Source organism: Anopheles moucheti, chromosome 3, assembly GCF_943734755.1.
Source record: "Anopheles moucheti chromosome 3, idAnoMoucSN_F20_07, whole genome shotgun sequence".
NCBI lineage: Eukaryota > Metazoa > Arthropoda > Insecta > Diptera > Culicidae > Anopheles > Anopheles moucheti.
The window spans coordinates 85,988,487-86,055,255 of record NC_069141.1 but is presented as its reverse complement, the minus strand read 5'-3'; the positions used below and the strand labels follow the sequence as shown (position 1 = coordinate 86,055,255).

The window sequence follows — 66,769 nt, the reverse complement described above, 5'->3', positions numbered from 1 at the left end:
TGTGACATTCTACCACGTTTTTTGTCGTTTATGGCTCTTCAAAGTTGAATGAATCATTTTTGTTTGTTTGTTATCCTCTTGCAGTGCTCTCTGCATCGATTTCCCGACGATTTCGGCTTGGGCTTTTAAAATGCCTTTTTCCCTCCCACTCAGTCGGTATCGTATGCTCGTATCCTCCCACTTTTTTAATGATTTGTAGTGAAAACTTTCAGGCTAAATAAATAAATACACCCATTCTGAGCGGGGAATATCTAAACAACTCGACAGCCAACCGATAAAAGCCAAAAACTATCGTCACACCAACGGCCACCGCTGGGACAATCTTGCGACAAAACACGGCTTCTATATCCTTGTCCTACCCGTTTCCCTCAGTTGCAGCTTAGTGCATTTGCAAGCGAATGAGCATAAGCAGCACAAAGTGGGTAGCTTTTATAGTGGAACCAGTTTTGGGAAAGTTGGCAGCCATATAACCTGCGCAATACGTTTTAGCAAATGGTGATTCGCGGGGTTTTTCCTCTTTCTAGGCACACGCGAGGGAATGGACAGAGGGACGATATTTTGATTTAAAGTGCTTTGATTTATGCGGTTGTTGTGTTATTCATGGTTTTGTTTGCTATTTTCGCCCGCACTCATGTGTGATTGAGCATAGTGCTTTCAAAGGGAAAAAGTTATTAAAAGAAGATAAGAGCTTTTTTCTAGTAAAATAAAGAATTAAATAATCTTAACAGTATTAGCGATTAACGAATCAAATTCACTTCAAATTAAAAACAAAAAGATCAAGGGGGTTTGTAATGCGATTTGCATACCTTCATGATCGTCCTGTCAGTTCATTTCATTACGCCTAAAGTTATGCATTGTTCTATAACGTTTTTAAGAGTATCTTAAACATTTTTCAGTTAACTCCGTAAAATCGGTGTTTGTGATCCCCTTATTGATGTTACACTTTTGCACAGGTATCATAATTCTTTTCCCACGCATACGTCCATATATCAAAAAGCTCGGTGACAAATTCGTTGACCTACGACATAGGGAGAGAAAGAGATGCAAACCAAAAAAACAACTACGTTTTCGACACAGAATCACAGCCAGCCAGACTGCTACCGCTGTTGGTAGCACCAGTAGAACGTGCTGATGCTCCCATTCCAAACCATCATCCGCCGCATAGCGCATGATGTTTATTGAGGACAGCATGGCGCCACACGGCATCGATCGGCCAAAAAATCACAGCCAAGAAGCTCCATCTTCTATTGAGAATTTTTGCTGCTCTTGCCTTTGTGTTTGTGTGGCGAGTTCAGCATCCTTTGCGTACAAACTCTGCTGCGATAGCTGTCACGTGGTTTCGTTACGTTTTTAATTCGTTTTTTGCCCAGACCAGCGCTTCTTCCCGTTGGCTATTGAAAGCTTTCGAAAATAGGTTACTCTTGAAGTGTGAGAAGCTCCTCTTCTACAAGCGATTGGTGGTTTGACTGAAAGGATTTGATCGATTGAATAGAAGCGACCCACGCACCTGACGGTATGTGGCGGATCTTGACAGTACAATGGGCCTTATATTAAACATTGCTACACTGACACGTGCATGTACCGAGTTGAGCACGAAGAATATGAAATAACAGGAGTAGAAGCAAAACAGCCGCTTTTCTTACATCTGTAACATTCCTTTACAATGGTAAAGGTCATGGTTGGCGAATGGAAATAAATTTTCTCCAATCCGTTGTTCATCCACGAAATCTTCTCCAAGCGGCTTTGCAGCAACACAGTAACTCGAACATAAAAGAGCAGCTCTACTATGTTTCTTTGCAGATTAGAGTGTGAGTCTGTGTGGAGGTAGCCTTGATATTAGAGTGATAGAGCTGTTGAAACACAATTTCCTTTTACATTAAATTGAAACTTTGCTGTTAGCTAAGCAAAAGAGAACTGCAATACGGTCATGTAAAACGGGCTCCTATCAGCAACACCGATCTTAATCAATTACATCTTCCTTTATGGAACCATAACCACAGACAAGCATAAATAGCATAATTAACACAAATTGTTTGCCATGAACATTAAATTGTGAGCTATGCGTTGTGCGTTTGAAGCGAAGCGTGAAAAAGCTCATTTTAAGGGAATGATTATGTTTTCTGCTTAAACTCCTGTAATTAACGAAAATAAACGACTAACAGAGCAAAATCGTTACGGAAGCACAATAGCTGACATTAATTTACAATCACCCATTTACGTCCCTTGAGTATATTATTGATATATTAGTTAGCATTATTATGATAGATTTCAACTTTAATTTCAATTTCAATTTCAACCACCTTCGATTTATCCTTTTTATCAGATGGTATATTTTAAAAATATATTTACCATTAAATATATTAGCGTCAGATATCGCATTTGAGTGGAATAACAAATGTCTCACGTGTCTAACCATCGTTTTATCCACCTACATAATTGTTGAAGTTTAACAAGGATTCATATGCTCTCTTTCAATAGCAGCCTTAAAGTACATCCGTGAGCACGACAACGAAAAGAAATGCTAAATCGACAAAGTACGACCCATCCCACGTTGGTACCGTAAGACATTGATTAGGTAATGACGTTGCCGTTGAATGGGCTTATATTTTAGCTCCCAAATGGGCCATTAGGATGTAACGTAAGCCAAGTTTGGCGATGCGATGAACAATTTATGACACACTAATTCCTACTTCGAGCTACAGATTTAACGTTAAATTAAAGTGTACATAACGAGGAGTTACGAGCATAGTATTGCGTACAGGTAAGAAGGGGCACAATTTGTATGGTCGTAATCGAACACCTTTTGTAAAAAGAATTGCATAAATTTAGGAATTTTGTGGCAGGTTTCGTTTAAAGCGTGGGACCCCTAATTAATATCTCATTTTTCTGTTCGAGTTTTCACAAGCACGTCAAACAACCAACCGAATAATGATGTGACAATGGCACCCCACGTTAAAGGCGAATGTAACGTAATGCCTATTTTTCACCGATCGTGGTGAATACCTTTAGGAAGGTTTTTTGCGCTGAGGGCAAGGGCATTGCTTTTGTCATTTTAATCACACCCCAGCAATAACAAACCTTCGCAGTAAAGATGTAAATGTTGTCTCGCTCCGTTTCGATAATGGCTCATTAATCAGGCAGTTAAGTTTGCGGACTCCTCTCCGATTCCACTCCCATTGCCAGCAGTACAAGTTGGTACTTGAAAAGGGCCTCCAGTAAGGGCTTGCTTTACTACCTGACGGAATTCTAATATCCGTGACGTACGGCAATGGTTTATGGGAGGAATTCGAATTTAGTGTTGGTACATGTCAATTAAAAACGGGCTAGTTAGGAGTTCCAGGAAACAAAACAATTCCATAAAATCCCTTTTTGCCACAAGCGTTATTATCGAACAAAACCAAAACCGTGATCGTAATGCATAATGTGGTAAATTATGTTGACTATGAATGTTGATGAGAATGTGAAAACGAAATGTTGAAGGGATCGTATTACTCCGCGTAATGGTTTATGAAAATTTTCATCAATGCTTGTTCGCTTGTGGCAATAGAGGTTATTATAGAGGTGTCTTTTTCCATTAGATTGCGTACTTTGAGGCAATATAGCTCACACTACTATCAGTCAAGTTGGGTTTTCGTTTTGTAACAATCAAGCTGTGTTATGGGAATTGCATAGCTTTAGGGGTTTTGTGGCTTAAAAGCATGCAGTTTTATGCATCAATTCACTAAGTGCAACGCAAAAAAAACATTGCTTACTGATTGATGGACTTAAATCGGAGAACTAGATTGCGACAAATTACAAATTTTCCATATTTTTGAATTGTAATAATTTACGCCTAAATGTATGCAGAGGCGTAATATCCTTGTGTATTGAAATTGCATATCATCAGGCGCACATCAGGAAGCGCCACAGAAAACTAATGAATACTATTCCTTCATTCCTTTAAAGAGTCGTTGTTTATTGTATTTAAACACATTTCATTTTAATTACGAAAAGTAGCTCCCAAAAAGTAGAATATTCAACATAAATTACTCAATTTTACTCATGCCCCTGGATGGTTCTTTTCGTTGCCTTTCGGCTTTAAACTAAAATTAAATATTAACACCACAGAAACGTTTTCCATTAATGCGGGAAAGACCGATGGATTCCGGTTTCAAAATATGCGCACAAATGCGCCTTCGACCTCCACTAGGTCATCTACAAAACGAACAAACAACCAATGGCAGACAGGGACGCAGAACCAACACGCTCCGTCAGTGAGTGTCATCACAATTTTCCAACCATTTGCAGTAGAGAGAACGTGGAAGGAAAGCCCCAAACATGGCTACCATCCAAAGCTCGGTCTCGCAGCGTCCCGGTGTCTGATCCGTACGGACTGAGATTTATATAGGGGGGAGGTGACTGGAGGTTCGGAGCACAAGGCAGACCATAACCTATCCCGAAACGATAAACGACGTTCTGACCGACCCCCGGACAATACCGGCCGCCGAGGACGCCGAGCTGCAGAAAAATAGGCCGCAACGGTGAAGCGGTTTTTCGGGTTTTTGGCATCCCTTCCTTGCCCTGGCTCGCTGGCATAGGGCAAATGTAGCGGAAAGCTGTTTGCATTTGATACTGAGCTTCTGTGGCTGTGTGTCCTTTGACTTTCGTCCTTCGAAGAGCAGTGGGTGGATTTATCTTGGTGTTTGTAATTTTCCTTCCCACCGGCTTCGATTTGAATGATTCTGTACACTTCCGATCGGGTAGCTTCTTGGGGTTTGGTTCCTTTTTTTGTGTGTGTAAACATGTTCGGATCGAGTTTGTTTGCTCCGAAAGTGGTCGCCGTGTTAAAAAGTGCCGTCCAACCAAAGAGAACCGCCAAAAAACCCGATAAGATCAGTGGCAATCAGATTTAATGAATTTTTTGGCCATTTTCCTACTGCTACTACTACTACTATCATCGACTAACGCTCGTGGTGTTCGGCAGAAGCAGCACACGAGCATTCAGATTTGCATTTGCGGACAGCGGAAGAGCAAAAAAAAGGGCCAACTCTAAAGAGCTGGTAAAGGTCCGGGCGGAGGAGGACAAAACGGATTGACGCAGGAATTTACATAAAGAGAAACCCCGAAGCTCGTAATCGACCGATTCGTTTTTTTTTTTTGCTGGCGCAAAGAAAGCAGAAAAGGACAATCTGAATGCCGAATGAGAATTCGTTTTCCACCTGGGTTTTAACGGGAAAATTGGATGAACTGTAAATTGACCAATCTTATGGCGCTAGAGGAAGGAAAAAGGCTAAATGTGTATTAGCTTTTAAGAGGGCCGGATTGCCGGACGGAAGGGGATGAACTGACTGTTTCCCCGTTTTTTTTTTCGATATGCCATATGGTAAACGGTGGCGATTGGATAATGGACGCTTCCTGACTCGCATTACATCATCATATGGCTCATTCGATACCTCTTGTTCGTTCGATACCATTCGTTTCCTTTTGTTTTTGGCAATACACTTAAAAGACCTTGAGAGGTGCGTCTAATTTAAACGAACATAAAGCTGTAAAAGAAACAAATCCGCCATTAATGACTTTTTCGGCTGTGGTTAGGCATAACAAGAAGCTCCTACGTACACCCTCATTCCCACCGAATGCTTACTCAAACGATCGTTAAAGTACATGAATTATTCCCTACATGAGCATTGCCTTTTACTGCCCGGGAATTCGTTAAACCCTTCCCAAAGCCCTTAGCCAGATGGGTGCGCTAGTGGCTTGGTCTGCAAGTCTGCTTGAGTCGCTTAACGGACCCCCAAACCCCCAAATGGAACGTGTCGAATGTATTAAACTGAACCCTTCTAGGGTGTTTGTTTGTAGACATAGTTTAAACAATCATATGCGTGGCGCCTCTAGTCGTAAAAATTGGGAACTTTTATTAACAGTCTTCAATTGTCAGCACCGATCACGCGATCGTACATGAGAGAATGGATATATGAAAAGGATTATCCACAAACGGTCAACTCTCGTGGCCCTGCACCTATTGAAAATTGATGGCTTTTTTGTTTTGGACCATAGTTTCGGGTGTAAATCATGGATCGAATACATGCTCTGCTTTTCGTCACATTTTTCCTTTATTAAATCATTCCTTAGTAATGAAGATGCATTTCCTACCCTTCGCTATTTGGGGCAGTTTCAATAAAAAAATGGTAAATTAAAGTAAACTCACTCAATACAAAAACCTACTCCCTCCATCCCCATCAATGACACTACAAAAGGTACACAAAATTCCTTATCAACAAAAGGTGAGACATCTTATGGACTACATGAAAAATGCGGGTAAATAATGTCAATAGAAGAGAAAAACTTTAAAATGAGAATAAAACATTGCGTACTTTAACGTAAACGGAAACATAAGAACATAAACCGGGCTGCCAACTTATAGGAAGGTAATTTTCGTTCGCGTTTGGTTTACCTGCCACACGTTCAGCTCCTCGTACGTTTCGATGCACTCATCGACCTCGTCCGGTTTGTAGCCCTTGGACGTGCAGCGCTCCATAATGTCGGCCACCTTCACCGTTTTGCTCTCGCCAGCCAGCTCACGCACCAAAGCAAATATCTTATCCGAAGTGTTTTGCACGCTACAAAAAGGAAAGAAAATTGTTAAAATACGGTGATATGCTTATTTGTCCCACGATCCCCGTTGAAACTTACTGTGTATCACGATGTTCGGTTTGATTCAGTGAATCCTTTGACATGGCAAGCAGTCGTAGCGCTTCCTTCACGTCGTCCTTTTCGACGGTGTCGGCCAATCGGAGCCGAGCCAATGCCGTTGAAAGACGCAAAATGCCAAGCAAATTACGAGCGGATGTGAACGTCACGTCACGGCTATTGCGTGCCTCACGGCGCAACTCAACGTATGCATTGACGATGTAGTCCGTCAGTTCCGGTGTGATCACGGGAATCTTGCGCTTGCACAGTGCGATGTACCGCCGGATAAGGACCATATCGAGCGTCTTGATGCGGGACGGCGGTTGTTTGCCGTGGCTGTGCACGTACGTGATGTGTTTTGCAAGTCGCAGATCGTTGTCCCGATCCGCCTTGTCCTGAATGAGCCATAGCAGATCGAACCGGGATAGCAGCGCAGCCGGAAGCTGAATGTTCTGTTCGATCGTACGGCGCGGATTGTACCGACCGTAGGCAGGATTGGCCGCGGCAAGGATCGAAACGCGCGCATTCAAGCACGTCATAATGCCGGCCTTCGCAATCGAGATCGTTTGCTGCTCCATGACTTCGTGAATCGATACACGATCCTCATCTGCCATTTTATCGAACTCATCGATACAGCACACACCCTGATCGGCTAGCACCAGGGCGCCACCCTCCAGCACCATCTCGCCGGTCAGGGGATCCTTCATGACGGCGGCGGTCAAACCTACACCCGACGAACCGCGCCCGGTTGTGTACTGGCTACGCACAGCTAGCCGATCGATGTATCCAAGCAGCTGCGATTTTGCCACACCAGGATCACCCATCAGACAGATGTTGATGTTGCCACGGATCTTCATACCATCCGGACTGCGATCGACACCTCCCACCAACAGCAACAGTAGTGCCTTCTTCACATCCAAATGACCGTAAATTTCCGGCGCAAGACTGCTGGCGATGCGCGTGTAGAAGTCATCCTTCGCTAGCTCGTCCAACTCCTCCTGTGTCAGCTCGTTGTTCAGCTCTCCCTCGTCGGATTTGTTCAGGCAAACAATCCGATGCGCATCGACGAACGTTTCGCTCAACAATCCGGACACAACCGCCCGAAAGCCTGTCTTCTGGATGGGCAGGAAAATGCCCGTTATGACCACATGGTCACCCGGTTGTGCGCAGCGTGTCGTTTCACCACGACACATCACCGTCAGCGACCGTGGAATGTGACCCACCGGGACTTGATCGCTATGCTCCTGAATCTTAACCTCCTGGAACTTTACAAACTTTGAGCCACGCGTTTGCAGGTACAACCGACCGCCCGCCTTGTTCACCCGACAATCCTCCGAGGGACAATCGATCGCCGGCTTGAAACTCATCGACGTAACCGGCTGGTACGTTTCGGCGCCACAACGATCACACGTATACGTAGCGACCGTCATCATCGGCTTCACCTCGGTGCAACGCGTCACAATGCCCCGCACCGTCACCAGCTTACCGATATGCTCCGCCTTCACCTCGCGGATCGACACCGCCTTGGCCATACTCGGCGCCTTGAAGTACACATCGTACCGCTTGATCAGCTCCATCGGAATGTTGTTCCGTGGGTCGTGCGCATCATTCGGACTGTGCAGCCGGCCCTGCATCATCAGCCGATGCTCGATGAAGATGTCCAGTGTGTCCTTGTTCATCACCTCACGCTCCTTGTACGACGGCAGCAGCTCAAAGACCGCATCGGAAAACAGCTTCACGTAGCGCCGGGCGTTCAACTGCATCGCTTCCGCTACCTCATCCCGGTAGCTTATCAGATCGTCCAAATCGACGACAAGCTGTATCTGCTCGCGGTGCGCAATCTTTGTCAGCTGGCGTGCGTAAACGAAGTTTTTCTTCCCATCGTCTTCCTCGCGGTAAAACTCCGCCAGGAAGGATTTGATTGTTTCTGCAAAAAAGAACAACGTACAAACGCATAAAATACCAGCACTACACCATATTATGAACTATTTTGCCATTGTACCTTTATCTTTGGCGTAATCACGCTGCATTTTATTCACTTTATTGAAAAATAACACCAAAATCAAGCGGACACGAAGGGATATTGCTGATTGCTGCTTCAGAGCGCGCCAAAACTGATGATGCTTCGATTTTGAACTCCTATCCGAGCTTAGCGGATGTATACGAAGCGACCATCACTATCAAGAATTGAGCACATCTGGTCGAAATGTAGACGTAGCTCAAATGGGTACATTATTTTCGTTAGTGAATGAAACGATTTAACAACAAGTAGGACCCTTATTCAAAAATAAGATTTTTTTGTTTCGTTTCTAAGTAATCAAACCAATTGGAATGATTCCTATAATAAAAATATAATCACAAACTCTTTCAACCAGTTGCGCTCATTAGACCAGTTGCGTGACAATTCGGTGACAGCGCTTTGACAAAAATTGCCCAGTTGACAGCATCGAACGCATCGATGTGTGCGTGAGTCGATGTTTGGATTTTTCTTGAAAAAGACCAGAAAAAGAAGCCCCAAAGAAGAAGACAGATTTTATTTGTCCGTTCTGTACAACGCTGTCGTGTAGACAAAGTGATATCAGCAAGTAAATAAACGCATAATCCGTGTGCTACTACGTTTAACCCAACAAGTTACAAAGCAATTTCGATACCCGGAGGGAACTCCGTTGCGGGACGGAGAGATTATTTAATATCGTTCGCCTGGTTTGTGGTCATCGTACGCAGCAGTAAAAGGTCGTCTGTCGCGTCGTCTTCGTACGAAGTGACGAAAGTGTTCAGGCGCTGCCATAACACTGTGCGGTGCAGTGAAGCGTTACAACGCGAAGAATTGTAATCCCGGAAGCGGTGGTGTGCAATAACTGCACGAAAGGATAATACTTTAATCACGGAAGTACGGTTGTTGGGTTAAAACAGGGTAAGCAACGCAGTAGGTCCTGTGGTGGTCACAAACCACCACGACAGCGATATTTTTCCATACACCAAAAGATAAACATCTAGAGTGCTGTGGAGAGTGGTGTGGAAATAGGAAAAATCGATATCACTCTACGTAGCCGAGTGCGCTGTGACTCACCACAACAAACCGTTTTGCGGTTAAGATGGTTTTTGTGAAAGTCGCTTTAAACGTTCATACTTAGTGTCCATACAACATTTTTGGGAAGTTGTCCCCCTCCAAAACTCTCCAAAAAGCACATCACATGACGCGCAAAACCTAATCTTTTCCTTCAACTTACACTGCTTTACCACTTATCGTAGCTTTCATCTGCTTTCAGCACAAAAAACCCACAATGCCACCGACAAACAATCGGCCGGACGAGTTACCGCCGCCGAAGGCCGATTTTAGTGCACCGCCTCCGTACGAAGCGACCGATACGCAGCAGCAGCTCAACGACTCGGTCCCGGTACCGGAGCTAACCACCAAGCTGCCCACCTACGAGGAGGTGCAGATGGAAAAGATGATCAACCACGAGCTGCCAATACCACCGATGGGACCGCAGATGCCACCGCCCCCACCCAGCATCACCTCCATGGGTGGTCGCGGTCCGGGTGTACCTGGTGGGCCGCAGGTTACGTTCATAGCGATCGATGCCGACGGGGAAAACATTACCGCCGATAACGGGCTGCTCGGTACGGACATCATGTTCGTGACCGCTTTTCTGATTGCGTTCCTGTTCAACTGGATCGGATTCTTGGTGCTGACGTGCTTCTGTCACACGATCGCTGCACGGTACGGCGCACTGTCCGGGTTCGGGTTATCGCTTGCCAAGTGGACGCTGATCATGAAACACTCGACCGACTTTGCGTCACACGAAAATTCCTGGCTGTGGTGGTTAATAATGGCGTTTGGCTTTTTGATCTGCGTCCGGGCGCTGGTGCAGTACATTAGCATTAAGCGAACCTGGCGCTTGCTATCCACATCCGCCCAGGAACGGCTGCTGTTCTTCTACTAATGCGGGTTCCTTTTTTGCGTGTGTCCAACGGTTGCTTGATATTGTTTTTGTTGCCTACTTGTGGTTTAGTTTTTTCCCATAAGCGTAGTTTTTAAGAGAGCCAAGAGAGTTTTTCTTCTGTTTCTGTTTAAGAAGCATCAGTGAACATCGACTGCTGGAGACGATGTGTCAAGTTTTTACTTGTGGGAAGTAATTTTAATCCGTCTCCTAGTGCTCCAATTTGAATATAGAAACACAAACAAACACACAGAATAGGTGCTCGCAGGACGATCTAAGTAATCCCATCGTAGCGATGGTAACCAACCGAGTCGTCGCTGAACTCGAGAGCATAACAACACTTCAGGGATTGTTGAAAATCATGATCAAAACATCGGTGCACGATGGGATTTGGATGGGGACGGTAGGAAAGGAGTATAGGGATGGACGTAAAGGAATCATTATCGTAATTTTGTGATAGCAATCAGCGTGTAAGACCCTCGAAACCGGCTTTTTTTGTTTGCACGTGCTCGATGATGTTTTTCCACTTGTGTTTCCAAACTGTTGTCCTGCAACAAAAGGAATGTAATTGTACATTTTGCTAGTTTTCTTATATGAACACACATCATGTCACTGTTTTGTCTTAAGTGTAATGTTGCTAAATTATCACGAGCTAACTTACCTGAAGGAAGTTTGTTTTTCTTCGCAAATCATGTGTTTATTTCTATGTTTCTTGCAAACAGGCTGTAGAGAGGGTGGAGAATTTAATTAAATTCTTTTTTCCTTTATAAATGCATCACATCAGTGTGTTAGTGTGTGGAAAGTGTGCGTGAAAGTTAGAAGAAAACAAAACGCAATTGTAGAAGATTACAATTTTGATCCTTCATCTTCAGCAACCAAATTTGAAAAGGAAATAGTTCAAACAGCAAACCAAACAAAACATAAAATCAAACGCTTTCTAACGGTGTTTTGGGGGGCAAAAACATAGAGGAAAATCATATTTTTGTACACTGTAAATAGGTTTGTAACCAAACACAACCGAAGAAGGAAGCGCCTCTGTTGGTGTTGTTGGATTCGAAAGATGCAGAATGATTCGAAAACGGAACAAGTTGAAAGCACAGCAAAATACAATAAATTTACTACTAACTACCACCATTACTACTAATACAACTACTACTGTCTCTGCAAGCTAAGCTGCTGGTCCGTGGGTAGGAAATGGAAACAAATGTAGCAGCATCGCTGTGTGCTTTATGAGAGAAGCAGAAGAAAACACACAACACAACAACAAAAAAACAGGAGTAACATAGAAAATGGAATACGTCTATTGTATTGTATAAAACAACATATTAAAAGAAACAAAAAAAACTTTGTCTCTATATTGTAAAAGTAAACAAAAAAAGAAATAAAATATAACGTAACTTACCTAACTGTGTGTACACTAGGGTTAAGATATCAAATTGAGAAACTATCATCTTCACTGAGTTTCCAGCACGTTACCACGGTAACAGTCCATAGGAGGGTAACTTTGTTCATTAATTTAAACCACCGTTTGCCTAACTTACCAAGAAATTTTCCCTCCTTCTGTTTGCATAGGCCAGCTCTCTTCCCTAGTGGGCCTAGTGTCGGCGCCAGTATTAAAAACTTTCCATGAGGATTGATCCAGATTTTCGACTTAGCTGGTTGAGTGCTGGTATTTGTTATTCTTTATCTCTAACTTTCATTATTTCTCGGAAAGATGAATGCTTATAGTTTCGTGACTTCCCATAAATTGATGAATATTTAAGAAATCATAATGTTACGCAATTTTTTATATTTATATTTGAGGAAGAACCTCAAATATGGTCAGCGCGTTTGACGGCGTAAACCTTCTGTGTTACGTATTATAACCTTTATTCTCTAACACATAAAACACGTCTTACTTGGATGCCGTTAAGAATAGAACTGAACGTGAATGTCGCTTACGTTCAAACTGTCACCTTTGGCAGTGCTTGCTAGAACATCTCCCCCTTTAAAACATTACGTAGGGTTCGAAACGCGGTGGCAGCCGTATCGGTCGTCTACTCGATGTCCTTACTGCTACTGGTATGCGGCTGGTAGTTTCTTCCGCTGTAACACGTTCGGGTTGCGCTTGTACGTTATCCAAGGCGTTTCCACTGTCAGCGCCCTCGTCTGTCGTCTGCTGCTGTGGAAGTCCGAATTCGTCGATCAGAACAGACAAAGGCAGTTGATATGTTCCTCCAGCCTTATCGTTTGTTCCAGCCTCTGATGCTTCACTACGACTTTGTAGTTGATTGATATGTACCCGTATCAACCTAGCTCGCGATGTTTCCAGCCATACGTTGTACATCACATTTCCGATTTTTTCAATGATCGTTCCAGGCTCCCAAGACCATTTGTTACCGTGGTGTAATTTAGCGAACACTGTGTCACCTGCTACAAATCGTCGCTTTAATGGCCCGTTCTGCATACTGTTATTAGTGTGCACTAATACTGGTCGAAGTAGATCGAGACTTGTTCGTATCTTCCTTCCAAACATGAGTTCACTTGGAGACTTTCCTTTTGTCGTGTCACTTGGTGTTGAGCGATAAGTGGCCAGGAACACATCTAGAGTTTCTTGTAGAGGTTCCCCCATGTTAATTTTCTTGAACGCTCGTTTCATAGAATCCACAAAACGCTCCGCCTGACCGTTCGATTGTGGGTGATATGGCGCCGTACGGATGTGGGTGATACCCACTTCCTTGCAGAAATTGTCGAATTCACTGCTAGTAAATTGAGTTCCGTTATCAGTCACGATTGTTACCGGAATACCCAACCGTGCAAAACAGCTCCTTAGCAATTGAAGAGTTTTTGTAGAAGTGGTAGTCGATGTTTCAAAAATCTCCGGCCATCGGGAGTACGCGTCCACTATGATGAGGAAATATTTCCCTTGGATTGGTCCCGCATAATCCACATGCACGCGTTGCCATGGACCATCTGGTGCTGGCCAGTCTACGGGAGGTGAGTGTGGTGGTGATTTTGCGGCTCTTGCACAACTTCCACATTCTCGTACTTTTTCCTCTATTTGGCAGTCTATGTTAGGCCAATATACATAACTTCTGGCGAGATTTTTCATGCGACCTATACCGGGGTGTCCCCAGTGTAACTGCTGCAATACCTGTCTTTGGAAACACTTGGGTACTACTACTCTTTGCCCGTACAGAATACATCCGTCTTCTACAGATAAACTTTCTTTGCGGTTGAAAAATGATTTGAATTCCTTTTCTGTAATCGTTTTTCCCGTTGCAGGCCACTCTGTTTTCAAGCAATGCATCACTTGCTTCAGTACACTATCCGTTGCAGTAGCTGCGGCTATCTTTTTAGCTGTGACCGGCGTATGATCAACTGCACTTTCCAGGATAGCATGTATGTCTTCTTCCAACTTGACGGAAGCAATAACATATTCTTCGTCAGTTCTTGCTGATGAATTTATCATCCTCGACAACACATCTACGTATCCAAATTTTGCTGTCGGTACGTATTCGACACTAAAATCATAGCATAGCAGTGTGAGCCCTAGCCGCTGAAGCCTGTTAGATGTCGTTGATGGAATACCGTTTTGCGAGCCAAATATGCGCAGCAGAGGCTTGTGATCTGTTTCTAGGATGAAATGCCTTCCTAGCAGCATACGATGGAATTTGGTTACCGGGTAAACCAATGCCACTGCCTCCTTATCAATTTGACTATACTTCCGTTCTGCTTGAGTTAACGATCGTGACGCGTGTTGAATTACCTTTTCGACACCATTTGGAAATATATGTCGAATATTCGCTCCAATGCCCGTGCTCGATGCATCAGCCGCTACAACGATTGGTAGATTAGGGTTGTAGTGAGTTAACATTAAGTCTGATTTCAGAGCCTGCTTAAAGCGTTCGAATGATTGTTGGCACTTGTCAGACCATACCCAACTTGCGTCTTTACGTAACAGTTGATCTAGCGGCTGGCGTAAATTGTGCATTTCCTTTATAAAACGGGAGTAATAATTTACTGCACCCAGGAATGATCGTAACTCCGATATGTTTCGCGGTGCTGGCATTTGAGAAATGGCTGCTACCTTAGCGGGGTCTGTGCGTAATCCATTTTCGTCGATAATATGTCCCAAATATTTCACATGCGACATGTTGAACTTGCACTTTTCTATTTTAATGCGGAAACCGTAGTCCTCGATGCGTTTTAGTGTGTTTTCCAGATTCCTATCATGTTCTAATTGCGTTCGACCAAACACCAGAATATCGTCTAGAAAAGCTTCTGCACCTTCCAAATCACCGAGCATGCTGTCGATAACTCTCTGGAACACACCTGGCGCGGTTTTCACTCCGGGTGGTAGCCGTTTATATCGAAACAATCCCTTGTGGGTGTTTATAGTCAAGAGCTTTTGCGAGTCTTGATCCACCTCCATTTGAAGATACGCATCAGAGAGGTCAATTACTGAGAATCGTTGGCTACCAGCTATCTTTGCAAATATGTCTTCCGGTGTGGGAATTGGATAGCTATTCATTTCTAATGCTGCATTGAGTCCAGTCGAGTAATCCGCACAGATGCGAACTATTGGATCTCCGTCAGCATCTTTTTGAGCTTTACGCACCGCAACGATGGGTGCCGCCCATTCAGAAAAATCTACCGGCTCCAGAACTTCCATACGTACCAGTCGTGAGAGCTCCTTTTCGATCAGCCGTTGTGAGTGAAACGGAACTGGACGTTTTTGCTTAAAAATCGGAGTAGCTCCTTTTTTTAGACACAATTTCACTTTCGTTTTCGTGCACAAACCAAGACCGTCCATGAATACCTTTGGACATTTCGATTTCCATGACTCCATTTCGTTTTCCGATCCTCTCACCTGCATACAGTAAGAACTTATAGGCTTGTCATATAACCCGAAAATTTGCATCCAATCGCTGCCTAGTACATTAAATTTTCGCACGGACGTTACATAACACAGGACTTCCTTCTTTAACCCCTGAATAGTAACCTCGGCTACGAATTCTTTCACAAGTGGAAGGGGCGTTCCTGCGGCGGTTAGCACTCGTAGTCCTGTCGGTGTTGTATTAGGGTTACCTAACACCTTTAAGGAGTCTTCTGATATTATCGTAAAATCAGATCCACAATCTAACTGCATAACAAACGATGTTCCGTTAACCAAAATTCGGATGTATTTTCGCGTGCTCGGAAAATCATCCTTCTGTACCGCAAACACTCCTTTAGTTGCTCCATTCCGTTGTCTGTTAGCGTTGTTTCGAACAAATGTTTGAGCCTTTTTCCTAGGCGTCGCGGCGCTAGGCTCGTTAGGCTTCTGGCAACATTTGCAGTACCCATCCTTGTGTCCCACTGCCCCGCATACTCGGCAAGTGTGCGAGTTGTATGGGCAATCTTTTACAAAATGAATACCTCCGCACTGCCAGCATGGTCGTCGTGGCAGTATTTTATTTGAGGTCTCAGCTCTTTCTTTTTTTTCGTTGTTCGCCTTTTGCACAGCTTTGACGAACGTCTTCGGCTTCTCTATTATTTCCGTGTCATGCTTTAAGTTGTGCAGAGTCTGACATTCTGTCAGGAGTTTATTGAGAGTAATCGGATCTGTGGTTTTCTCATTCTCCAGTTTGGAAAGTAATCTTGTTCGCAGGTCTTTATCTTTTTCCGATTTTAACCCAGCAACAAAAACAAGACATTTGAACTGGTCGGGTGTGATTTTGCGAATATCGAACTCTTCGCATGCTTTGTTCACTGCACTTGCATACGACGCGATATCTTCTTCGTCTTTTTTCTTAGTTTGCCAGCAGCTAAACCTTTTGAAAAACACGGACGATGTGCGATTGAACATTGTTTGCAGTATTTTCAGCGTTTCGTCGAAATTAAGCTCTTCGGGTGTTTTAGGAAGGATGTAATTAACATACTTATCGTGATCTAAAACACTTAGCTTCTGCGTGAGTAACCTTACTTTTTCGCTGCTTTTCAATTTTTCACCACCCTTTTCAATGACCTCACGGTGACGAGCATACCACTTATCGAAGGTCAAACCTTCCTCGGGTTGGTATGAAAACTCCGTGATCGATTCCAAAAGCGTTTTTAACAGAAATTCTCCTCCTTTCTCCGTGGTGAACTGCTGCACCAACAGTTGGTTTGCTTCCTGTTGTGACCGCATCATATCCGCAAATTGCGTCATCATACGCATCAACATTTCGTTTGGTTCGGCCATTTTCAAGCTGCACTCGTTGTTTCGATGATCCTCGTCGCCAATTTGTTACGTATTATAACCTTTATTCTCTAACACATAAAACACGTCTTACTTGGATGCCGTTAAGAATAGAACTGAACGTGAATGTCGCTTACGTTCAAACTGTCACCTTTGGCAGTGCTTGCTAGAACATTCTGGTAGATCGATGAAGATTCATGTATCTGTTGAGTATCGACTGTGTGCGCGACTCAAACTTTCGCACAAACTCGCTCAAACTTTCCGTCGACTGGTACGAAATTCCATACAAACCAGCCGTTTTCAGATTTGCGCTACCAGGAGAGCATCCAAAACAGGAGGTAACATGTATGTCCCTGCAGCATATAGCTGATCCGCTCTCGCGTGTTATCATTGCGCGTGATAGAAGAGTTTCCAATACGTTGGCCATTATTACAGGGTTTTTGGGGACTATATTGACATGTCCAGTGTAATGTTGTTTGGCCTGTTTGGTATCTCATATAAGCGAGATCGGCTGCCGATGCTAAATCCGAGCTCACTACCGCGCGATAAGACAGGTCTGCGAATGAGAGAGGGAATTCTTTACCTTGAATCGAGCGATGGTATGCGATGCAGTCGTCTGTATTGAAAAGTTCAACTCGGTTCGGGAAAAGCTATATGCCTTGATAAGTTCGGTAGAGCTATCGAGTGACCGTCAAATGTTGTTGCTGGCAACAATAACTTGCTGAACGAGTCAATTATATGAGATACCAAACGAGCCAAACAACATCACGCTGAACATGTCAATATAGTCCCCAAAAACCCTGTAATAATAGCCAACGTATTAGAAACTCTTCTATCACGCGCAATGATAACACGCGAGAGCGGATCAGCTGTATGCACGCTGCAGGGACATGCATGTAACCTCCTGTTTTGGATGCTCTCCTGGTATCGGAAATCTGAAAACAGCTAGTTTTGAATGGAATTTCGTACCAGCCGACGGAAAGTTTGATCGTGGTGAAGGATGCTTTCCGTTTCATTCATCTTCCGCACACTAGCAATCGTTCTCACAGGTTTGATAGTATGCAATGCAATAGGGATGGGCAAATTTATCGCAAGCTGCAGATGTCACCTCTTGAAAAACATGCTCTTCTGGTATCGGAAATCCCATTAATCCCTTCTGGTAGCATGATGCCCCGGAGGTATGGTTAGAAGAAGGATATATATTGAAACGCAGATCAAACAAAATCAGGCCCGGCAAACATGGGTAGAAGGCATGTGAATTGTTTTGTTCCTTAACAAATAAGAGAAGAAAACCAACAAGAAAATAGCGATACTATTCGCTATTACAGTAATTTGTTTCTAATGTGCGATCGAGAGTTGCGAGAGTTAGGCAACATAAAAACACTCCAGCGTGCTGGTCCTAGAAATAAACACACAAAACATAGGAGAGGAAACGTACATGGTATCAGCAAAACAAAAAAAGAAGAAAAGGATTTAATAATAATATATTGTCACATTTCGTAACCAACTGTTTCGTTAGTTTTTTGTTTTGCTGAAAGTATTTCTTCGTTTCAATTGTTTTATTAATTCTCCTTTGCTAAAACAAAGATATTTCCGAAAAGAAGAGTTCATAAAGTTTCGGAAACTTTTATTTTATTATATTGTTCTTCAATGAAATTTTTTTGTCCTGCAATAGTGACGGGTAAATTCATTCCACGCTGCAGGTGTCACCTCTTGAAAAACATGCTCTCCTGGTATCGGAAATCTGAAAACAATTGTGTGAGCGGCAACGGTTTAGTGGTTTTCTGTAGTTGACAAGCTGATTTTGTCACTTGCCAAATTTGTCAGCATTTTGTCAACTCTCGAGGCCCTGCGCCTACTGATGATGACTCCCTAACTGAAGATTCACAAAAATTACTTCCCAAAAGCTCTATAAGCTATGATTGTATAAGCTAGTAGTACTAACTAAAACCATTAAATTATAATTTAAAAAAAAACACATTAAATGTGGTTGGAAGTTGATATTTATTTAGCTTTCAACCTTCCGCTTCGCTTTCCTTTTTTCTCTTTCATCTTTTGTTTATCAATATGCCAGCGATATCGATAGGACTCCCGCTTCAATGACGCATCTGCAACCACCATCGCAGTACCAGAAAAAGACCAGAACATAAACAGCATACACACCCCGAAAACAGGAACCGCGTGTGTGTTTACTTCTTCTCCTTCTCCTTGAACTTCTCGTCGCCCTTGCCACCACGGATACGACCGGTACGACGGGCAGCGATGAGACCGACCTTGCGACCCGGAGGCGTACCGCGCTTGACGGTCGAAGCCTTACCGATGTGCTGATGGTTACCACCACCGTGCGGATGCTCGACGGGGTTCATCGCCACACCGCGCACCTTCGGCCAGCAGTTACGCTTCACCTTGTACTTGTGGTACGCACGACCCGCCTTCAGGATGGGCTTGTCGATACGACCGCCACCGGCCACAATGCCGACCATAGCACGGTTAGCCGACGGCAGCACCTTCTTCGCACCGGACGGCAGCTTCACACGGGTACGCTTCGTGTCCGGGTTGTGCGCAATCACCGAGGCGTAGTTGCCCGACGTACGCGCCAGCTTGCCACGGTCACCGGTCTTCTCCTCCAGATTGCACACAATCGTACCTTCCGGCATCAGACCGATCGGTAGCACGTTGCCGATCTGCAGCTGCGCCCGACGTCCACAGTACACAAACTGGCCGGTGTACATACCTTCAGCCGCAATGAACAGCTGCTTGTTCAACCGGAAGCGGTAAGGGTCGCGGAAGTTAACGACCGCCAGCGGTGCACCACGGCCCGGATCGTGGATGATTTGCTGCAAATGTAAACAAACGCGAACGGTGAGTTGGACGTCGTAAATTGCCTGAAAAGCCTAACTTACCTTCACGACACCCTTCAGGTAACCGTGACGCTCGGCATAGTCGAGATGGCGCAACTTGGGCTCTCCCTTTCGCTTCTTGGTGTGTGCCCGGAACACGGATCCGGCACCTTTACGCTGCGCACGAATAACGCGTCCCATATCGACGCCTTACACTACAAGCGAGAACAATAGTAATGTGATTAATAAGCAGTTTATTTTAACAGATCCGAAACACCAGAACAGCACGCAATATCGTACACGGACAACGGCGGTGCCCTCACGTCAAGCAATCACCACCTAACTCCCACCCAATCCAACATCACACATCACCCGGTGCGGTGAAAAACATTGGCCACGATACGCTATTTCCCTGCAAATCGGGGCCAAATTTTTACTTCCCACATTTCCCTCCCATGCTAACGGTGTGATGTTACGTGCTGGTGAATAACGCTTCATAAACCGAAACACTTACAGGGCTTAAAAGTTAATTTAATGATACACAAAATGTGTGTTCACTAGACTCTGCGACGAGCCGGAAAGAAAGAGAGAACGAGCGAACTGTCTAAAGCAGGAAGCGGCGAAACGCAGGTAGGGCTGACAGCTGTCACAAGTGACGTTTCGAGAGCTGTCAATACATATGTGCGTTTCTCTCTGCGTTTCTACAGAGACAGAGAACGCTCTTTTGAATCATGGACCACCAAAGGTCGTTATGAAAGTGGCTACGTGTGGAAAAGATAACTAGAGCGAAAAAAACGTACAAATAATTAACGATTCCCTTTCATTAGACCAATCACCACTACTTCTCAAAAACTGAAGAATTCGATGGAAACACCCTGCTTATTCCTTTACAGTTTAATAATTTATTATCGAAATACTTTTGTCTTTGCCGTTTGTATGCTGCTTTTTCTTTGTTGCAATGCTTTTCATTGTCCCTTGCTTCATACACACCGATTGTTCGTATGTTGCTGCTGCTGGTGGTTCTGCTTTGCTTATGAAGATTTATGATATATCAGCTTAACATGGTTTGTGATCAATTTGTTATATTTGTTTGTTGTGTGTTTTGTTAAATCGCAGGAGTTTCAAATATGGATTTGCTCCGCGCTCGGTTTACGACGAAATAGGCGAGAAAATATGAATCTGATCGAATGATTTAATATCCATGTTGTTTTTTGCTATGAGGACCGAAAAGGATTCATTATCAGCAATTTAAAAATACTATTCAACAAATCGTACATTTCTACTTAATCAACACACTACTGCGACGCGCGGCAGGTCGTCAGCACCCTTGATTCTGAAGAAACTCTCTCTACAAACTAATTTTTAGCGTCAGCCAGTTTTTCTTCAAAGTGTGATCCTCCTGCACTAGGGTACAATTTATCTAAACTAAAGCAAGTAAAACCGGGAAGGCGAAGGACCAATTGCACCTAAATGTGCAAAGTATAAGTAAGGAGAGCATTCTGAGTTCCTAAAGGCTCTCGGATTTTTTCTTTTTCAAAATGATTCTGCACTACACTAATTTCCCTGTTTAAATTTCTTCTAACTTTCCACTACAACAACCTCCACACATCCGCCTAAAAAGCAGCTGTAACGAGGATGTAAAAATGGTTAAAAATAGCGTATTGAGGCGGTTTCTGGTTTTAATGCTGGCGCGTATAAGAGCCATTTAAAGTGGGGGGTTTTTATAATGGTTGTGAACCATATTACAGAGGAAAAACAAAACTAGTCTTTACATACACATCCTTTCCAGACCGTCAACAAGGTACTCCAGGTTGAATTCTGCGTTCCTTGGTCTTCCCAACCTTTTCTTTAATGTATTCGTCTTCTGTTTTGTGCAAAAATTGTTTGCCAATGTCCCCGCTGTGGCATTGGCGTTTCAGCTATCGCGAAAACTAAGAGAATAAGCCGCGTTCGAATAAATACATTCGCGTAGATGATGTGCTATTTCTGAGTGTTTGTTTTCTTGTTTGCATTTTAAGTGTTCCTGCCTGCTTAAAGATGTACAAATACACTGGATTATTAACCATTACACACAAATCGATCACATTTGTTCATATATTTTAATTCTTTTAGTATAATGTATTTGTTTGCTGCTTGTTTTTCTTCTGTTTTGTGTTGCGTTTTGCTGCTTGTGTGTTTTACTTGCTTGCAATGTTAAAGGTTGCATTATTAAATGTGTGTCTCGTTTTGTTTTCTCATTTGTTTGCTTTTATTACATTTGTTGAATGGGGAATTTCTGGAAAGGGATTAATTATTACTAAACGAAAACAAAACCATACAAGGACTGTACGAGACGGAGAACCGGGGAAACCGGATTTGTTTGCTATTTAAAGGGAAGCGTATTGGTTTTTGGCAAAATGAGACAATATTCAACCTAACCACCCTCGGCTTTTTGACTATTTTAAGAACACAAATTAGAATCCATCCTGTTTTTCTACTGTGTTTAAAAAACAAAAAATTAGAAAAATTACGCAACTCTCCATCGGAAAAATCTTTTACGAAAACAAGAAAAAAAATCCCTCAAACATGAAGGGAAAGCCTCTATTAAAACGGTTTAGAGCAAGATACCACAAATGATCATCAAAATTGAGAGCATGTAACAAATGACGCATATAGCTAATAAAATAACAAATCACTGTAAAAGTGATAGGAGCTTTGTAATACCTCAACTCGGAATCATCTCTCATCCTAACACGACCTTCTTGTCACATCCTATCACACACATCCCTTTTTTAAGCCTTCTTCCTAATGTCCTACGATGCCATTCGCTGTATTGCTGGTGGCATTGCCTAGGCTGCTTCCATCGCTACATCCTCCACCTGATGATGCTGCCATCAGCTTTAAATTACCAACCAACGTTCCATTCACTACCGTACCCTTATCCGGTTCGGATTCGGATGTTTCCCGCTCATTCCCGCTTTCTTCCCGATGTCCATTCGATGTACTGCCATCCGTAGCACCGGTAGCGGCAGGTGTTAGTAGCTTCCCGCTCGCCACCACCAACGGTGTGGCTGGTGCTGATTTACTCTTTAGCTGTTGTTCCACCGGTACAAGACTGTTGCTACTGCCGAACGATGACGGTGGCCTAATAATGCCCGTCCTTTTTGTCGTCCCGTTTAGACCGTTTAGCTTTGTGACTCCACCGTGGCCATTTGCTGTTGTTCGGTTCGGGATCGTTTTGCTGTGTTTTGTCCCATTGGGTGCCGCAATTCGTTCGCCGTTCGTTAGTGGACGGGCCGTTGGGGAAGGTAACATTCCGATGTGTGTCGTTCGGACGGGTTTATTGCTAGCACTACTGTTGCCACCGGGAGATCGATCGCTCGCTGTGTGTAAACCGAACGAGCTTAGATTGTGGCTTGATCCGAGCGATGTGCGCCGTAGTGCGACGGGACCATTTTGGGTTGCGGTCGTCGGTGTTGTTGGGGCACTGGTACCGGCGATACTGTGCCTCACGGAAGATAGCTGTGTGTAGACGGAGGAGATTTGGGTTTTGCTTTTGGGCGTTGTCGGACCATTGCCGATGGTGGCATGAAGTTGTGACGGGGTTGTACTGGCTGTGGTGTTACTCGGGATCCCAACTGCTGTTGGTGTGCGCAGTCCATTTTTAGGTCCATTCATCGCCGACTTTTCACTGCGACTAAAAGCAACGGGAGAGAAGGAATTAATTAATACACTTAGTAAAGATAGCATTTGGAGAAAGACAAGTATGAATTCCGACAAAATGATACACGACTCTTTTTTTTGTTAATACAACTGCTAGTATTAGTTCGTTAAAATGTCTTAGTATACAAGCGACTGCCAGACAGACTGGAATGGAATCGGATGATTGTATGAGCTCTGACAGAACGAAGAGAAGAATGGTATCCTTTACCTTATTCAACTGCACAGGGTAAGGCATGAAAATATAGGTAATATAAATATGTGTGTTCTTTTAGGCAACAATTTTCAATTCAACGATTTCGTCTACATAAACGCCATGAGATTGTGTGTGGCTACGCTAAAGGGAATTGTACACGATCAGGTAGCTGGACACCTGCCCTTACGGTGCGTACGGTAACCTAACCGGGATGCGGTCGGGCAACGATGGCAGCACAACCGTAGCAGCAGGGCAAGTGTCCAGCTGACTGTGCACGAGATGTAGTAGACAGATGAGATTGATCGCACACAGCATGCATATTGCTAGTACTATATCACAAAGCAGTACCTGTCCCAGTTGCAGCCTGTAGAGGAGTTGGTTGTGGTGATAATCGTGGTTCGACAAGCCAATAATCCAAAGCCGGGAATAAGGGACACAAGCAGACGATGAGGGATTCCAGTTGGATGAGGTGGGGTGTTGGGATATTGGAGGGTTTTTTTTTGTTTGGAGGAGTAATTATACACAATGACATGATCAGTATTACAGATGAGTTCCACAGGATGAAGAAGCGATTGTGTTAATAGCAGCGAGTATGGTAGTTAGTTGCGTATTAACGCGTGTTATATAATATACATTGGAGTTGATCCGAGTTGATGATGTTCCCGAATTTGATTGATTGTGGTGATGCGGTTTGTTATAGTTATATTAGAGTATCATTGTGTTCGAGAGCGCATGTATTAGAGAAAGAAAGAAAACAATTCTTCATGAGCGTACTGCTGACACCGTGGGGTAATTGAAGATGCATAAAATGATACATAAAGTAAAGAAAATCTTAAGCAAATGGAACCAAAACTCTAAGGAGTCGCTTCTTTGGAGGTGGAAAACAATGCGACAAAACATTGAATAAGACAGTAGAGCTTTCGGGCTGCATTCCTCAAACGATCGAGTGGAACATTTCTAATCAACTCCAGCGGAATCATTATTGCATCACCTGCCCGGGATGTACCGGGGCTCAGTCGATTTAGCAAGCGTTTAAACAAATCACGGATAATGGTCAGTAAACGGAGGGCTACAAATGAAGCACAAGCAACTGCAGCTCGACCCCAGCTTGTACAGCGTTTGGCAAGGGCCATCTCGAAACCGATCGTGCTATGGCAAATGGGAAAATAGTCCGCCACGTACAGTGGGCGTGTTGGGAAGTGGCGCAAATAGGCTCTTTAGGGATTTTGGTGTGTAGTATTTGTTTGTTTCAGTTAGTTCACATTTGCATATCGAATTTCCACCTCCCCACAAGCGGGAGAGACCATGTTACAGGAAAGGGACCAATGTCACAGTTGGAAACGAAAAGTCGCAATGGAAGAAGAAAAGAAAAACATAAAGAAAAGAAAAGTTAAAAGCAACAACCAGAAGCTAATTTACAGAAGAAGAAAGGAAAGAAAGAGAAAAAACCAAAAAGAGCGAAAACGTAAAGAGAACTAAATGGTTTCAGGGCTAATATGTGGTAAGTAAAATCAATACATCAACAGTGCAGCAAACCATTGGTGCACTCAAACCCGATAATTACCTGCCTAATCCTTCCTGTCCACCGAACGACACCGGCCTCAACTGTTGAACAAAAAGTAGGGGTAAGAAATGGAACGAAGTCGTAAATTAGATTTGTCCAAGAATTGCCACTGCTGGCCATATATGAGGGCTTATATTTTACACGTACACGTTCAGTCTGCGTTGCGGTGCTGATGGTTTCCGCCGATTGGTTTCTGTCACCGGCGGATGTGTTGTCACCTGGGGTGGCCATTGTTGCCGGTCCATCTCCACCGTCCACCGATGAGCCACCGCCGTTCGAGAGGCTGTGCAGTTGTTTCTCTCGCTCCGCTTCGTACTTCTCGATCAGATTCTGTTGTTGCCGAATCGTGCGATCTTTGGCCGTTAGTTCTCCCTGGATGTTCGTTTCATCGAATTGTACCCAAAAGGATAAGGATAGTTTACAAAACAATTAGAAAAAGCAACTTTTGCTAACGTCAGGATACGCAACACAGTAAAAACAAGGAGTAATGAATAACTTCTAGCTCTAAAATAACGAACGTTTGGTTGGGAGAAAGCATTATTGAAGTTTTGTTTTGGGTCTACTATAAAGTACTATAAATATAAAGCAATGTCTGTACAAGCGTTTTGGAGGTTTTTTTATAAGGTCTGCTGCAAGAAGGTTTGCTGCAAGAAGAGTAACATGAGTAACAGTGTGCTTGAGCATTGAACGAACAGTTTTACAACAGCGAAAGCCAATAATTATAAGTTTGTGTGTAGATTTGAAAGAGTTCCAAAAAATGGAAAGATAGACAGACGATAGGGCTGGAAAGGATAGTATAGATTGGTTTGAATGCTTGGGATAAAGATTTAATTTTCGTAGATCTCGTTCCGTTCTTCGATACCTTCCGGATTCCTTCCAGCTTTTCCTTTGTTGAGGGGAGGGGGCACATGTATTTTTTTTTTCAATTTTGGACAACTAAAAGTAAGACTTCAACAAACACATCAGTACACGTTACACGCTGCTGCACTGATATGCACTGATTGTGCGGACCGGAAGCCCTGTATGGCGAGCGGTTTTAACACTACCAAGCGCGAGGTAATGGGAAAGAGAGAGAGAGAGCGAGAGAAATAAAAGGGAAATGAACGTGCAAATACCTGAAGGTAAACCACCTGTCTTCTGAGATCCGCCAGTTCCTGCCGCTGGTCCTCCAGTAGGGCAAGGGCCGCTACGCTGGACTCACGGATGAGTACGTTTTCTTGTTGCTGTTGTTCCTGCTGGCCAGGGCCAGCCACTGTCGACGCTGTTGTTGTGGTTGTTGTCGCTGCAGACCCGATACTACCGTTGGCGGTTGCGATTGCGGCGGCTGCCGTCGTGAAGAATTGCCCATTGTTATTTTCAAATGGGTTGAGAGTGTCGGTCTAGAATGGTGGAACCCAGCCCAGAGGGAAAACATTATGAATAATTGTTACACAATCGTACGGAGCGTAGAGAGAATAGGCGATACTATTAGTTACATATTATCATGTTTAGTAAGGATGCAACGTATGTGTTTATGTACCATGTACACATGCACTGGTGGACATCAACTACTATTACAACAGTTACTTCGGTTCGGTGAAACATGTATCTTAACTAAAAATGGGATAAAATTATAACACTAAAATAACCTACCATCATCAAATTTTCTTCATCCTGTTATGGTTCAGGTGCAATTGGGTGCAAGTCAATCAGCGACAGTCGGGTTCGGGGTAGTAGGACACGCACAAAAGGGGTGGTTGACACGGAGTTGTTGGGGGGTAGTATCAATAGGAACCAAGTGCCCCATCGATCCGTTGGATGAAGAAAATGTGGTGTAGATAAAACCATCACAACCACAACAACAACAACAACATAGAAGAGACGAACAAACGGATATGGAAAAGAAGAAAGAAAAAAATATAAGTAAAAAAAGAGAAAGAAAAGAAGCAAAACATAAGTAAGTAACAGTAACAGAAAATTAAAATAGAATACACACACATATGAAGAAGCGAAAGAAACGAATGCGATGAATACACACACATCAGGAAATACACTGATAACAATCGTTGCGTATGCGCGAAAGCACATTCATTAATGAACGATGAATGATGCAGAAGACAGAAATAAGGATGCGAACAATTGGAATTGGTAATGAAAATGTTGGGGTGTTTTCTTTGTTGCAAATGGTCATTTTGAAGTCGATATGATGCAACGCCCCGCAGGAAGGGTGACGCGAAAGATGAATTAAGAATAATATCTCAAGGTGTTGATTGCGGACTTTCATAACAAATTATGCCACATCCACATGCGAGGCGTGCTGTATGGGAAACGATATTCGCATGCTTTTGTGCGATGTTATGGCAGCATGATGATGATCGCTAGCGATCAGACCAGCTTTTGATGAGCTTGAAGGATCTATAGGCAGCAATTGGAGGCAGTAATTTGGGGGGGCCTCGGGATTGGCTCACCTCTTGCAGTATGCGGCGAAGTCGTACCAGCTGCTTCTTGAAGTGCACCACGTCCTGTAGCATGGAGTTGCGCAGTGACTTGTCGAGCAGGGTGAGATCTTCCGCGGAGTTGGTAGCCGTCGAGGCAGAGTCCGTCGTACAGTTGTTGTTAGCGAGATTGTGGAACTGGCTAAGCGTGGCCGTTTTGTATGAGCCGGAAAACGTTCTCCGGGGCAGGCTGTCGATCGAGCGGGGAATTTCCGACCCATTCGTGGGTGTCGCATTGTTTTGCAACCGTCTCGTGAGGAGCCGTGCCCTTGCCGGTAGCTGGGATCTGGAAGAGAAAATGAAGAAGAGCGCGTTAGTGATGTATAACTCCAATATTCTAGACTTTGTAAAATTCCACAAGAACATAGGTTCTCCAATGCGGATACGATAAATATAGATACGTTTTGTTTCTTTTTCCACAACAGACACCCTTTTTTCTGTTGCTTTTTAAACGCCATACCCCAAAAAGGAAACCGACAAGTGGTGCAGTAAAAACTGTTTACTTCCAAATACAATCTAATCCTCCCTTGTTCCCTTCCCAGCCATGAAGCCATAAACCTCTCTCCCTCACCATACGAACACGTAAAATTGCGCTGGCAGAAAATCGATAGTAACCTATTTGCAATTCCCGCCCCGTTCGGTGGTGGCTGGTGGTCGTTTGCTCTGGAGGGACTCGTGCTCAACCTGACACTGGCACTCCGCTCGATGGTGGCGGTCGATTGCGGTGGCAGCAGTCGCTGATGGTGGGCCGTACCGCAGCCTGCCCTTGTGGATGGTGTTCCGGTGCTGCTGCTCCGTTGCCGGTTTGGGCTGTGAAGCACCGTCGTGGTCACGTTATGCGGCACGGTAAGGTACGCTGTGGTAGTGGTGGAGGAGTTCGTTGCATGGGACGGATGTGTAGATGACACTGTGGGACCTTTCGGTTCGCTGGCAGCTTTCCGGTGGGCAGCATTATGATGCCTGCCGACGAGACCGGCATGCATCGGTGAGTTCGATCGTGACCGACCGACGGAATGAATGTACAGCTTTTCCGACGTGTGCAGATCGGTCTTGACACGTCGGGCACCGATCGGCGGCGAGCAACCGGACGCATTCGATTGCATTTTGCGCTACAAAGCTAACTGAACACAACTCGCGTAAAAGGCACGGGATAATCGAATTACTTATGACTGGGTCGTACTTCACATCGAAGTAGCAAGCACATCGAGATTCTCGTTAATTCTGGTCTGTTGGCGCCCCTTATCATACTAATCTTAGTGCTGACCGATAACAAATAAACAGTTCGAAAAATACAGCCTTTCGTCACACTGCGTGGCGACGAGTGACTACGGGTAAAGGAACAACAAACGCTCTTCACTTGCGTATATCGATTTTCGTGCACGCAGTATTCTTCTTTGCCACCTTTAAATGATAAGAAACGCACTAAGACCTGTTGTCGGTACACGAATGCATTATCGATTTTGTGGATTTGTAACGTGTCACAGCGGAAGCATCACCTTATTAACGCACTACTTCTTATCACAATTATCACAGAAATGAACAGCGTTTTAAGGCTTTCTTCGTGCAAAAACGACGAACGGCGTATGCCTTTTGCTGGGTCGATATCAACAGGACAGGGGACACAAACACAGTGCTGCTCCTGCAAACCTTGGCTTCATGGGCGAGAATCGCGGATATTCGCACAGATTTGGCACCTTCCCCTCACTGTGGTTTCCTTGGGGTTTCCTTCGCCTGCTACGATTTCCATTCCATTGTAGTCACAGCACACTCGCTCGTTGTTTGACTCGCTATTCACTCAGGAAAATTCGCTCGCTTTCCCTCTCTCTCGCTCCCGTTTTCTTCACTAGTAAAACTCCACTCTCGAAGGACGTAGTAAAAACACACTGTCGTGTTATCCTTGTCGGGCCTGTAGTTTTCTCTTCAATGAAGCAACAGGGTCGGGAAAATCGTCTCACAGGATACTGCGAACCGGAGAATCACTCTGGAGAGCATTACGGGCGAGAGAGCTTCTGGTTCTCCTGCTGGATTGTGTGTCACAGGCAGAAACGTAAACAAACGGACACGCTGAACGAATAAAACAAAACAAAAATCCCCCGCACAGAGCGCAGTGTCCAATATAACACCCGCGTGTGCGCGCGTCTTCGTCTTGCTTTGGCTGCTGATTGCGTACTGAAGAGGCGCAAAAGTTGCGCCACCACTTTGCCGGTGGTGTGGTGGGTTGAGTTTTTCTTTATTTTTTTTCGGACTGGGAGTTACTGGTCCGTGTTGTTTTTTCGCCCACCCCACCCCCCTTTTGCTTGTTCACCCCCAACGAGAGACCCCACACAGTGTGTGCATTCATATGTACACCGAGTGTGGTGAGGAGCAGACACCTGTATACGGCGCAGTCCGTCCATCGCTATAGGGAGGTGTGCGATGGGCAAGAGTTTTTCCGCGTGCGATTTTTTTTCTCCCCTCAGTGCGTGTGTGTGTGTGTGTGGTTAAATGTCTTAACAAGAAGCCTGAAAGAGATGCAAGCAATAGCAACGTGAATGGGACGCAAATACGCGCATATGTAAGCGATCCCCAACATTGCGCTCTTCTGCTGCTACATCGCACACCGTATCGAAACGGTGTCGTTTGATAAGACCTACCCCCTCACCCACTCTCTTTGCCACCATCACCCCTTTATTTAGGGGTGGAGGGTTGATTTTTAATCCTTCCGGCGTGTGGTGGGGATGGGTGGTGGTGCGCGATCATGTGTTGCGCGCTCTTCTACCGGTTGCAAACTGAGTACGGGGCGGTCACCCGAATTGCTGGTGACATTCACCGCCAGACAGATGACGGATTTTCTCTCGCTTGAGGGTGGGTTTGTGGTCGCTTTTTTTGTGGCTGTTGCTTTGTCCCAATGTTCAGTTGGGGCAATTTTCGCGATCCTCTCGACATTCGGCACGGAGCGTGAAAATGCGCTCGGGTAAACGAGCAAAACAGCCACCGAATCGAATTTGATGAGAGGATGATGTCACCCTTCGAGTTGGAGGACATCGCGCACTGGGGATGGGTGGCCCGGCCCCTATTGCAAACAGGGGCACATTTTCTATTAAGTATCTAATTTTTCTTTATTATTAACTTTACTGAAAACAGGGCAGTACTTTACGGTGGCTCGGAATGTGAAAAACTCTTATTAAAATATTTGTACAAATTCTTTAAACAATCATTACTGCTGCCGGATCGTACGACCGGATGTTGGCTGTTTTACGCCGCCCGTACAAAACTAAAAACATGCAATAAACTACAATAATCGGCGACAAGCGTTTCTACAAATAGATAACAAAAAATCCAACATCGAAAAACTGCTGTTCTCAGATTAATCACCTTTTTTCTCCTTCTTCTTCTAAACATCCGGACGAACGGAACACAGACACTCAACGATGCCGGGCGCGGATGTGATAGGAAACTCACATCTCGTTTGCCGATTTTTTTTTGTTTTCTAGTTATTTATAAAAATAACGCTCCTCCCTTTCTCCTCATCCGATCGAATAGCGCGCGGTAGGTTGAGTGAAATCTGTGAAATTCGCAAGGAAAGTGACTTGGCTAGGAGTTGCTAGGGGAGGAAAAACCTAACAACGCCGCTCCCGATGTTTGCCGGCAACATAAATCACGAGCATCAGCAAGCAGCTCCAATTACGGTGCACTCGAGCATGCCCGGATGGCTGACCGATGTATACACCTCCTCGCTGTGCTTATTGGTGATATTGGTATCAAACGCCACCTGGACTTCGCCACTATTTTTGCGCGCGTTCACACAGCTTTCGTGCGCCTCTTTAGCGGCCTTTAGGCGCTTCTTTAGCCGAATGATTTCAAATTTCGAAACACGATCGCGTGATCACGTGTGGGATCACGTGCTGATAAACGGAACAGAGCAGATCGTGGTGGTTGGCGTTTCTATTCCCTGAGGTGTGGATGTGTGGTTGTTTCGCTTGTTTTTGTTCGCCCTCCGCTAGAGAGCGTTGCCGTAGGAATTGGGTCAATAATGCGCCGAAGTGAAGCGTTTCGCGTGTGATGCAAAGTGATATTTCCTATCTGCATGTTGTTGGGGGTTTTCTACTGCATAATTGGATGTATCTTGGAGGCATTTAACCAAACTTCCTTTGTGAAAGTGATCGATAATGCAAGTTTCTGTCCTATTCTTCATCAATAGAATGGTTTTATAAGGCTCTTACAAGCTCTGAATGACACCAATGACTTATTCAACAAGAGATACATGCATAACAATATTGCTGGAAGGAAACCAGATGCTTGAACCAAAAAGCAGGTTGATTCAGATTTAGATTAGATTCGAATCCAAGGTATAATATCCGTGCAGTTCTTAGTTACAAGTTCTGACAAAATGTACCCCAGCTAACCTAAAATAAATCTCACAGCTTTGAGATCTCACCAGACGGGAAAGATTACCAAATTATTGGAAAGATTCTTGTTTCCCGATAGGCAGAGATCCAGATGAAATTCGATATTTATTGATGTATTAGATCGAAACCCTGGATTGAATGTATTTAGGTACTAATATGCCATTAGGATTTAACTTCAGAACAAGAATCACACTGAAGCTGGGAGCTCATTTCCCTCGCTAAACAGCTAAAAAAGAATACAAGGAAAAAGGTTAACGTCTTTCCAATTCTCTAAACAACACAATACTCATGTTGACACAATTGAGCCAAAAATATCCACAAACGGAACAGCATCCATCCGATCAGCGCTACAAACACAAAAAAAGCCGAAGACTGATGATTTCATGTGTTTTATCTGCAACAAATTTCACCCAAACACAACCACCGGTGACGGAAGGTGAATCTTGTCACATTCTGTAGCACACGTTTGGGGGCAGATCTTTGCCAGTACGCGAAAACGATAAAACACCATGGTTTATGTTTATACGTCTAGCACGCGTCCCGCGTGCCGTGTTTTGCGCGTACTGTTTGCCGAACAAAAGCTACATAAATATTGAATCTGAACGGCCCTCTTCTTGTGAGGCATTGTGAGCAGTTTAAATATTTGATCTCTGTGTAGTGCTGTGAGTCAGAATACTTGGAATATTTTCAATTTGCAGCAATGGTGGTTGAAATTAAGGAGAAGTATTGAAAACTTTGACGTTCGTTTCCAACTCATTGATCTTGCGGCATCTCTACACGTGTGAGATAATGTTGGATTGAAGCTTAATTAAATAGATGACACACCTGACGGAACTCCATCAGTCAGCTGTAGGGTAGTTTTGTAAGAGGTGAAAGGAACTTATACCAACCACCTTCATCATGATCAATGTGGCAGATGTGGCATAAGTTTTATTGGTACTGTTTTACCAACACGCCGGTTCTTTGGTAGAAAGATGAGGTGTTAAATCACCCAGAATAAGGCTACCTCCCCCACAGGAATGCTTGCCCTACGAATGATCGCGTCAGGTTTATTGGTGGATCTACCACGCATGGTAGATCTTGCACACCCAAGACCTACAATAAACTAACAATCCGTATCGAACTTCTCTTAACCTCGCGCAGACTTGAGCGTCGTGGTCAACCATGCGTCACCAATACATTCTACACCTACGGTGAACGGAAAACACCTCCAGTCGTTTCGGGACAATCGGCCACCATGTTGCTGTGACTCATCGTTCCTACTGCATCACGTCGTCTGGGAAATGCGCGTCCGAGCCTTTGGTCACAATCGTAACATGCGGTGCGCGCCTCATGGGGGGCCGGCCATCATCTTGTTCGGTGAACCAATTTTCCACTCACCATTTGTTAATGGGTTCGTGAAATCGTTAAATTATATCACACACGGCCACAACAGGCCACGCATCGTTTTGGAAGGTTTTGCTGTTGCGGAGGACGTGATTGTACCGGAATGGGGGGATGATGTTAAACGAGCTGCAACCGATACATTAAAATGTTGCACCACAAAACATTTGTTACCGCAACGGAAGGAAGCTGATGCTTGCGGCAGATCTTGTAATAAATCCGGATGCGTTTAATCAATAATCATTATTGGATGTGCTTCTGCGGAATGTTATCGCATACTCAAACAGACGCACTCGCATACATGATTGGTGTAGTGGACTGGTGGGGGTCTGGCTCCTACAAGAGCCCACCTTATCAACCACCACCCAACACACCAACGGATGGTGATTTTGGGGCTGCAATCAAGTTTACTTTCTATATCAGTACAACAGGGGCGGGCCACACGATGGAACTCGGGGAGCAGAGAAGATTGTTGTTATAAGCAACTGACTTACGGAACTACATCTCGTATTGGCCTAGGTCAGTGTTTGATAGGAAATGGAATCTTTCCTCTCATTGGTATGCGTCAAGGCAAATTTTGTTTTCACATTTCTTCCGTTTCGGGCCAAACCAAGTCGCGGGCTCTTCCGGCAACGGAAGTTGGTGTTTTTGTTATTGTTGTGGTTATGCGCAAAGAGGATCAGGTGCGCGCGAAACACACAATTAATTGATTAAGCTTCGATAACTGGTCCCACACGGAGCCACCAGCGAGGGGCCAATTTTCGCTTTCGTGCGGAAACTTTTCCGATTACCAAATGGGGTGGAGTTCACCGCGAGAGATTATGATTTTGTGGGTTGGTAAGCAGATCAACGCTTGGGGGTGACAAATTGTTGTAATGAAGTGGTTAGCTGGGGTAAATTAAAATTTTGTTAACAAAAAAAAACAGTTCCATTTTGTAAATAGTAAACAGGATTATAGCATAGAAATAAGATAAGGAGATAACAAATCTGAATAACGAAGTTGTTAAATGACTAACACTTTAAACGAATTTTAAACCGTCGTCTTCTCGTCTTCTATTCAATAGCCTATCAAAGACCGCAGTAGAGCTTCCTGTGAGCTTTGCTGCAGCAGTATATAAATTACCACTACATCACTACCCACGTGTGGTGGAAAATGCTTTAATGCTACTGCTGCATGTTCGCATATCGCCATCACAGTCACCGTTGCTGCTACCGGGTCAAGAGCATTTAAGTTTCACGGCCTTCAAAACCCAGCGGTTGACGTCCGGTAAGTGAGGAAAAAACAGCCAATAATTATCGCTAGTTCAGCTTTGTGACCCAACCGTGCCGCATATTAAAGTGAACCGCTCTGACACTGTGCAATTAGTCAGGGTGAAAAAGTCATTTTAAATGTTAAATAAATTGCACAGTAATTTCTAAGCCAAAATTCCCTCATCAATTCGAATGCCTCCATCAATCAACGGCACTATTTTAAGACATTGCAATCACTATTTAAAATAGCTACACAATAGCTCAAGAAAGGCGATAAGCTTCATTCCACTCATGTGACGTTCACCTGCGCACCGAAACCGTTTGCTGCTGTTTAGTAACACACGCGAAAAACACGCGAGACTAACGACGCCACAACAAAAACCGCGCCACTCTATCTCGGGCGCTGTGTTTACTCACAATGAACCGGGTCACACATCAATGGGGACTGCATGCACATTAGCGTAAGTCGTGACCATCGGCGGTACCATTGATAAGATGGGATTTAATGTATTTTTTTTTGCTGCAAGATGAAACACTTTAAAGGCCTGTACACGCTTGAATGGGTGAAAAGGTTGCACGTTTGCGTGAGCATAAATTCAAATCTGATTCTATGGTAATTAGGCGTTGTTGGTGCTATTTTGGCTTTTAATGAGTGAAACGAGTTTTCTCCAAACTGGTTGAATTTATTGGTGAATTATTTTTATTTGCGTGCGAGTTTTTCGCCAGCGAAGCTCAGCAAAATCTTACAGCAGTGGAAAGAAATTGCGAATCGTTGCTAGAAATGTATAATTGATTGGATGAAAAACGAAAAGTTGGAGGGTGAATACAGCTTCCATTAATAATTCTTCTCATTAAATAATAAATAATGCTTTAGATTCATGCAAATGTCCGTTGGAAATGATGGTTTAATGATTGTTTAAAGAAGGAGCTTTGCATATAAAAACCTCCTTCTCAGTTACAGTTGGGTTTAATAAAGGTTTTACAGCAATTTCCTTTCACCAGAAGGCTTCCCTTTCCTGGGGGACTGTCTATCAAATTATTTTTATAGCATTATTCCCTCAACATCAATTGATGTGAAAATATTTCACATGTCGCCTACTCTGTTTAAATGAAAATTAGAACCTGCGAATGTACTGACAGGTCGGAAAAGATGCATACAATTCCCAAGTTGCTTCCTGCAGCGGTAAACGTTGTGATGAAATTTGAATAGAATAGCGTAATGAACACGAGAAACGATGGTCTAGTTTCTTCATCCGGGTATGAAATTTTCATACCCCCCTTCGAAAGGAAACCCCTTCTGTCCTAAAAAGAGACTGCATAACACTGGAATACACCACACTAGTACCTACGAGATGGAAACGATCATTTACCCATTATTGTTGGCGGGAGGTTTCTCCGCCAGAACGACCGACGACGATGTCGAGGGACTGTTTGCCGGCGTTGGTACCGATGTTTCACAATCCTTCATCGTGATCGTGATGTCTGTGTTACACTCTGCTGCGGCGTTTGACTGATGTGGATGATCTTCTCCAAAGATGTTCTTTTACTCGTTAGTGCTTTCGTACGATGGGTACCGATGGAACACTTCACTGCATTACACCACTCGGGGCACTGGCGTTCCCATCCGCCCCCGGCTGGATTCGCTTGACTGGCAGCAGCACTAACAACACTTCGGAAGCCGGCAAAACCAAAAGCTTCTGGGGTTCAATTTTCACTTCTCGTTCACCGTGACTGTGGGCTTATGCTGGAACATCAACACCGAAAGACAAAACTTGCCCAAAGTGGAAGCGCTAGCCGAGAGCAAACATTCTTAATGGAAACGGGGAGGCTTTTCTCGAGTCGTTTTCAACCCTGTGCTGGGCTATTTACGTCAAGGGGTTGATGAACGTGCGGTATAAACTGTAAATTGTGGTTTTTTGGTGAGTAAGGTTGGCTGGTTTGTTGCTGTTATTATTTTTTCGCGGTATGGTTGGGAACGGGTGAACTTCTACTAGGCTTACACCACGGTAAGAATAAGCTAAACAAGATAAACAAATGTATTGTAGCGTATAACACTACTGTTATACTGGCAATTTTAATCTATTTTGATCGTTTAAATATGCCGACTTTACCACTGCACTAATGACAAACTAATAATACACCACGCGATCCACTGAACTGTAGACCGACACTGTTTGCTTCTACGCCACCGAACCGCAATCGGAATATTATTTCTCTTTTCTTTGGGAAGTGCATCAACACCAAACAAACCAAATAAAAGCGCCTAACACAGCGAAACACTGAGAAAGAGTGACGGATGGTAATAAAAATATCTTTTCCACCTTACCAATCACACTTTTGTGGTGATGTGGTGGTGGTTACCACAACACCGTAGTCACACTGGCCAAACAACCACAAGAAACTAATCTTCCACTTGCTACTCTCGGTTGACCCTGAAGCTAGCCACAAGTTCGCAGGAAATGCACCATAAACACAAGCACGCGATCGTAATCCATGCACACGATAGCTCATCCTAGCTCGAATCCGTCACATCAACATCCCTTCCATTGGTTGCTGGTAGGGTAAGATGTCCAAATTAGAAGCTAACCATCGCAAACAATTAAACCTACGTCACTGCCTGCAATGCATTCGTCCGAATGCACTTCTTCTACTGAGCATCACACATCATCGTAGAAGAGAACAGGTGAGCGTGGCGTACACACAACATAAGTCGTTTAAGAGAGAGACGTTTCTTTGTCTCATCCACTAAACAACAGGCTACAGCATCACCACACCACACCACACTGGTCGTAACCGTGAAAATGCTCCAAATAGTTTCTGGCGAGATCAAACCACCGCTGCCCACGGCAGCCTCCCAACACACAGCTGACCATGAGGGCGATCTTTGCCCTCTATCAAATCAGCTCCCCACCACACCATCGCCATTGATTGAGGTTGATCGCGCCAGATAACCTTGCCTCACACCGTGTTCGTGGTGATCGTGATAGCAACGATCACTGTACGCAGGAGAGTAGAAACACTCGGTGCAGAGTAGTGTACCAGCGAATACACCGGCGATGTGTGTTGTGCCCGTAATACGTAGCCACCAAGAACTGACTGACGGTGCTGACGGAGCCCAAAAAGCATCCGAGAGGTGTGCTGTGGGCTATGAGCACGCAGCACACGGGTGCGTGTGACTCACACCCTCCACGGGGCGCACCAGGGGTGGGCTTGCGTGGAAAAAGTTGGTCCGTTGCTGGTGTTGGTGGGGTTTGTAACGAACGCTGTGGGGTGTTATAGCAAAACCCACCTGTGTGAGTGCAACATAGGTGCCCGTTGCGTGTTGAAAAAGCCTTCCAACGATTCAATTTAACAGTGAGGTTGATCTTTTCCACGAAACACATCTACAACTGATTGTTATATTATGGTTTAATAGTTTCCTCAGGATACTTTTGAATAAACCCCAGCATTACGAAGATATGGTACCAGATCAAGGTGAGATCAAGCGAGAGAGCGAGAGCAGGGATCTCGTTCGTTTTCTGCTGGTATTCAAGAAACCGGCTTTCCCGACACCACTACTAGTGTGCACGGAAACGCGTTCTCATCAGCTGGCAGGCCGAAACAATACACGCGGCGCAATGTTGTGGTCTATGTCCGCACACAAACACACACCCTCTGCTTGAAGCGCGTCCGAGAAAGGGCAGTCATGCGAGAGCTGTGGCTGCAAATTGTGGTTAATGCAGTGTTGCGATGCATTTCGTAACGGTGTTACGCTTTGGTATTTTGGTTTTTAGTGCAAGTTCATCAAGAAGGTTCTTGCAAAAAGGTTCGCTGCTTAGCGCCGTCTAAAATAGTTCCCAACATGCACGGGCGGCTTAAAAAGGAGAATCATTTATTTATTACAAACCCTGTAATGCATATTTTGCAAGGTTTATCGGAAGAAACATTTAAAATGCACCAAGCAACGCTTAATATGTTCCGGGAAACAGCCAGTACCATGATAATTTGCACATTGCTTTTTTAAACTATTTTTACTTCATGTGAAGGTGGGTACTTCACATCTATTCTGAATTAAAGATTCTATTTTTTACGATTTTTTTAAAGCAATACTACTCATCATACTTTAGGACTAACGACGAGCTAGCCCGTCGTTCTTTTTCAATCTAGACGCTCTGCATAACAGTAAACCGATTAACCGTACCGTACGCCCTTTATAGAACGAACTTACCGACCAGCTAAAAGGCGTAATGTTGCAACATCATGCTTCTTTTGCCGTGTGGCAAATATGCGGCGGCCATAGCAGTCTTCCCATTTTCACTCAACCAATGGAAATGGTAGTAACATGATCGCGATAATCTGCCCCCGTGTATCATAATCGCCATTAGTTACGCTTTGAAGGATGGAGGAAAAACAAATTTTTCAAAAAGCATGAAGAACAAGCTGTTTGGGGCTACGTGTAGAACACGGGAGCGGGAGTGGATTGACGGGTGGTTAGCTCCCTGACAAGGCATGAATGAGCTCCGCTACGTAGTCTCCAGTTACGCTTTGGAAGCGATTTTCCATTTGAATTTTGAGCCCAGTCGCAATTACCCCCACTCATTGCCTTCCGTTTTTTGGTGGTCGGTTGAATACTCTAAAATGTTTCAAATTCCATCAAGGCACATAGACAAACAGTGTGCCAATGCATAGCAACTACACGTGTGAAGGGAATCCACATAGCTTAGTTGTGCATTTTTGGTTCCCTTCCTCAGCTCAGCTTTTGCTCGATAACCGTCAACGTCGTAATGAATGGGGCCAAGTTCGGAGAGGGACCGGAAATGGCAAACGTTAGTACTCTGGACGGTCGAAAAGACGGTCCGCTATTTGCGTACATGTGTCTATCTCTGCTGTGCTATTCTTTTAGCATTGCCGACCGGCACCTTAAGGCCGGTAGGAAAGACAATCATGGATTGCCCGTAGGGGGATCACGTCCCTAATGAGGGTGACGGTAATCCGCTCTCATTAGGGTCGAACTAGCTGGGTTTACATCAACGTGTCAGACACGCCGGGAATTAGTGCAACCATGCGAAAGGGTAAGCCAATTTGGATGGATTACTGTTTAGACATTCACTTGTCAGAATGGAGCAAACCCTACGGGGATCGGAAGACAAAAATTAAAAGTGTCCAGAATAGACACATCATATTAAGAGTGAGGTTTGACATATCTTCAGCTTTTCATAATCTAATATAAATGTATGTTCGTCAATGATTAACAATGATGAATAATAAACTGATAGGAGAACACATAGCTAATAACATTTATGAAAATAGCAAACTGTGATTTTGAAGCAACCCGATGCTCCAATACGCTTTCTTGCAGCATGCTATAAACGTACCATAATACGTACGCGCGATTGCATACTTTTAGGCGCACAAATTTCACCATGCGATCGGTTTACATTTTCTGGCAGATTGTTTGAGAAATAATTTTACCACGTAAAAAATAGTGTTCACAAGTTGTAGAATCAACTAAGAGGATCAAATAATAAACAATTTACCTGTTAGTATTGTTGCTGATGCTTTGAGGGCTGCTGCGAAGTAGTGTGCTCCACTCGCGTATGATGTGGCCCCCTTTGTTCTCCAGCTCGGACCACAGCTGCAGTTCATCCATGGAGTTTAACCCTGTAGCACTGCCTCCCATACTGGATCGAGCAACTCTATAAATGGTAAGAAGAATCATCTTGTATAATATGTAATTAAATGATTTAATAACGATGCAATCTTACCGATCGATCGAATCCATGCTACTGTTGCAGTCAAAGTCAAGCATAAAGTCATCCGATGCGATCGAGTCACACGGAGACAATGTGTCCAGTGATTCGGCTCTAGCCATGCGATTGCCGCTGCGAGTTGACTTTCGCGACAGGGCCGGCGATTCGTACGCATCCGGCATAACTTTGCGTGGTTTTGCTGCCGTTGGAGGAGTCGCTTTGATTGCCGTCGGTTGCGGAGCTCCACCAGGTGTAACACCCGCCCGATTATGATGGTTGTCCTTCAGCGTTGGTGTGTCGGTCTTTTGTGATGTCAGGTTTAAGTTGAGCGAACCAAGATCCAGTGTGCTACCCTCATCAAACACCAGGCCCGGTTGATCGGCTATTTCATCGTCAATTAAAAAATCTCTTCCACCGTCCGACAGCGACAGAGAGTTGGAAGCATGCGTCGGAGTGCCGGGCGAAACGGGACTGGTAAGTTCGTCCAGTTCGGGTGAAATTTCATCGATATCCTTTTCCTTTTCCTTCGTGTTTTCCACCGCTTTCTTGGCATGACGTGGCTTTTTCGCATCGTCCGAATTTTCCGTACAGCTGCTGACCAGACTATCGGTTGGAGAGGTTTCATCGTCCAGCAGCAGTACGTCACTGATGGCGGCGGCCATTTCGGCAAACTTTGTCTGCTCATTGCGGTACATCTGGTTCGGTACGTCGGCCTCACTCGAGGCTAGCGGGTCGGTTCCGGGATCGGTGAAACTGATCTGCACCTCTGACACACTGTCCAGATTGGTGGAAATATCCATCGGAACTGGCGCTGAGATGGAAGCTAAGAAAGAATCAACAAAAAATAAGCAACTTTGCACCATCATCACCACCATCACTAAATTATACTTACAGAATGCCGAAGGATTTCCCGCCGTAATGGTAACGGAGCTAATGTCTTCCTCGTCCGGTTCTTCCTGTACTTTCCTTGGCATCGAATCAGTCTGCTTCGAAGTGCTGCTGCTCTCAACGCTAGTGCTCAAGCTGCGAATACCAAAGTCTTTTGCTGCGAGTGCCTCACCAGCAGTGAACCAGGACGCTCTGGAACAACTCGGCGTTGAACTCTTGCTTTCCTCGTAGCTCTCAACCAGATCCTTCATCAGCGCACCCCCCTTCAAGCTCTTCTCCGATGAGTTGTTATCGCGCAACAGTTTTTCCTCCTCCAAACTTTCCTTCTGAACCTCACCACCTTCAGGGCTCGTGGGTGTTCCTTCCGTCTCCTCGTCGGCGCCGGGTTCGCCCGTCTCATACCGATTGTCGTTGATATCAATGTCATCGTGCAGCGTGGATGCATTAGCGCTCGCATTCAGCTCCGTCGATCGAATCAGTCCACTGAGCGGTGCGGTTCGCTGATTGGTTGTGCTGCAAAATGCGCTCGGTAGTTCCGGAAGCGGTAGCGGTACGATCGGTTCCGTCGTGAGCGCTTCGAGATCACGCACCTCGAACTTGTGTCTGCCGCTCATTACCATCTCTAGATTACGGTAGCGTTGCCTCGGCATACGGATGCTGCTGGTCGTCGTTGTGGTTGTATCCTCGAGGGCCGGCGCACCGGTCACGTTCGTGTTGGCGAACTCTTTACGACTCACGTTCACTGCATGTTTGGCACCCTTCGTGTCCATCGTGTACCGTGAGCTGGCGGATGGGCCGGAGGTGGTGCCGGTCAGCGAGATCGACACCGGATACTGCGGTTTCGGAAGGCTGGACGAATGCAGCGTAAACTTGCTCGCAGTCGTTGCCGCTTCCTGACCTAGTTTGGCCGTAGCTGTCGTGCCATTACCACTGCCATTACCGGCCAGTGGTGGTTTTGCGCTACAAAAAGGGAAAATAACAGACGAATATAAGCTATTAATAAATGTATGCTTCCCAAACGCTACGATGAATGCCTCTGAGAGGAAACAGTTCGACGTACGCAACAGCGTGACGCAGATGACAACGCTTTAAGAAAACTGTTTAGCTCCATTATGCGTAAGTATAATCTTCTTCTAACCGAATCGCAGTTGACCACCGAATTACTTACCATAGACCACCACTGCCGGACGCGTTCTGTCCGGCTTCGCTACCGTGCGTATACTGATGCGGTTGGGCCGGTTGCTTCAGGCCCGCACCGGAATGCTGAGTATTTTTATGCTCCTCCTGGTTGCATTTCGTCATCTGCTGCTGTTGATAAGTCCCATAACCACCGCCGGACGACCCGTAGTTGGTGGCTGGCGGCGTGTTGTGAGTTATTTTTGTATTCGGCGCCTGGTATTTCGGCATTGGACGATGCAGCGCACCTGCACCACCACCAGCCGCACCGTACGCGTGCTGGTTCAGTGCCATGGCCGCATTCCCACCGGTTCCGGTTGCAGCAGCCGGTGTTGCCGTTGTGCCGGACAGTGGCGTAAAGGTTGTGCGGGCGGATGCCGCCGACGAAGCACTCTTCGAGCGGCGTTTATCGCTAACGACGTACACGTTGTTATTGTTGTTGTTATTGGTGTGGATGCTGTTGTTGTTGGTATTGGAGGAATGTTTGTCAAAATCGTTGGCCACCCGGGGCTGCAGTCCGACCGATGCCGGCCGGACGATGTTGTTGGTGCGGAAACCGAACCGATTGCTACGGTACGGTGCTCCATGGCTGTCCTTCTTTGCGGGCTGCAGTCGGGGTGTGGTACGGCCGTTGGATGCATTGCGGCCAACACCTCCTCCGCCCGTATCGTCTACCGATTCAATTGAACCTGAAGTGGGAAAACAGAAAGACAAAACAGAGAAACATAAATCGTATGGACGAGAGGCTATACGCGCTGTAACGCTGTGTAATGATCGACAGAGATGTAGTTAACACGATCTAGCAAATGTTTACACCACTGATTTTTACTTAATGCCGACACTATTACCGAAAACAATACTTTGATTGAACGAACATCCGAATAGTGCAATGAGGTAAGCGTTTGACATTCGGATCGGTTAATCTTTAGCTACGAAAACGCGTGCGTACGGAAATGATCGAGCGCCTGCAGATCAACTGCTATCGAAGGACTGCCGATCTAATCAACCACCTGTCACACGATGCCGTTGACCTCAAGTGGTTGAACCGAATGTCATTATTAATCGGATTCGGTCCAATCACCGAAGATCATGACTAGCGAGATTTCCAAACCGAAACGCAAATAAGCAGCACCAGAGGTTGTTTGTATAGCAAACACCAGCCAGCTTAAGAAACACTGCAAACTATCTACTTTTCTGCTACGTTGGCACACATCGTTAAAAGGAACAACAGTCCTCCACGGTTGTGCCACCACACTTACCGGTATTTCCGTTCTTGTCGCTAAATGCCGCGTCGACGCCCGGGTTCGTGATGACGGTCGCGTGCACCAGCTCCCTTTCCGCTTTCTCCCTTTCCAGTGTCGCATTGCTGTTGTTATTGTTGGTAAGGTTGTTATTGTTGAACTTCTTGATCTGATTAGCGACCGCTCCCGGGACTGGTTCCGTACCGCCGCCACTACCGTCGCCACCACCGCCCGGTGCCAATTTGTTGGTTCCGGTCGTGCCGATCGTACCGTTGTTGCTGGTCGCCTGGTGCACCTTGTGCTTCTTGAAACCAAACGACATAGCCGTTCCCTTGGTATGCAGACCGGTGTCGGTGGCTGCGGCTTTCTTCGACGCTTTCTTGCTCTCCGATTGGCCCTGCGAAGAGTCGCATGCGGGGTAAGAGAGGAACATGAAGAGACGTTAGATGATTTATTGTGAACGTTATTACTTTCGTCTATGTGGTTATGCTATGTATGGTTAATAATTAGTCTTTAAGTACACCCAACAGAAGTGAGCTGTCAGGCTGCGGTTATTGATGATACAATGTTCTGTTTACTAACAATTGTGACAACATGGCGATGAGTGATCGATACTAACACCGATCTAAGGATACGAGGAACAGGAAGACACGACACGCACACACTAAAAAGTCTGATCCTTTGACCTTTTTTTTTTGAAAGCAAGTATTCACTAGCTGCAACAGCATGCCCTGAGGGTTTCAATTTGAAACATAATGTACGATCCACACTGCACGTGGAACTTTGTAAATCCCAAAAACTTTTCCATGAAAAGGGGGTGCTGAGCAGGTAAAAGCAATTCCGAAGGTGCATAACAAACAGCGAGCTGTTGACTCAAAGCTCACTGCCAAGGCCACGGCTGGGCTGCTCCATTCCGATCCAATGTAAACATTTGCGTACGGCTCGTTACCATCGTGTTGCTTCCCTACGGCGTGCCAGCAGAGCTTTGTGTGTTTTCCATTAAAGGCAGACAAACATAAAACAACCTTCAACTTTGTCAATTTTCCCTTCCCTTCGTACGGATGCAATCAAATGCCAACTTTACAGGAACTTGCAACTGCACCGTTTAACCTTTTCTACTGAGTTTGGGAGCTTTGATTTCAATGGGTTTGTATGCTAAAAAAATAACAAAAAAAATACGTTAAATACATCGTTTGAAAGTAATCAATAGAAAGAGGTTCGTTGTGGTATTTGTATGCTTTCGCTTAACTAACTAACCGAAACTGAACCGGACACGCGCTAAATGGGTTGAACGTTTGAACTCCGGCTAATGTGCATGTTTTGGCTTTAACGTGCCAATATCTCTCCACCCTTCTTTGCGGTCGTTCGCCAGTCCATAGCCACACGAAAGCCTATGACCTGGGTCGATCCGATTTACTTCAAGTATGTGTGTTTTTCCATTTCCACTTTCGGGTAAGTCAGTTGGACGTGCCTTGGTGGCTATTTGCACGAGACCTTCAGCATATGTTCGACCCGAGGGCGTCTTCCCTTCCTGGGGGGCGCTTGCAATTCCATTGCTAGTTTCTTTTTGCTGTGTGATCTCTCATACACCTAATCGAAAGGAAAGTAGCTTTGGTGGGGAGGGTGCAGTGATGAGATAATAGTACCGGAAAGGGTGTTTAACTACAGTAGTTACGCTATAGTTTTTGTTGTCTCTAGTTGAGCATAAACGTTTTTGTAGGTTGCATACTCCTGAGGCCTGCATATTTGCAAATGTAGGACAACAAATACATACCACAGGAGCCATCCAAACGATCGGTCACAAAAAAGGGGCCAAAAAAGATAATCCACGAACGAAAAAAGGCAGCAACATATACGCTGTATAGGTACAAAGCTGTGGCGAGTGCGAGCTATGTTGGGTTTGTTTTATTTTTTTCCAAAAGCGAGATAATTTTTGGCACAGTTGTTGTTTCTTTAATTAAAGGAATGGCTCATTTTGGGAGAAAGGTGAACACGACCAGTCTTGTTTTTAATGGGACGAGATTATTGCACGAAAATGGCAGGAAGTGTTTCAACAACACCATCATGTGCGCTAGGGTTGTTGGGCTTTTTGAATACGAAGAAAGAGCATGTTTGTGATGTTTGCTTTCGCTGTTTTCACCTTCTTCTTTCACTCCAATAGAACTCGTTTTCGATGTTGGCCTTCACACACCCTAAAAGACCCCAACACAAAATAAGAGCCCATCTGTGAATAGAAATACCACCCCGCTCATTTAGCGAATCAGTCACAGAGCTATCTCTGCATATGGGGGAGAACAAGGAAAAAGTGTAGTGAAGATTCAAACCCCTATACCGTGGGTGTTGTTGACCGGTGCAATACAGGCTTTACTATTTTATCTGCTCGTTATTGCATTCTAAACCATCAATAAACATCTCAATCTGCAATGTGGAACAAAACTCGTACAGACCATGAGCAGAATATATTTGACCTTATGACCGAACATTATATACCCGGCTGGATTAGATTTAGTTTCCACACTGCAGCAAATAAAATCTTGATGCGAAATGGTCCGTTTCTCCTTTTGACTTTCAAGAATCGATTGCTGTGCTCTTGGCATATGGCCAACTCAATTGAGCCTTACACACACGATTTGTATTGCCAAAAACTGTCACATGGCGCATTAATATAAGCTCCACAAAGCACGCTAAGCACCGAATCATGGGGGATCTTAGTGAGCGATGTATAAAATTCCGCTTTAAGTATGTTTTGATACCATGTGTGCACCACGAGCCATTCAACTCAACTCGTCAGGAACGAAATGCATAACAGCTCATACGAGATTTTAAAGAAAGGTTCATGATGATGAGGCTTACATAATTTTCCACCACAAAAGCTTTTTATCGCTTTTTATCAAGTGCCCTGAAAGCTGTCCCTCTCTCCCCCTCCTCTGGCTCTGGTGCAGTTTAGTGTCGTTGAGCAAAGTGTATCCGTTTATCTTCATTATGGTTTATCCAATTATGTGCCAACCGGTGCAATAATGCACAATAGACTGTGTGTGATCGTTTGGCTTGCAATACCCAACGAGAGCTTTGGTTGGAAAATTGAATGGAATGGATGAAATTAACCTGTTATTAACCTTTCATTGCAGAGCCGCAGCAACTTTTGACTCCGTGGTTGTGGTGGTGGTGATGGTAATGTGAAACAGTGAGCAAAAAAGGGCTTGCACTGCTCTTGCTATAGCCCTATTTGGATGAAGATCGCTATCGTTTTAGGGTTGGTAAGGGTAAATTGTGTGCCATTTCTGCACCGCATTAAACCGCTTAGCTGCAATGCTTTGCGCATCTAATCGCATGTCTGTTTTATGTGTGGCTTCAATTATCCCCAGCGCCCTGTACTGTGCTGTGGCGCAGAGACCCAGAGAGTGCGATCTGCGATCGAAGACTGGTTTCCTGCACCGGTATCTGGAGTGTTTTTATTTTTCCAACAACCATTCATTCTCTCATCTTCATACCGCTGCAAGAGCTGGTGGTAAATCGATTGTTGTTTATGTAGGAAACATCGCCATCGGCAAACAAGCGTCAACGCGTTCGGTTAGTCGATTTTCTGCCGCACACCGACTATGCCATTTTATATTTATTTATCTTTGGCCCGCAATCTCACGAACGGCGGTGTCCGTGTGGCGATAGATCCGGGAAATGACGGAGCAACACGCGAGTCTTTCAGTGCCATTGGGTGCCTTTTCCTGAACGATGAGCTTTCGATAGAAGTCAGGTATATAGTAAAAAAAAGGGGATGAAACAGAAGATCAGCACCCCAATCGTTTTGGGGGCCAAAGCAAGCACAACACTAGCACGAACAGGAAAGCAAAAAAACCAACCCGAACAACACTATCAGAGCAAAATGGAAAGGAATCCATTGCATGCTGCTTATACCTTTAGCTCAGCATATCGCATGTTGATTTTTATATGCTTTCGAAATTTGAAAGTATTCATCACTTTTTTCCTCTATTTGCTAACCGTTGTATCAATCGAACTAATATTTCATTCAATGTTTTTTTTTTATTGCTGTGCACAATCGAACGAAAATTAAAAGCATTGTATCGAATGGGATCCCCCCTAGTCCACACGATCACACTGCAGCGCACGCCCAAATCCAGCGACGAAAGAGAGAGATCGTGGAATTGTTCGGAAAATTATATGCTCTGCAGTTGAAATTTTAGCAATTTTCAGCCCAATTTTCGATGGCCCTTCTCGGCTGGCTGCAAAACGCCATGTGTTCCGGGCATGGTACAGTTTGTAGCAGTGTGTGCGTTGTGTATGTTTATGCAGCAAAAATCGTGACTTTCACCCGTCCCGGTTCCAGACTTTTGGGGCCAATTTCGTACTGGCAGCAACAACAGAACGCGCTCGAGAGAAGCGTTGTGCAGAAATCGAAAGTGGACCGAGCGCGATGACGATTTTCGACCAGAGAGACAAACGCCACAACAATCAAATCGGCAAATGAAAATAAATTGTACACCGTCGGGCGTAAATGCCGGGAAAGCGCAACGAAGCGTGGAAAGTGCACGAAAAAAAAAACCAAAATTTGTCAAACCATGACCGGTCTGTTTAAAGCCGGTGTGCGCTTGGTGGACAGTAACGACAGAACCGGGGGGGTTTGGATTAGTTATGGGCACGCGAGCATATTTGTGGCTAAATCCGTTAGTGAAAATGGCCGGAACGAAGTTGTTCGGCGCGGGAGAGCGGAAGATTCCGTGGTCCCGGTGTCCACCTGCCCGCTTCTTATTCCGCGGAAATCCAATTATTATGCAATGCGGTGTCACATTTGCTTCATTTGCACATTTGACATCGACCAGCTCGCGGTCGGTTTGGCACGTTTGGTAGGCGGTTTAATATGCCGCCTGGTGGATGTGCTAACTCCCGAGTGTAGGTTTCAGCTTGACCTGAAGACATTCGTAAGCCGTAATCGTTCTTGGTGGTTATGAGACTGGTTTTTCGTGTCCATTGTTGCGTAGCGAGTGTAGGGGGAGTGCTGCAATCTTAAGCAACTGTTGAAATGTCAAAACCAAGTATTAGTATCCCAAATGTCAATGTCATGTATTAGCATTCTGACAGCGCTTTGTTGATATATGTTAAGTAACTATATTCGAATGATTTGAACCTACTGAAACCGAGTTGGGACAAGTATCATTGTGAATATTTTATTGCAGTAAAATAGAAGGGCTCCATAACTGCAGACCCATAATTAAGCGTCTGTAAAGGGGTGCACTGGCGTCTGTCTGGCGCGTTGTAAAAGAACATGCGACAGAGCGCACCACTAGACGTAGACGCTTCGTTGCCACGCGTATCGTTTTGTGGGCTTTTTACGCCACTTTTCCCGATACCTGATCGAGGCCAATAACCGGTGTGTAGCTTAGATGATGCTGATGGTTGTAATGGTGGTGCGGCGCTTAGCGATGGCAAACGAAGTTCATGAACTTCAACTGCACCACTAGACACGGACGGGTTTGTGTGAATGGTATTTAGTTAGCGAAAAATTCCCTACGTGAAAGGTGACGCTGGATGATGGCGAATGTTCCAGCAGGAAAGGAATGTGTATCTGAGCACAGGTCTTACGTCTTACGATGGCATCTGATTTATTTATGCTCTTAATTACTATGTTTGATGTCACATGCACTTGTGCAAGATGTAGCGATTAGGTAAAAGGGAAAGCTGCTGCATTTTTCATAGCAGAATCATTACATCTTCACGTTAATGAAATCATATCTGCTTATGCTGGCCACATTAACCTTCGCATTAGCATTTCATTATGAGTATTACCTGCAGCGATTGCTCTTAACGTTCATCGTTCTCCGTTCATAACTGATTCATGGAGCAGAAGATGCTTGACTATTGCTGCTGAACGTAGTACATTAACATGGTTCCACACAACTGCAGACGTAAACAAACGGTGGAGCATGCGTACCAGAAGCCACACACATGTACACGCTCTCGTCCTGGGTTTGCTTGTGTGTAGCCTTCGGTACCGCCGTTGTGGCCATGGGCATAAGAAGGACCCGAAGGTCTTCGGAATAATTTTGAGTAAATCAAGGTTTAAGGCCACCGGAGTAATTTGATAGTCTTTGAGGGGTAACAAACCACCAATCGAATGATGTTTTACTTTGGAAAATATATAACATCAAATTCTTCCAAAAGGCTCTCCGAACTCTGATCCACAATGCCGCTGTCATGCTGTACATACTTTCGCTAAGACTCTCATGAGAACATCATAAGTAGGCGACAGTGTTGCGAACGCAAAAGAGTACATAAATGACGTGTCCGCTTGTAGAATCGATTTCCTGCACGAGATAGGATGATGGCTTTCCCTATCTGTCTCCCCCCACATCGGAACTCTTTGCTGGAGATTTCCCGTTCCCAGGCAAGATGTTTCGAGTGTGCAGCAGAGTAGACACGCAAGGAGTAGAAAATCGATCCACGACTTACCATATCTCCAAACCTTCCTGGTCCGCCTCCCTCTTCACCACCGCCCGTTTGCTCGCCCGTTCCTGTGTCCTCCTCTTCCGCTGACAGTTCGTCCTCCGGTGTATTTATGCACAATTTTTCTAGCTCCTCAAAGTCGAGCTCATGCTGGCATTCATCCATAGCTGAACAGCGTATGCTCTAGGGCCGCCCGGAGTTTGCAGCTACCGGCGGACACGGTTCACACATATATTGCACCACCGGGACAGGTGGTGTCCCCCCGGGGGTGATGTAGAAAATAATGGCCCGGAAAAGGGCAGACGTTCCGACCGATTGGTGCAGCAGCGGCGCGCGCTGGTTCGATCAGAGTTTCACAAATTTTGCCACCTTCACCATACACGTGCACACAATATTTGTCGAACTATTTCAAATTATGTTTGGTTTTATCTTGCTCCAGCAGAGAAATATCTTATTTTGCAACTATTTTTCCTCCACTAAGGGACACACATTTTCCATTGGAATCACGTGAATATTTATCGATTGCAGACTGCTCGTACTGGGCATCTCCATTCACTGCTACACAAATGGTGGCTGAATGTGGCACTGTGTGAATTGATTTCATTCCTCACACACTGTAACACAACACACGTTCTGAAGCTGCATATGACCAGCAAGTGTAGGATGGAGTGAAAAGATAAACTGTCTGTGCGAGTTGCACCGCAAGCGTGCAGCCAAGGTTTAACGTACGCCCGTCAGGAACGGTTCCACTGCAGAACTATCAAATTTTCCTACAATTCCATCGCCACTGGAAGTATGTGCGCCGCCGTGCGCCCGTGAAAGGAAGAAAATGCGCCTTGTGTGTATGTGTGAGCTTCGGTATTTTCCACCGTGGAAAATGTTCGGGAAAGCTGACGTTTGTCAGTGTGCGTGTGAGGCGAGGATTTTCACCCCCCCCCCCCCTCCCCTCCACCCTCCGATGGATAATATTGTTGTTTAGGCCGATGGATGCAAACAAAGTTTTGCGTCGCTTCGAATCCAATATGGCGCGCATGTGCGTTGGAAGTGGTTCGTGAAAAGTCCGTTGGAAAGGAGGTTGGAAGTAGGCTGGAAAAGGTGTATCCTTTTCGCACTGACATCTAGGAGTGAAAATATTCGTGTTCACGATGTCTGATAAAGCTTTGTTGAATGTATATATACAGTTGTAGACCTAACGAAGCTTGTTCTGAGTTATATTTAGCCGAGATGAAATCATGTCGATTTTGTACAACTTTTTCGCAGGAAACAATGAAATGTTTCGAGAGACATTGGACCGAGTTTTATGTGCATTTCAAATAAAATAGGAACAATTCAAAAGTGAACTTAGATTTTCTTAAATTGTATCAAATTGGTTTGAAATTTAGACTAATAGCAATTGGGGTGAAGAACAACTTTGAACATTGAATTTATACGGTTAATTATGAGGTAACCTTTTGATCTTACTATAATCACATTTTTTGTTGGTTTATTGGTTTGAAATTGTCTAATGTCTCCAAGCTTAAAACAATTAAAATTTCTTGTTTTATGTTTAGAGCATGAGCTTCATTTCAATTATGTACTTATTGTACAATTAATAAGGTTAAGTTTTCAAATTTAAAATACATAATACGCTGCAATACTGTGTGGAAGAAACTGATTGAAAGATGAAAGCAAAGCAAATTAATCATCACGAACATTGTGACCAACATAGGAAATGCATCTCCACACTCCACAAACAAAGGCAGCAACCGGTTGAGTCACAAATGGGAAACGGTCACGAAGCTTTTCTCACACACACCCACCCTCATGTCACATCACTTTCCCAGCTGATCAGCTCTCGCCGTACCTTGCCATTACCGTTGGGTGGTTAATCCGTTAACAGCGTATAATTTTCAATTACGTGCAATCGAAACCGCCAATTTTCAATGAATTTTAATTTTGTGTCTTTCTGTGGCGCCTAGCACCGCAGACACTCGCCACGTACGACCTGGGCGGCCGGTGGGTGTGAAAAAAAGCAAAGAAATGCAGGCGTCGGGAACACTGCAGGCCACAGTGGAAAACCGCAACTAATGCTACCAAACGGCAAATCGAAACGGTGAGAAAACTTCACATCCTGCGGTAGTTGCGCGAAACCCCTTCGCTTCCACAAGGCTTAAAATTAAGACTTCACGCTGACTGGGCGGGCCGGGCTGCTGTGGCTGGCTAGTAAATGAAGCCATCAAGGTCATCTCGGAATGGGTTTTGTGGTTGATGCACGCGCTCTTTGTACGCTACACCGCAATGAGTTTTATGCAATAGCCCCATCGCCGCCTTTTCCAGCTGGCGAAAGGAAAGGTGAGAACGAAAGTGACCACGGGTGAGTTGAAAGCATTTCTTCGCATTGTTGTGAATTGTTAATTGTGCTGTTGAAGGTTACACGGCCGGTCGTTGTGGTTTTTAAGTTATGAATCTTAATTCGGTTTTCTTCGTTGATCTTCGTGGCGTCGAATCATTAGCGTTTGCTGTTTTGATGGCCCACAACTCATTAACATGCAAGCCCCTCTTGCTTCGGACGGGAGTTTCCTTACACGGATGGTGAGCAACACCATTTCGCAATCGTACTGCCATATCAAGCAACGAATGTCTTGCTGTTTACTGCCTGATCATTACAAACAGTTTCCGCTATCGGATCGGATAATGCTTGCCTGAGACATGACACCGTGAATATGTGATGAGTTTTCCAGCGATGATCGAATGGAATGGGGAGAAATGGCCCCTTCGAGTGGAGACTCTTTTTTGTACGAGTTTTGCAACACCGGTAACAGAACATTGTAACGAAATGCAACGGCATGATGCGTGCATAGTGCGTTGAATGTGCATGCTAATGAGGCGCCGTCGGTAGCGCCCTGCATAGCAGCTCACAGCTCAACAAAAGCAATTACCAGTGGAACTCGCTTGTACCGGAGGCTAATCCTGCCAGTTTCGTAAAGCGGATCAGCAGTGGCGGAGTTCGCGTTTGCAACTTACCACATTGATGTAGAGGATGTCATCTTCGCTGCAGATGGCAAGGTACGGTGAGCTTCCAAATTCGTTCAGTCCGGGAGCTGGCTGCTTCGAGGCACACTTGCCCATAGGAGGAGGGATGGTCCCGGCCGGGCCGGCTGATGACGGTGACGGTGGGGGGGCGGTCGGTGAAACATCCGGCTACGTCCGGACTTCCTGGGGAACATAAAAAGGGGGAACAGATAATTAAAAGTGGAGCACACGTTGTTAGTTTTGTGATTGTTTGGTGGAGGTTTTTCATTTAATTAACTATTGTACAGCAAAAAAAGAAAAGCTAGCTGGTAAAAGATGCAGAAAGTGAAGATTGACGTGACGTAATGAAAGCGAGGTGAGGGGTTTTCTATGCGTAGCGATAATAGATTCTGCTAAACACGAGCTTTTCAAAAGTTATTTGTCTTAAACATTACACTAACCATTAGAAGTGTTAATTATATTAGTATTAACATTAATGAGAATATTTAGAAACAGTGAAAGGTGCAGTACTGGAGAGGGCTCATTATAACTTCATTATCACTCGGAGAGGGTTTAAAGAGAGCCTCTAAATATTTCTCTGTAACGTGGCAAATACTGGAGATAATTTCGAAGATGTAAAAAATAAAGTTTCCATAAGGTAACAAAGAACCCTTTAATCCTACCTATCAGTACTAGGTTAAGCTGTCCATAACTCTACGCGTCAAGGAAAAGAATAATCTTAACTTAATGTTCATTGGTTTAAGACTATGCAATGTAGCAGATTCCAAAGAATTGAGTAGATAAAAGGCAATCTCAGACTGCAGATCAGTACTGATTAATTCTAATCTACGAAATAGTAATAGGAAGTAGTAGATGGATCATAGCATTGAAGTCGTCCAATGACAATAATGCTGATTTGTTGTTTTCTCCATGATGAATATGCCATTTTTGCAACAGATTCTTCATGCCAGATTCTCTATCTCGTTCATACTGGCTCGTTTTTGCTCATGGTTAGCAATAGTTGGAGATCACACGCGTTGTTAACTTACTGAATCCGAATAATCCATTCCATCCAATCAGTCCATTCAGATTGTATTGCATTGATTGCGATAAAATGTTATACAATAATAAAAAAAACTAATTTTTTGTATCAAAACAATAAATAACATGGAGAACACTTATTACTCTCCACGCATTCTCGTGCATCAAGCGTGCTACAAAAGCATAATGAAACGATGTGTAAGCATCGACCATTAACGCGGATTTTGTGCCTGGTTTATGCAAACCAATCTAGCATTTAAAAAAATTTAAACACAATTGTCAACAATGAAGCATGTCCGGTTGGATCGGGGTGGGGGCTAGGTTAGGAAAGAATTGAATGTTTCAATTCCAAACAAGTACTGCAAACCAAGTCCCAACTTGGCACAGGTGCCAACGGTGGGTAAGGAGAGTGGAAACCAACGCCCGGTCGTTAGCCGGCAAGAAGAAAGCACAACAGTTCGTGACGAACGTAAGATAAAGATGAATCGTGGCAAAAAGGCATAACCCTAGCAAATTCCACAACAACAAACACAACAAAAAGCCTGCTGAAAGAACCGGCCAGCCCCTGGTCAGCCGGAGTAAATCAATGCAAAAAAATGCATCCAGCGTGTGGTTAACGAGCCGGTGGCCTAGCAGGGCCTCTCCCACAAGATGTCGTGGCCCACGGCAACAGGAAACAGGTACGGGGCTCCCCCCCTCTTTCTTAGCCCCAGTCTGGTTGGTGTATTATTAATGTTTTTCCTTTCGGTTTCGTTCTGGTCGTATTCCGTTTTCTCGCTGAAACCTTTACATTTCTGCGAGACCCCACCGTGAGCCCGGGTGGGAGAGCGTGTCGTAACTCTTTCGGGTTTATTAGCGGTCACAAGCTGGCGCGCTGCACCGCAGGCCAGAGTGTACGGTGTCCCCGGACAGGGAGGTTTAGTGCTTTCCCGTAGGCCGAAAAAGGAACAACACGAAAAGCGGAAACAATAACACTTTGGTAGCAATAAAAATATTATGAATGGATGAAATGGTAAAATGAATGTGCATTTTGTTTGCATTGCCTTTTCTTTGCAGGAGAAGGATAAGACTGCGAGTGCCGGATCGTTCTTGGTTGTCGCATAGGGTGAAGAATCTCCTTCTTCGTGATCGGTTTCCCTTCGTATGGGGTCGTGCGGTCAGCATGACAGGACAAATCGGTCCTTGTAAAGCTTGCAAGGAAAGCTTGAAGGATGGCACCGTAGCAATAATGGCAAGCCGCAACCCGCAAACGGGTAGCCGACAATGATGATATGAAGCATAAAGAAAAGCAATCATGTCGCAATTGCATTTCTTCTCAAATGATGACAAAAAAAGACCTCACAAACACACACACAGTTGACCGAGACTGTAAACTAGAGTATGGCAATCTAGCAGCAGCCAGCTCGATCACAATAAAATGGCAATCATAAACCATGCTCCACCAAACAAACAATCGAACAAGCGCCCGCAATAATGTGAACCACCGTGTGAACGGCAATGGCCCCGACTAAAAGCCGCTAGAGAATGGAGCGCGAAAAAATGAACTAAAACCAAATCACAAAATAACACCCCTTAATAATGCGATATTATGCATTTCGATTTGTTCGCAACCTTTTCTCCCCCCGATTCTGTCTGAGTGTGTGAGTGTGTGTTTTGTTTTACTGCAGGTGCATCATCACCCTTGCATAAACCGAAGGGTTTGTTTTTGTGCCCTATGCAAAACAGTGCATGCCGCCATACCCCACAATGCGCCAATGTGTTTTAGCATGTTGGGTGGCACGAGAATGTTGGGTGGCAATGATGCATAAATAATGCTCCAGGAGGTTTGGCGATGGAGCGGATAGCGTTGGGAGGGTTGAGGCAAGGCAACTGGCCAAAATTTACATACCGGCGACAAAACCGGGTCCGTTAGCGTTAGGTATCTCACGCGGTAGAGATACCGTGCGAGAGAAAAGTCCCTCCGAGGGACGACCTATCGGCAACCTTTGGTAGAATCTGCCCCACAAGCCAACCCCCTTCCTGTGAACGGTGTCACAATATGAAAGAGAAATTATATTGCACTAACATCTGTTTGTTCTTTCTCTTTTACTCAAGGAGAACTGCCCTTCAACCCTTTTCCCTTTTCTCACCCCTCTCTCCCCAAACCCCGAAGGGTGGTTTCGCTGGTGGTGGGTTTTCGTGGTGCATGCCATTAGGAACGTGTCGCACGATTTATAAGTACGAGCGAAATATTAATAACGATAATAACGGAATTATTCAAATGTTTTTATTGTGCCTCGGATTTCGCACCATTTTCCAGTGTGTTATTTTGTTTATGTTTTGTTGCCCTTTAATGGTTGTCGCCGTTGTGTGTGTGCTCGATGGGACGGGAAAGCTTTGGGTCCTTGGACCGCATCAAGCACGTACTATGGAAAACGTGGAATAAAAATTTCGAACCACTGTGCCCATTGACGTAACGTGGTGGGGAGGAGGTGCTGTTGAGGAGCGGACACTTGGAGTTGTTTCAGTGTTCTTTCTTTTCTTTCGCACCGTTTGATTGCACCAAACGTTTCCACTTTTCGGGGATAGTTTTCGCGCTCGTTACTGCAAATTAATTTCGGCACAATCGAACCCCGACGTGATTGGTGCAGGGAAGCAAGTCCTGATGAAGAGGGGCCATGAAACCAGGGCACCCCAAAACCAAGAGTGTCATAAGCTCTCTATTTAACATCATTCTCCACCGTACCATCCCATTTCTCCATGGCGTGTGGTGTGGTAGTATTTTTTTGTTATTGTCTCGCCTGTACCTTCTCATGTTCATGTACTCTTTATGGAACCCTCTTAGGACCCATTTGTACCCAGACAACCCCGATCTGGACCGATCTTATTTACGTCCGAAGTAACCGAACAGTGACCGCGAGGGGTGTTGTATCGTTTTTATGATAATTTTACAGCTGTTTTCCGTTCGCTCATATTTTGCAACCACCGACCGGTGTGTGGTGGCCCGGTCCCACTGATGCTGAACAGTGCTTTCGTTGCAGTGCAGCCGCAACACGCTGGCGACAGTGGAGAAGACCCACTGGCCACTGAGAATGTTGGTTGGCTGCGTTTTGTTTAGGATGCAACAAAATAAGGAGCGTTTGCCGCGGCGGGGCCAGATGTAAGGTGCAGACGGACGGTACCTAAACAAGCCCTTGGGAACCTTGCCAAACGTTCGTCGATGAACGAGAACGTTCGGGGGGTTTTGGTCGTGCATGAGCATACTTTTTAGATACATATCGGAACACGGGACACGGTGGGAAAATTTACACCATCGGCGTGTATGTCTACAAAAAGGCGTGCAGGAGTGAAGGTAAGCAGCATGCCAATGAGTGGCTGGTGGCATATTGTGTGTGTGTTTGGGTGCACAATCAACGAGTAAGTATAATTTAGTGGTTTACACAGTTTGGTGGCGTCCCATAACAGTGAGCATTGGTTCTTATGGTGTCCTAGTCTAGCGGCGCTTTACTGTAAGTTTATTGGTACACTTGTATTATTACTTTTGACTTTCCCTTTTGTTCTTTTATTCACATATGCGAAGAATTTGTCACATTCGGTTGTTTACTAACAACATTGCTAATTACTGCTTTTTGTAGTTTTTTTTTCTTTGTAAAACAATTGTTATAGTAATTTTCAAAATAAAATTCATACAATTTTCATGAACTCGCTTGAATATTTTGGTAAGAATTAGAACATTTTATAAATAAAAGCTTTGCTCAATTGATTACAACCTGTCGATGGCACTGTGTTCCGGCTTTTGGTCTAACACACCGAGAGTCGTGAATCAAATCTCTTCTGGGTCTCACGAACCTCCTAACCAGTAAATGCAACTATTCTTTTTCGATGATGAAATTAACTAAAGTAAGTTGTGGTAAAGAATCTATTATGAAGAGAATTGAATCCTCAGTATTGTGGTACTGAAGGATGCATTTTTATAAAAAAATCGCTATTTTTGCCAAGCATTTTTCCAAACGTTTCCGCTATCTAGTTCCAGAAATTATATTATGCAACGCATTAGCTCGAGGAAGCAGCATGTTTAAATGCCTTCAGATCGTTAATCATACAGAGTTCCTTCAGGGTCGCTCTATCTGCCATAGGATGGTAAATACATTTCCAGTAAACAATCCATTCAATGCCCTACATACAATCTATGCAGGCATTAATTTCGGAAATCGTTCGGTTTTTGGAGTTTTAGTTATGATGGGCTTAGATGTAAGCTGCTTGCAATCCTTGGTTTGAACTTGGGCTTGTTGCTTTTGGAAATGGCTTTACTGTTCGCTCTGGCCAGTGGAATGTAACCTTCTATGTACTGCTATTGCCATGAAAATACGTTTCTTGCACCAGGACCGTTTTTTAAATCGATTAATCTACCTTTCCGAATGCTCACACTGGCAGCAATCTCTTGCCGCACAATAGCAAAAACCCTTTTGCCAAGATAAACCATAAAAGCCATCTGGTTCTTCGGTATCGGGTGGCTGGCCGGCATGAAGGTTTTGTAAACGACGGATGAATCTTTTCTCCAACCGATTATCGACCTGGATCTCTAGGTTTCAACCTAACACCCCCCATTGATGCCTGGGTTACATGCTGCTGGCTAATGAAGGAGAGGCTTTCGGGCTGGTTTCAACAGTCAGACGACGACGCCAGCACACGGCCTGCACGAACCGATGGGTTCTGTATCGGATGGATAAATTCACATCCGTCGATCAGTGGTGCTGGGACGATGTCGATATTTTTGAGCACCGCACTGTGTGAAAATCGATGTGCTGGACGGTGGTTTGTAGGCTGGACGTAATAAGAGCTAATTTTCTCCGTCACGCTCTGACACTTTGTAAGACCATAACCGGCTGGGGGTGTGTTTGACTAACGGGTTTCTCGTTAGCCATATCGTGAGATTCCTGTACGATGGTTCGTGAGACGGAAGTCAGCTTCCTTATCATGTTTGCGGTTTGGTCCTGTGGTTCGCAGCGATCGGGTAACCGATGGACGGATTGCAATACGATAGTACGAATACTTCTTGTGGATAGGAAATTCTGAACTTAAGGTTAACTATGGTAATCAAGAGTATTCTGGGGAAAACTATCGCAGGACCAGGTGTATTATAGATAACATTCCATCGTTCCTTTATGTAAAGCTGCAACTTATTTCAAATATGTATAAAGCGGGAGAGAAGTAAAATAATTATATTATTAAACCTGACCATCTAAACAAACCTGTTGTGATTGAAACCAGCGAACAGGTTCGATTTGGTTTGAATCCTGCTACAAGCGTGTAATCAATGTCCATGACTCAGAGCACCGATGGTGTATAATAGAAGGGTAAATCCTGTTTCCTCGCCTTCCAGCACTAGCAGCGGAACCGTTCAATGCGTGCAAAGATGTCTCCTCCCATTCGTGAAACGTCAATCAAAAGCGCTAGTGAAAGAGTTTCAATCCGGAGCGAAGATATGAAGCGAAGTGAGGGATGGATGCGCCATACAATGGGCCAGTGAATGCGTGTTCCATGTCGAGTTTTCCCGCGTTATCGCAAGCGATGGGAGAAGCACCGTAATCCGGTTCGGCCAGCTCGGGCTTATGCAGGGGTGAAATAAAAAGCGGTAGGCACCTGCAGATAGAGGGCAGGTACGAATCATGCTGTCTATCATACGATCTGATTACGAATGTAGGGTTGTGCCGGAAGGTAAACCCATTCCTGACCCAACGGATTTCTAGGCGGAAGAGAACTGACTCTCAAGATGATGACGGGATTCCGACCGCCCATCCATTTTCATCCCGGTAGACTGCATGCAGCAAACCTGCCTGCCATCGTCCAGCAGGCGGATAGTAGAAACGATGACGCAGAAAATGCGTCCGACGCTTAGAGCATGGAAGAAACGCACGTAAAAGTGGATGGAAATTCATAAAGCGAACTTGACAATCATTCTTCATGTCGATCAAGATGAATTCAATTACTTTTTTATCCTCTCTCCGTTCTTCTCCTAACGACGGGTTGTCGTTGTGCGGAATGGGGTTGGGGCGTGGATAGATTTATGCCAGTTCTCACCGTAGGGCATCATATTGATTTCGCGCAGGAATGCGTTTTGTTTTTGCTGCTAGAGCGAGCGCATTCGATGGTTCGATGGATTAAACTGGATTTTTAATTTCTGCATCGTACAGAGTGAATAATATACGCAGGGAAGTTGAAAGAAGCAGACGCTATTCATTAGAATATTATAGGTCGAGCTGAATCGTATACAACTCGTTTATGCTACTATCGATAGAGTATGAGTATCAATTTCAAGATGAAGAAAATTCCCCATCACACTTCAAGTGGATGCTTCGAACGGAAAGCGGATTGCTTCTATAAATCTTCCGCAGATTTCTCTTGGGCAGATAATGATATAGAAATCATCGAGCCGTCATACGAACATACACTACAATCTTTATATAACACGTATAATACACGTGCTGTAATCATTTATAGATGGTTTTTCTTTACTCTTTTCTAAAGGTTGTTGCATGTCACAACCAAATTAAGAGGGTAATATTTGATAACAACTCCTCCTCAACCTTTTTGATACTTTGTATTGTGGTGTAAAAGCCCGACACAAAGTTCACAGTTAAGTATCGAAAACTTTTGTCACCACCCGTCTGATTCTCAAACCATTGCTTCAACAAACTCGTCCAATAAGTCCTTTCCGTACGGTCATTAAAACAAAGGTGGAGGAGGCTACAAAAAATTCTTTTCTGTAGTAGTAACCTTTTCCAAACCCAACCACCTTACCCAACTTATCAAGAATTGTGCATCTTGGAAGCAATTTGCATTTGCAAAATAAAACTGTTGCTCCATGATACACTTATTCTCCCTTCCAGGAACATCCCTAGAAGTTCACCGTGTCCTGTAGTTCTCGTTTGTGAGAAGGTATGATGATATTGTTGGGGGTTTTTCCTCTTCGTTTCAGTTTGTTTGCTGGCTGTCGGTTCCCTCTTTTCACACTCGGAACTCAATTTTGGTTCATTTCCTTATTTACATTTTATTACAAGAAGAGTTCTCCCGGTTTGTTCTTTTTTTTTGTTTGGTTTTTAGTATCGTAACCGCTATTGTTATTCCATTTGCTTTTGTTTTTCTTTCCTTCGCTGTTACTTTAAATTTAATTCTGTTGTAAGTGTGTATATTCTCTTTTTTTTCTTTTTGCTTCCCTTTCCCGTATTTACTTCCACGCTCGGTAGCATCGCTGATAGCCGAAGCTTGTGAAAATTACTTGTTTGTCCACTTGGGGGCACCCGGGGTATTGTATCAAAGTGGTTCCATCAGTTTCTTCTCCATAGTTGATCGTTATTACCGCAACGGAACGATTTTTCCTTTTGCTGGGAAAGTTTTTCTTTCGCCATGTTGTTAGGTTGATACTGCGCGAATGTTTCGCTTACTTTATCGCAAGAATTTATATAGGATCCCGTATCTGTCGGTTGTAGTCTTCGATACGTATTGGGAAAAGTTTAAAAAAAGATTGTAAAAATTATGTCCCCACCGACCGGCAGCATGGCAGGGTAAAAAGCTTATCGTGGTGCTTATTTGATTTTCGTTCCATCCCGTTTGCTTAGCACCAATGTTGTGCAATATATGCAATAAGAAGCTTTCCCATGCAGGATGCGGATGCATAAAGCGAATTTCCTACCAAACGAATGCGCGGCAGCGTCCGGTGTTTCAGTGGCAGTGGCCGGCCAAGGAAGAAGCAGTTAGTTTGCTCCAACTATCCATAAAGATTGCCAGCAGCCGATATGGGTGGATGGGAAGACATGCACGGTGGAAATAAAATGTTGTCCCATCTTCGGCTCATCCTCCGCTTTCCCATCCAAAGATCCACATGCGTGATCATTGCAGACAGAAGATGGCTGATGCGCTATTGGGAAACTCCCGCCCCATCATCGGGCCCCTATCGGGAAGGGAGGATCTTTGCCACCGGTGCAATAAGCTGAACACCAGGAATGTGTCCGTAATCCACTCCCGGGCAATGTGTGCAATTTCGCCATTGTCGTTCAGCTTGATTCCATCTGGCGATGGGGCGAGTGTTACTTACTGCTACCACACCATTTTCTGGACACCATTTTCACTCTCCATTTCGTTGTTTTCCGATTGGATTTATAAGACAGCAGCTACCAACAAAAAATCACCAAACAAACGAACGAACTCGTTTTCTTCTGGCAAAGAACCTTCTGGCGTACGCTGGAAGACGCTGGCTGGTATGTTTGGCATTCATTCGCTCCGTTACATCCCTTGCTGCCGGCCATTTACAAGCAGAAGATTAATAAACGACACAAGATGGCAATTTCCAGGAGTTACTGTTTGATTAAGATAGGGACACAGAAACAATTCGAATTGCTGTTTAAATTTAACGCTCGCAACAACCTTTCTGCAGCTTTGCGTAAGCCTTTTAATGTCCATCCAGCTCCATTTGGAGCTATCGTTAGTTGAACCATAAGAAATGCTACCCAACGTCCAACGGCAAAGCAATTGCCGCCTGTTAATGACTTTCATCGCAATTGACTAAATGGTTCGAAGATGTATTGCACTGACCGGTGACATATTTTCTCCGTTTTTTTCTTGCCTTGCGTTGGATGTGCACTTGGGCAACCCGGACCGCCGTACCGCACGGGGACATGGAGGTTTCGTAACAGGTTGTATAAAAGGTAGGCTTTCCGGAAATAGACTCCGCTTTGTTGGTTTCGACTTCCATTCGTAGTCCTTTTTTTAGTATTCTTCTTGATGCGTTTGTGAGTCTTTTAAATCCATCTTATCAGCTCGAAAGTTTCCTTCACTGGAGAGCCAAGCGTCATTTTGCCGTATACAGATAAAACCAATAAAAGAAGATCTAATCATAGCCGAGGCGAATAAATAGATGGCAACAAACGAGCCAAGCGGTGGACAAACCATATGCCCACAAGGGAGCAACAGGGAAGCCGGGAAATTGAGAACATTTTCAATCAAGATCCGATCCGATTCTTCGCATTGGACAAACGAAAAAGAAAATTTTACTCCCCTTAGACTGGCCTCATATATTGGTGAGGCTTTGGTCAATTCAGGTTAAGGTTCTTCAGTAAATCCTGCCCGGCAGGATGAGCACGGCGGAACCGTACCGTCGTACAATCCTTCGTGATGGCGAGAAAATTGCTATTGCTTCGCTCCACCCCACAATTTCCACTACGATTCGTGGGGATCATTGGAGCTACTTCCCCCAAAGCGTAGCAATTGCGTGCTGCTGTTGTTGACAGTTGTTGTTGCGCCCGTTCCGGGAAGGTGTTGTGTCGGTTGCACTTCTCCCGGAATCTACCCGAGATGCGGTAACACACGCCAACACAAACAAACGCACCCGACGCATTGCGACAGCGAATCAGTTGCTAGCCATATATCGGCCACTTGATCGAGATTCTTGCCGAGCGGATGATGTACGGTGATGCTGAAGCTGAATGAAAAGTAAATAAATAATCTGTTTCCGTGCCGGCTGAAAGTGCTGTTGCGATAAGATATCTAAACAGACAAGTAGGAGCAAATGGTTTCCCCCATCCACCAACGGATTGGTTATTGATACCCAAACACTTCCATCCACGGGGTAACTTTGTTATGTTATGAAATGTATAAGATGCAAAGCGTTGCAGAGATAGCAATAAGAAAAAGTCCCGAGTTTATGTTAGAAGATGATTATGGTAGAAACCTTTCAAAACTTGAACGATCCTTTCTCCAGCTGCTCGAATGGTGCGCTTATTGATTGGCACTTCCCGGTATCCTGTTGGCAACGTGGATGGGGGTGCTGTTGTTATTCTTGTCCATTGTATGTTAACATTGGCAAATGTGTCTTACGTACCCTTCACACACACACACATACCACGCCATGCCAGTTTCCTGGCCCAGCGAGTGCAAGAAAAGCGGGGATTTGACTCAAGAACAAAACTTGTGTAAACACAATCTTTGCCCTTCCGAGTGTGCTATCCCTGCAGAGCAGCATCCCAACTGCGTCAACGATCTCTGAAGATCTTTCGCCCGGGAAACGGCGTCTGTTAAATTATGCTGATCTTGTGTAAGCTCCTTCGGTGCGTTTGGATGGGAGGATTTATGGTGAAAATTGAAAGCTAGCGCGGTATGCATCTATCTTCCGCTTCTCACGCACTTCTCCGTTGGTGGTTCGTTCGTTCCCGGGAACGCGTTTACACAGCCCGAGCTTCCAATTGTATCCGGGTGTAATTGGAATCGAATTTGCACCGTAGAAGGATGTGGGAAAATGGAAAATTGTTTGCGTTTGAATTTGTTTTGTTGTTTAGCGGTCGGTACAATAGGTTCGCGTTCGGTCGCTTATGCTTGAACGGGCGAATAAAAGTGAACCGTGTACAATCGGTTTTAATCTGTAAAGCAGCATGTTACACAACCTTCGCCATTCGATGGAATTCAATCAAAATGAATGGAAATTATTTTTCGTAAGAAATTCAATTTAAATATATCACTTGCGAGTGGAACAATGGAAATTTGGCTCCAAAGAAATTTATATTATGAAATTATTATCGGTCCTCGGACAATTACAAAGCTGACTATTTTAGCAGAATTCGGAACACTTGAACCTATCATTTTTCAAAGTTTAATACATAAGGTATGAAACAAATGGGAGCGCAACTTATCAACTACAGGAATTGACGGCAGTAATTCGAAATGTTCTGTTCAAACAAACATCAATTTACAATCAAATTCTGTTTAACTTGAACATCCCAAACACGTAGTTAGGATGGGTTTGGTTCTGTATTTGTACTCTTCATCTATCAGTGGAGCTGAATACATCTTATTTTAATGATTCATCGAGGCTGGTTTGGACATACATCTCTTCAAGATAATCTTTGACATTAAATGCTTATTCTTTTGGGGACGATTTGCCATCGCTTTGCAGTAAACAGTAGGATCAATCCGCCAGTAGCATCCTTTTCCAACATTTTTACTCGTACGCGGGACCTTGACAAAGTATTGGTTCAAGCTTAAATTGTGCCGAATTGAGTTCTGCCAACCACCATTCGGTTTCATGCGAAAGTACGGATACTTTTCCATTAAGTAAGAATAAATTTCCGAGAGCGTCAACTGCTGCTTAGGTGATGCTACAATGGCTTCGGCGATCAACTGTGCGTAGCTAAATGATGGTTTTACATCATCAGGTGGTGGGGTCTCGGAAACCGTTTCATGCACGTCACCTTCAACCATCGGCTCATCTGCTTCTTCCCGGTTGATTGCGACCTGTTCAGTGGGTAGATTACGCATTGGTACCAATTGCAACAACATGTCCATTAAGAATGAACTAACAATTTTACTCTCCGCGAGAACCACTGCGTGTTCGTTGCTAGTGCTAATGGAGAACTCCCCCATATTGGTTTCCGTCTTCTGAACCGCCAAGTTTGACATAAACGTCAACAGATCCTGCCGATCCATCAGCACACCAATGTGTGGTTTCCTTCTGATGAGATTATTGAAAAACAGCTTAATACTGGTGGAAGGAAAGCGGAAGTAGCACGTTTTGGGTAACATATACGGATTGGCATCCTTCGGCACTAACATATCATTAACGAAGATGCCGTTCTTGCTCAAGCAGACCAACCAAAACTCACTCTCGATGTACTCGATAACGAAGTGTTTGTGAGAGATCATCTTATTCGTGGACACCGGGAAATCTATATCCCCTTCAGGTGTTAGGCGCCCAACGACCACTTTGGGTTCGGATATTAGCATCAGGTTGGTTTCGCTGATTAGATTCGCAATGAAATTGAAACAATTTTTCGGAATCACCAACTGGTCTGGATCGCCGGACTTCGGAGCTACTGTTTGACTGGAATGTTCTTTCGATTCCATGACGTTTTCTTCTGCACCAACTGGAGTCTATGATTAGAAACAGCAATTATTCACAAATTTGCGTCAAAATTATGCAAATTCGAATCGAAGTGACTAAATACCAACCTTAGTACACACTATTTCACTTCAACTCACAATATTATGCTTGAAAAACAATAATTTCACCGCTAGTCGTCTGCACAGAAAAAAATGCGTACACGAGTAACCTTCGCATGCATGAAGTGCGTTGACAGTTCGCGGTAAAATCGTTGACAGTTGCGTGCTGCTCTCTTGTGCGTTTGTAGTGGTGTCATTGCAAATGGAACGTTCGTTGGAATATTCCTATAAGATTCGAACTTTGGTATTTTCATGTATCTGTCGATACTGAAATCAATGCATATAAAAGTTCCTAGATTACGCGAAGTTCCTCTGGATAACAATAAGAATCAATTATAATTATCAGGAAAAATGCAAACAGCATTAGAACGACATCTGCAACAGAAGCATCATGACATAATTTTCCCTCCATTTATGACCATACCGTCACGTCAGCATTCATCAGATAGTGTCAATCGAATTGGGAGGAAACCGGTAGAATATTGACCACCAGTCGGAAACTATTTCCGCATCGAACGTTATCGAGCGGATACTCTAGCCCCGGGGCGCAGTGCGCGTTCCGTGCAGTGACACTTCGTGAGATTATTTGAAGAACCCATTTGCTAGGCACATTAGCGTAGGTCTCTACTCTTATCAAGATGAAGTCCCATCCGCATCCTTCCTATCGCCG

The 66,769-nt window shown here is 44.6% G+C and overlaps 5 protein-coding genes across 9 annotated transcripts; 1 reads left to right on the top strand and 4 right to left on the bottom strand.

Moving 5' to 3' along the window:
* Window positions 1-6,094: 6,094 nt before the first annotated feature.
* LOC128303395 (DNA replication licensing factor Mcm7) lies at window positions 6,095-8,738 on the bottom strand. The gene is made up of 3 exons (XM_053040333.1): window positions 8,672-8,738; window positions 6,673-8,596; window positions 6,095-6,599 (listed from the first exon to the last, which is right to left on the bottom strand). Exons 1-3 carry the CDS (start codon window positions 8,697-8,699, stop codon window positions 6,398-6,400), a joined length of 2,154 nt encoding a protein of 717 aa, XP_052896293.1. The 5' UTR covers window positions 8,700-8,738; the 3' UTR covers window positions 6,095-6,397.
* A 451-nt stretch (window positions 8,739-9,189) lies between these two features.
* LOC128301546 (NEDD4 family-interacting protein 1-like) lies at window positions 9,190-12,005 on the top strand. 2 transcript variants are annotated; one of them, XM_053038093.1, is made up of 2 exons: window positions 9,190-9,583; window positions 9,939-12,005. In XM_053038093.1, the coding sequence occupies exon 2, from the start codon at window positions 9,954-9,956 to the stop codon at window positions 10,614-10,616; it is 663 nt and encodes a 220-aa protein (XP_052894053.1). In that variant the 5' UTR covers window positions 9,190-9,583; window positions 9,939-9,953; the 3' UTR covers window positions 10,617-12,005. The 2 variants fall into 2 exon arrangements, with proteins under 2 accessions (XP_052894053.1, XP_052894055.1); XM_053038095.1 differs by having other exon boundaries at window positions 9,922-12,005.
* A 6,795-nt stretch (window positions 12,006-18,800) lies between these two features.
* LOC128306030 (60S ribosomal protein L8) lies at window positions 18,801-20,268 on the bottom strand. Its single transcript, XM_053043711.1, has 3 exons — window positions 20,170-20,268; window positions 19,719-19,870; window positions 18,801-19,652 (listed from the first exon to the last, which is right to left on the bottom strand). Exons 2-3 carry the CDS (start codon window positions 19,854-19,856, stop codon window positions 19,005-19,007), a joined length of 786 nt encoding a protein of 261 aa, XP_052899671.1. The 5' UTR covers window positions 19,857-19,870; window positions 20,170-20,268; the 3' UTR covers window positions 18,801-19,004.
* A 283-nt stretch (window positions 20,269-20,551) lies between these two features.
* Window positions 20,552-53,222, bottom strand: LOC128300526 (uncharacterized). 4 transcript variants are annotated; one of them, XM_053036616.1, is made up of 12 exons: window positions 53,104-53,222; window positions 43,663-44,041; window positions 42,396-43,092; window positions 41,232-42,187; window positions 40,355-41,162; window positions 40,127-40,285; window positions 27,562-27,874; window positions 26,747-26,767; window positions 26,230-26,493; window positions 25,262-25,486; window positions 25,115-25,155; window positions 20,552-23,331 (listed from the first exon to the last, which is right to left on the bottom strand). In XM_053036616.1, the coding sequence occupies exons 1-12, from the start codon at window positions 53,206-53,208 to the stop codon at window positions 22,440-22,442; spliced, it is 4,860 nt and encodes a 1,619-aa protein (XP_052892576.1). In that variant the 5' UTR covers window positions 53,209-53,222; the 3' UTR covers window positions 20,552-22,439. The 4 variants fall into 4 exon arrangements, with proteins under 4 accessions (XP_052892576.1, XP_052892577.1, XP_052892575.1 ...); XM_053036617.1 differs by having other exon boundaries at window positions 26,245-26,493; XM_053036615.1 differs by lacking the exon at window positions 53,104-53,222 and adding an exon at window positions 50,107-50,265.
* Window positions 53,223-64,956: 11,734 nt separating this feature from the next.
* Window positions 64,957-66,003, bottom strand: LOC128303077 (forkhead box protein K1-like). The gene has a single exon (XM_053039931.1). It carries the CDS (start codon window positions 66,001-66,003, stop codon window positions 64,957-64,959), a length of 1,047 nt encoding a protein of 348 aa, XP_052895891.1.
* Window positions 66,004-66,769: the final 766 nt, after the last annotated feature.

Coding starts and splice junctions, on each gene's coding strand:
- LOC128303395 (XM_053040333.1), bottom strand. CDS start 8,699: ATGCAGCGTGATTACGCCAAAGATAAAG. Junction 8,597..8,671: donor TGATTACGCCAAAGATAAAG/GTACAATGGCAA, acceptor TCTTTTTTGCAG/AAACAATCAAATCCTTCCTG. Junction 6,600..6,672: donor ACCGAACATCGTGATACACA/GTAAGTTTCAAC, acceptor TCCTTTTTGTAG/CGTGCAAAACACTTCGGATA.
- LOC128301546 (XM_053038093.1), top strand. CDS start 9,954: ATGCCACCGACAAACAATCGGCCGGACGAGTTACCGCCGCCGAAGGCC.
- LOC128306030 (XM_053043711.1), bottom strand. CDS start 19,856: ATGGGACGCGTTATTCGTGCGCAGCGTAAAGGTGCCGGATCCGTGTTC. Junction 19,653..19,718: donor ACCTGAAGGGTGTCGTGAAG/GTAAGTTAGGCT, acceptor TTACATTTGCAG/CAAATCATCCACGATCCGGG.
- LOC128300526 (XM_053036615.1), bottom strand. CDS start 50,265: ATGGATGAATGCCAGCATGAGCTCGACTTTGAGGAGCTAGAAAAATTG. Junction 44,042..50,106: donor CAGGAAGGTTTGGAGATATG/GTAAGTCGTGGA, acceptor GACTCTTCGCAG/GGCCAATCGGAGAGCAAGAA. Junction 26,494..26,746: donor ATGAAGAAAATTTGATGATG/GTAGGTTATTTT, acceptor CCACCATTCTAG/ACCGACACTCTCAACCCATT.
- LOC128303077 (XM_053039931.1), bottom strand. CDS start 66,003: ATGGAATCGAAAGAACATTCCAGTCAAACAGTAGCTCCGAAGTCCGGC.